Source organism: Camellia sinensis, chromosome 9 (assembly GCF_055761805.1).
Source record: "Camellia sinensis isolate YWXY chromosome 9, ASM5576180v1, whole genome shotgun sequence".
Taxonomy (NCBI): Eukaryota; Viridiplantae; Streptophyta; class Magnoliopsida; order Ericales; family Theaceae; genus Camellia; species Camellia sinensis.
The window spans coordinates 51,635,784-51,707,872 of record NC_138969.1 but is presented as its reverse complement, the minus strand read 5'-3'; positions in this window follow the sequence as shown (position 1 = coordinate 51,707,872).

Genomic DNA, 72,089 nt, shown 5'->3' with positions numbered 1-72,089 from the left:
GCCTCTTTGAAGCTTTTGGGTTTCAGATCGCATCTGAGTGTGCTTCAACTTCAGTAGATTCAACCTTCATAGTCTGTCTTGTCAGATTTGGGCTGTTTGTTCAGGATCCGCTGTGTGCAAAATTAATCAAGCGCTGTGTTATGAGCTGTATGCAGATTAATCCCCAGTAGAGTATGAGCCGAATGTTCAGAATGTGCAGTGGTTGGTATGGTCTGTTTTTGCTGTTGACTGGTTCGTTATCTGATTATTACAATGTAAGTGTTCAATTTTCAGACAACAGATCAATTTCATTTCGTTTGAGGTGCAACATGATGCAATGCGATGCAATATATGGAATGTACAAGTGTAACACTTTTTCAGACAAAAGGTTTGTTTCATTTCATCATCGTTTTCAAGTACATGGTTTTGGAAATAAAAATCTGCCTGCGGCAGTACAAGGTACTCTAGCTACCAGCAAAAGGTACAAAAGAGAAAGAGAAAGAAAAAGAAAAACAGCAAAAATCTAGATCAATGACAAAAGATCTCAGGCCTAGGAGTCTGTCCTAGTCCTCTTCCTGGACGAAGGTCCAGGAGCATCATCAGCGCTATCATCTGAGTCCGAGTCCGAGCCGTCTCCGGTCTCCTCCTTCGACGACTCTGCCTCCGCCTCCGCCTCCGACTCCTCGTCATCGTCATCAGGGACTGGAGCCCGCGAACTACTCCCGATGTGAGTGCGCCCCACCTTGGTGCGGGGGAATACTCTGCCCTCTCCATCTCCTCCGGCAGGGACAGAAGGCCTGGCTGGAACACCTCCGACAGTGGGAATCTGGAAAGGAGACTGAAAAGTATAAGAGGCAAACGCATCAGTATACTGTGAGCAGTGTATCAATGCAATGTATGCAGTGCAACGTGCGAGTGCCGTGAGCAGTTTATCAGTGCACAATGCAATGCAACGTGCGAGTGCCGTGAGCAGTTTATCAGTGCAGAATGCAGTGTATGAGTACAGTGTACGAATGCCGTGAGCAGTCTATCAGTGCAGAATGCAGTGTATGAGTACAATGTATGAATGCCGTGGGCAGTTTATCAAGTGTTGTGTTGAGCACCAGATTATGTGAAGCAGCTTATGTGTATGGTTTGAGGCCGTGATCAGAAGAACATACCAGAATGCTGTAGAGGGCCAAGAGGTCGAAAGTTCGCTGCAACATCCCCATCATGGAGGCATTTAGCTCCAAGGACTGCCGGGTATACTCGGAAGAAGCCTGCAAAAGTATCAAAGGCATCAGTATTCTGCGGAATATCAAAATAAACTGAAATAAAATGACAATGCAAGATGCAAGATGAAGTAGTACATACCGGAGGTAAGTCATAGAACCTGACCAACTCATGGTCAGCCGGAGGAGGAGCAAAGGGGATCTGGTACGTCGCCCCACCCAGCCCTCGGCATGTCATCATCGTGGGTAGCGCTGGCCAGCTAACCCCCTGACCCCTCCGAGCTCCGCTCCTGCCACGGACACGAGCTGTCCTCGACATCCCTGCCCCAACTCCAGCTCCAGCTGCTAGCGCCACCGGTCTCCCTCTCTCAGCTCGACGGCCACTGCTCAGAGACCGCATAATGTAGGTCTGGACGTACTCTCTGAAGTCTTCCTCGCCCCTGAAGTCCTCCGCATCCCAGCCGATTGTGTAATCGGCCATCTCCTGGGCGATGAACCTCTCGGTGTCCCTCATGTGGGTAGGAGGCGGACCCGGAACTATCTGCTCCGGCAAGCCCAGAGTCTGGCGTAGGAAACGCTCACCCAAGTACCAAGCTCGACAGACCGGGCCCTCCAGCAGGATCCGGAAACGTGCAGTCTCCTCTACCCCGGCAAACCGATCTCGAATCGTCGCAGGCAATGGAGCCCAAGGTTGCCAAGTGATCTGAAAATGAAATGTAGTTTGTTATCTACTAATATTGACAATACAATGTAAAGCGAAGCTTAAATGAACCGCAAGTAAAACATACCTCTGCGGGGGTAATGGTGTCAAAGTAGCGGCAGAAAAAGATGAATGTCTCTCGTGGCCTCCGCACACACCTCACGTCAAAGCGACGCGAAAATGGGACAACGAGAGGGGTCTCTACGTCTGGCACTGGGGCGAGTCTCGGAAAGTAGGCATAGACCCACAACTACAAACAAAAACCAGAAGGGTTATCAGATAAAGCAGAACACAGAATAAAGCAGAAATTGCAGGACCGTGTACTGTGCAGTATGTTGAGCAGAGTGTACAGTGTGAGCAGTGTACAGTCAGTGTAAAGCAGGGTATATGTGTGTGCCGTGTGTGCAGTATACGATCAGCATGAAACAAAAAGTACAGTGTGTGCAGTGTACAGAGTACAGAAAATGTAAAGCAGAAATGTAAAGCAGAAAAAGGAAAATGTACCTCCCAAGCGCGCCAATAGCCTCCGAGCAACTGCCCACTGCCACGGGAAGCTGAGCTCATGTACCCATAGAGAGTGGCCAGAGCGGCACCGCCCCAGTCGTAGTGCAGGATCTGCCTGACATCCACCAGTGCACTAAGCAGGCAGAGAGGCACAGTGTTCACCCGGTCGGCGAAAATGGTAGTCCCAAACAGGAACATGAGAAAGCCGCGTGCGTGTCTCTCCACAGCCTCCTGAGTCATCGGAGCCTCCTCGGTCAAAGCCGGCTGGACCCTGAACTGGACCTTGAACCACGAATATCGGACGAAGCCGGGACGCGTAAGAGGCGGCACCTCGCCGAGGAGATGGATCTGAGCAGCCGTCCACTCGTCCATATCAGTATCAAAGGGGATCGGATCACCCCCTACCCCGATGCCTGTGAGCATCGAGAAATCATAGAGAGTCATCGTCATGTCTCCCGTCACAGAAAGATGAAACGAGTCGGTGGTGTCCCACCACCTCTCCGCTAGAGCAGCAAGGAGAGGCTTGCTCGTAGTAAGTCTGGACAGCCTTCTGCAGAATGCACCAAAACCGGCCTGGTCCATGATATGGCGGACCGCATCAGGTAGCTCTGCATACCAATCACGAGCGGCGATGTTCCCATACCCCCGGACGGTATGGGAATCTCCCTGTTTTCGAACAGACAATTGCGAAGCAATGATAAATATTCCAGTTTTGAAAGGCATTCAGAACTCAGGCAAATACAGCATGTGTGCAAGTCTTTCAGATTCAAATAGATATCGGGTATCGGTGTGCTCGTAGTGAACTACAGTGACTGGTGTGTCAGTTTGTTTGAGTGGTTCAGGGCAAGTGCAGTGTGTGTGCGCGCGTTCAGATTCGAACAGATATCAGTTGCAAGTGTGGTCATGGTCGATTACAGCGTACAGTGCCTCAGTGCATTTGGGCTAAGTAGTTAAAGAGCATAATCAGTTATGGCAACTAGGTGTTCTACATTGCGGAAAGTAAAGCAGAGGGAAGAATGTTACCTCAGAAGCGCCGAAGGACAAATGAGATGTAGGCTCGCACAAGAGAAGCTCTGGAGGCACGCCCCTCTCGAAACTCCTGAACTGGCGCAGTCCATCAGGAGGCAGGATGTGAATCGCCGGCCGGTGGTCGTCGGGTCGAACGGGCGGATGCTCAAGGGGAGGAGCTCGGCCCCAGGGTCCATCTCGTGATCCGGGGGAGTCCCGCCCTGTGGAATATCGTCGGCCATGACAAAAGTGGTGTGGAAATGGTTGAGAGAGAGGAAATCGGCCTAGAGTAAAAAAGGTCAACCGAAAAGTCAACCCCAAGAGGGTGGAAAATGGCTGGAAAAGCCGGAATATGGAAAATGTGAGAAAATCAAGGAAAACTTGGGGGAAACAAACCCTAAGAAGTGGAAATCGAAAAGGAAGGGCCGAAACGAAGTTTTGATCGGATGAAAATGTTCGAAACGCGATAAACTTCGCGAATCAAACGATGGAACGGGCGTAAAACGCGAGAAAAACGGGGAATAAGGCTCGGAAAATGCTCTAGAGAGAGAGAGGAAGTGTTTTCGGCCAAGGAAAGTGAATAGAATAGGGTTTGGAACCCTATTTTAAAAGACCCAAGCCGAAAGGACAAAACTGCCCCGATTCAGGCATTTTTGGCCGGTCGGCCAAATATTTGGCCGGTGATGTGTTTTGATGGCCGATGGATAGCCGGTGACTTCTCATTTCGGCCGGTGAGCCTCCTATAGCCTTGTTTGGGTCAAATGAGTGGTTTGGGACCTTCATTGCTCAAGTCAGTGCAAGAATAGTGCATTTCTGAAGCTCAACCAGCCTCCGTTTTGGCCTCGGACCGTGTCTTCTGTGTGTGGCACTCGAATATGTGCGAGGAGTATCCTTTTTGTATCCTTTTGTCCCTTACAAGATGTAAAAGTTGCCTTACTTGCATTGCATTACGACGCTTTGTCGTGAACGCGCGCTGGTTATGCGTTATCTAGTTCGCATTATTGCGCACATATCTTGTAAGTATCATACATCTGTCAATCGCACTGTCTTGTGCATTTCAAATCAATTGCATTTTTCTGTGCACTCGCGTTGTCTAACGCATCGCGCTATTTTGCGCATCTTATTGCATTTTGCATGCATTCCATCGCGCTATCTTGCGCATCGCACTGTCTTGTGCACTCGCGTTGTCTAACGCATCGTGTTATTTTGCGCATCTTATTGCATTTTGCATGCATTCCATCGCGCTATCTTGTGCATCGCACTGTCTTGTGCACTCGCGTTGTCTAACGCATCGCGTTGGTTTGCGTATCTTATTGCATTTTGCATGCATTCAATCGCGCTATTTTGCGCATCTTATTGCATTTTGCATGCATTCCATCGCGCTATCTTGCGCATCGCACCGTCTTGTGCACTCGCGTTGTCTAACGCATCACGCTATTTTGCACATCTTATTGCATTTTGCATGCATTCCATCGCGCTATCTTGCGCATCACACTGTCTTGTGCACTCGCGTTGTCTAATGCATCGCGCTATTTTGCGTATCTTATTGCATTTTGCATGCATTCTATCGCGCTATCTTGCGCATCTCATTGCATTTTGCATGCATTCCATCGCACTATCTTGCGCATCGCACTGTCTTGTGCACTCGCGTTGTCTAAACGCATCGCGCTATCTTGCGCATCTCCTTGCATTTTGCATGCATTCAATCGCGCTATTTTGCGTATCACACCGTCCTGTACATACGACGGTCTAGGAGACCTTAAATCCTCGGAAGGTGCAAGACCTTTAGTGCATTGATGTGCACAGTCCATTTACATTGTCATGTATCTCAATAACCGCGCGTTGCCGCGCATTTAAAGTTCATGTATTATCATGCGTCCTACGTCGCGCGCTGTCGCGCATTTCAAAAAAGCAACATGCATCATTCACATTTCATCAAAAAATAGTGCATATGTCATGCATCATTGTAAATACTGCATATGTCATGCATTACATTATAAATAATGCATATGTCATGTATCATTGTAGATAGTGCATATGTCGTGCATCATTGTATATAATGCATATGCCATGCATTTCACCGTAATATAATGCATATGTCATGCATCCCACTATATCCATTCCGTTGCATATTGTAGATATTGCATTATAGCTTGCATGCATCGACTGCATCACCTCCATCTAGGGTTTGCGCCTTTCCTTGTTGAGCTTGGTTTGGTATGTGCCCATACTTTTCACGTCTATACACTCATAGTTCTGTATGACCGTTCTATGTTAGACGTGACTTGTTCGTGTCCATGCCTTTCCTAGGCAAGATACGGCTTGGCCGTAGGCCTTAATCCACTATATCCATTCCATTGCATACTTATATATTGCATTGTAGCTTGCATGCATTCACCGCATCACTTCCATCTAGGGCTTGCGCCTTTCCTTGTTGAGCCTTGACTGGTATGTGCCCATACTTTTCACGTCTATATACTCATAGTTCTGTATGACCGTTCTATGTTAGACGTGGTTTGTGTGTGTCCATACCTTTCCTCGGCAAGATTTGGTTTGGCTGCTTGCCATATCCATTATATATATTACATTGTAGTGTAATTTTTGCATCCAGCATTAGGATCATTAGTCTTTCTTCAGCGGGTCATTTCCCCACCTATGTCATCCCATCCAATTACCTGTTCTTGTGTCCATCTACATCACTCATAGTTCTGCATGTGTACGCGCCTATTCCACGTTGGTATGTTGGTTTGAGGGTTGCGGCACCTTTTCTATGGTAGACGAACTTGTTACTTCCATCAATCTATTTGACATTTGTGTGGTTTTGAACCGCTCAAGATTTGATTATGATTCAATTGCATTGCGTTTTCATCTGCATTACTATACATAGTTTTGTATATCGCATATCATTTTGCATTCATTTTGCATATTTCTAACGATATTCGTACCTGTTAAGTTTGCTTTCTTTCAGGCACGATATTGTATGTATGGTTCATTTGAGGCTAGTGCAACCAGACGAACCGCGCAGGTATTGTATTCTCCGAGTGAGACGTATCGAGAATTACATAATTCTCTTACATCCTTTCTGCATAGTAGTGTAGTTTGGTGTATGCTAGCTTAAAACTGTCGCATGTTATGCTTCGTTACAGTTTTCTTTGCATGATCATAAGTTATGTTCGGCTTTGTGCATTGTCTTGCATTTTGCCCCTGCCTTCGGGCGCATATCTTGTCTGTCTTGCATGTTTGTCTAAGTCTTCGGCCTTGTCAAAAATGGTTCGTCTCCGGGCTTTGACATTCACTCCCGTCATTGTTATGACTTTCGAGTTCTGTCAAAGAGGGGCAACTGTAGACACCCCATTTTTGACCGTCCTCAAGACTTGGATGTCACCGCTTGAACACTCGGTGATCATCCATGTTTGTGTTTGTCTTGAGTTCCCGAAGGTCTCGGCTACGCGCCTTGCCTCAAGATCTCTCGACTCGACTGTTTTGTGTCTGGTTTTGCACCAAACACTTGTGTTGTGCCTTGGAGGGACATGGAATGGCTTGTTGGCCATCCCCACACATCACCGACCATGGCTTGAGGCCACTGGCTGTGTTTTGCTTCCACCGGCCAAATTTTTGGCCGGCCGGCCGGCACTATAGATGGCCGGCCGGCTATCTTTTTTTTGGTCAATTGTATTTTTGGCCGGCCGATTACTGTGCATCTGCTTTTGCAGATATTTTTGTGCAGCTGGCATACACTTTCACCCCCTCCATACACGTGTATGGAGGGATTGCCCTCTTGTTAGCTTCCTTTGGAAGCTTTACAAAACCATTTGGTCTACAAAAGAGAGGGTCTTCTCTCTTGTTTAAGGGTTAGACAAGTTAGGCATTATTTTTCAGAGCTTTGAGTTCTAAGGCTAGGGTTTGTATATATCCTATCTCTATAGCTCTCTTTCTTGGTGTATTTGTGTGTGTTTTAGGCCTTAGTATTGCACACAAACACCCACTACTACACCATTCTCTTGGAATTGAGGTTCTAGAAGGTTGTTTTTGAAGTTTTGAAGCTGGTTTGGACCTAAGGAGACTGCTGGTCCACCATTTGTGAAGATGGTCTACAAGGGTAAGAAACTTGTCCCTTTTCTCCCATTTTTGCATAGCTTATTTACCTATCTTACATCTGTTTTTGAGCTTAGTGTATAACATATAAAAGTTGTGTTTTTACTTTCTCTAAGTAGTTGCTTAAAGGTGTTTCAAGCTTTGGGGTTGTTTGACCCCTCTTAAGCCTTGAAAGGCTCCATTTTGTGCCATTTTGGTTGAGCTCCGGGACCATTGTGTTTGGGCCTTCTCACCACTGAAATCTTGAGGGATTTCAGAGATGAGGATGGTGCCTTGAGGTCCCAAGAAGGAGAGGGCCACCCCCTCTCCTTGTTGTCCTTGAAAAGGGCCATTTTTAGCCTCTTGAGGGAGCATATATTTTGAGTATGCATTGACCATGCCTTGGCTGATTTTCAGGCTCATTATGTCATACTATAGCATTGTTGTATGTTTGTTTTGGTACACCATGCTTGTCTAGCATACATACCTTGTAATGCCATGATTTGCTTCAATACATGCATAGCATTTAGACTACCATGCTTTTGTGTTTTGGCCAAGCTTTGTGAAGCTTATATGCATATTTTGATGTGCTAAGGGACTGTTTTAAGTCATTTGAGTCATCCATGCCTTACTTTGTATAGCTACCATGTAACCCCTCTTGTATGCCTTAAGCTTTGGCCCTTCTAGCATGCCATCCTTGCTTTGTTTCAGTGGTTTGGAACCACTTGACATGTTATTTCAGACCTCATGATGTGCCCATATGCTTGCATTTGATCCCCTTTCAATGTGTTTAAAGGTTGTTGCCTTATGCCCCTTGTTTAGGCCTTAGAGTATGCTTGCATTTTTAAACCACTTAGATGCCATCTAAGTACATCCTTAGCTTTTTTTAGGTCTGCATTAGACCTATTTTAAGTCCCTTTGGCCTTGTGAGGCTTGGTTGACCTAGCCTTGGTTTACCTCCCCTTTGGCTTGCCTTAAGTCTTGGACCATTGTTGCATGTTTGGCTTGCCTTATTTACTTGGTTTGGCACCTTTATAACATGTTTTTCAGAGCTTTATGTGCATGCCATTAATCCATGTTTTGTCACTTTTAAGTGTGCTTAAAGGTTGCATGTTTGATGCTTGAGTGTTGGCCCATTAGCATGTGCATGTGTGTGTGTGTGTTGGCCCTCATTTCCATAGCATTGGCTACTGTTTTGGACCTAGTTTAGGGCTATCCAATTAGTGTAAATCCCTTCCTTGCATGCCATTCAAATGTCATTACATTATTCCATGGTTGCATGTTTTGGTTGCATGTGTTGCATGCTTAAAAATCACTTGCATTGGGTATGCATCCTCTTGGTCAAGTTGTTAGCATATTTGTATGACTTGTATGTTTGCATGGTTGAGTTGCACATTGCATACTTGATTAGCTTGCATGGATTGCATGCCCAGTGAGCATTGTGCATTGCATCTCCATGTTACACACTTAGGCTCACATGCTTAGGTTGCATTGTACTAGCATGCATGCTTGACCTCTTGAATTGCTTGTGATAGAGGTTGATTTCAATTTGTTTGTTTATGTGCATTGCATGACATTTGAAATGAAAATGCACAACTTGGTCTCTTGGGCCATCACGCATTAAAATGCGCGATTGGTGGTCCGAGAACCAAGGGCCGTATCCCTTTGAGTCACGAACATGACAAGGGATGTGTCGGTGCACACATTCGCTTGAATTGCATTGCCATGCAAAGCTTTGCCCTCTGCTGCTGTCAAACAGGTCCTGCAGGAATTTTCGGCTGATCGACTACACAAAGTGCCGACCAGCCATCTATCGGTGGCCGATGGATTCATATTTAGCCGGTCACCACCAAATCACAGCCGGTGATTATCCCATTTGGCCGGTGGCATTCCCTAGCATCCAGTGAGAACATTCTGAGCCTTTGGCAGTTTTTAGAGGAGTATAGTAGGGAAAACAGAGGCAGCTTGCGCATGGCAGTGGACTTCCGAGCAAGACCGAGCATGCATTGCATTGGGCTCTTTTCCCGAGGCCGTTTATCGCCTTCTTAGATTAGTTGATTTGCTTAACTAATTTAGTTGGTCTGTAATAATTAATTAGCTAGGATAGTTGTTTTGTTATTTGGACTGTATTATTCTTTCAGACCCTCCGAGCGAGGGCAATTGTGTAATAAGTGTGGGTGCGTGTATGCATGTCTTCCAACCCCTGCTTCTTTCTCCCTTTTACTTACCTGCTTTGATGGTTAGTATTAGGACATGTTACTTTAGCATACCTTATGCTATGCATGCGTGCATCATTCATCGGTATTGCATACACCGGGCTTGGCACATCATGCTAACTGTATCGTATTGTCAATCTAACTTGAATACATGGTACTTGCCGCACTTTACATTCCATTTCAGGATTAGCCGAGCCTATCCTAATTGCATTCTGTATGCGTTGCATTAGCCACTTTAACATGGACTTGGATCATGCATGTTTGCTAATATGTTCTTGTTTTGGCACGGAGTACTAGGTAAGCTCTTATGCTTTAGCATCTTGCATGAGTGTGAGTGTTTGCCATGACAGTATGCTTACCATGTGGCTAGATGCTTATGTGTTATAAACTGCCTGAATGCCTATGGGTGAAGGTTGGATTGTTTGAGTTGGAACAACTCGTCGAAATCCGTATTTTAGCCTACTTGCGAGTAACAAACCTCAAAACGTTTTTCGAAACAAACGGATATGCAATGCTTTGTTCCAAATTAGATGATCTAGTCTATACTTGTTTGCTGTGCGCATAACATAGTAATTCTAGGCTAATAAATGGAATAAGGACACATAACGTTTTCAAAAAAACGGATATCACGGTTAGTAGAGGCCGATCTTCGGATCGGGCGAGAGGGGGTGCTCATAGCTGACCTTCCCCAATCGTACCCTAGCTTCCGAGCCGAGGCAACTTTGGTGATGACGGACACGTGGCCTTTGGCACCGAGTCAGGGTTTCCTAAATTCCCCCTTAAAAAATATTTAGGTGGCGACTCTATATCTGGAAAAGCAGTCCATGTTTGGCACTTCTTTTCTAAAAATCTGTTTTCTCAAAACGATTTGCCGGATTTGGACTCTTTGGTTCAGATTAAGAACCGTGACACAAATTGAGTCCGAACTGTAGCACGAAGGCCTCACGCGGGCGCGTCTACAATATGCATATGAGTTTACAAAACGATCGAGTATGATAAATTCACCAACCTAAACTATGCCTTTCTAATTCCCATTGACCAGCTTTCATTTATCTTTTATTTTACAATTCCACATCGAAAAAAGAAAGAAAAAGTGAATTATTTCACTTACATAAAGTGAATCTTATACTCTCATTTATATAAGCAAAAATAGTTTTTTAGTGAGAAACCCTATAATCAATATTTTATACTCATTTATTTGATTTTCTTAATTTTAAACAATTAAAAAAATTCTCATTAGTTAGCTTCCATTTAACTTTTATTTTACAATCCCGCATAGTTTTGATTTTAAAAATAATTTTGTATGAGATTTTGAAACTCTTATAATATTTAACTTTAAAATAATTACAATTCCACATCTAGAAAAGAAAGAAAAAGTGAATTGTTTTACTTATATAAAGTGTTACAATCCCACATCGGGAAAATAATGAAAAAGTGAGTTGTTTCACTTATATAAAATGAATCTTATAAATGGAGTTTTAAGAGAGAAGCCTTTTAGAAGGTCCAAACCCTTATTATAAAATTATTGAATTTTCTTAATTTTAAACAATTAAGAAAATTCCTATTGACTAGCTTCCATTTACCTTTTATTTTACAATTCCAAATAGGAAAAAAGAAAAGAAAAGAGCGAACTGTTTCATTTACATAAAGTGAATCTTATGCTCCAATTTATATAAATTATTGAAATTTCTTAATTTAAAATAATTAAAAAAATCCTCATTGGTTAGCTTCCATTTAAATTTTATTTTACAATCCCACATCGGGAAATTCACTTCACTTATATAAAGTGAATCGTTTCACTTATATAAAATGAATCTTATACTCACATTTATATAAACAAAATAAGATTTTTAGAGAGAAACCCTATAATTAATACCAATTTTTTTTATGTGTGCTTAAGAACACATGTACAATACTCCTAGTATATCACCTGTGCAATGTGAAGGTGTTTTTTTAAACACAGTTTTAATCTGCAATCCAATGTGTATATCCGTTTAACTTTTATTTTACAATCCCACATCGGAGAAAAAAAGAAAAAAATGAATTGTTTCACTTATATAACGTGAATCTTATGCTCCCATTTATACAAGCAAAATAATATTTTTAGTGAGAAGCCCTATAATCAATACTTTTTTTTTTATTTTTTTAATTTTAAATAATTAAGAAAATCTCTATTGATTAGCTTTCATTTAACTTTTATTGTACAATCCGACATAGACGTTTTGATTTTAAAAATAATTTTGTATGAGATTTTGAAACTTTCATAATATTTAACTTTAAAATAATTATAATCTCACATCAAGAAAAAAAAAAAAGTGAATTGTTTCACTTATATAAAGTGAATCTTATATTCTTATTTAATATTATAGTATTGTGCATGTTTCGGTTCAAAATGGCATAAATTTTAAAATAAAATTTAAAGGTTTTAATTAATTAATTTTGTTATAAATTGGTTGGTCTTTTGATTTAGCGGATTAGGCTGAATCATTTTCGTTTGACTGGTTCACTGGTTTAATCACGATTTTAGGTTTTTTATCAAAATATATTGCTTAGATTTATTTGATTTGAAATAAACTAAGATTGACCTTATTAAAAATTAAACAACTGAGATTGCTCGATTAGAAATGAACTTCCCGTCCAAACAACTATTAACTTTTATTTTACAATCCCACATTAGGAAAAGGATGAAAAAATGACTTGTTTCACTATATAAACCTTATGCTCCCATTTAATATTGTAGTGTTGTATATGTTTCAGTTCAAGACAGTTTAAATTTTAAAATTAAAATAAAATTTAAAAGTTTTAATTAATTAATTTTTGTATAAGTTGCTTGGTCCTTTGACCTAGCCGATAGGGTGAACCGTTTTTTGTTTGACTGATTCGCTAGTTTAACTGCAATTTTAGCGGTTTTATCAAAATATGTTGGTTAAATTTGTTTGATTCGGAATAAATTAAAGATTGACCTAATTAAGATTAAATGGCTAAGATTGCTGGCTTTGAAATAAACTTTCCACCCAAACAATTGTTAACTTTAAACAATTAAAAAAATCCCCATTGGTTACCTTTCATTTAACTTTTATTTTATAACCCCATACCGAGAAAAGAAGGAAAAACTGAATTGTTTCACTTACATAAAGTGAATCTTATACTCTCATCTTATTATATAAGGAAAAGGATCTTTCTAGTAAGAAGGTTTGTGAGAGCTCCATAGTCTCATACTAATTTTCTTTTTTTTTAATTTTAAACAATTAAAAAAATCTTAATTGACTAGCTTTTATTTGATAATTTCACATCGGGAAAAGAAGAAAAAAAAAAAAGAGTTGTTTTACTCATATAAACGGAACTTTATACTCCCATCCCATTTAGTGAAGAGCTTTGTGAGAGTTTTAATATCTCATATTAATTTTCTTGATTTTCTTAATTCTAAACAATTAAAAAAATTTCCACTGGCTAGTTTTTATTTGATAATCCCACATCGGGAAAGAAGGGAAAAAAATGAGTTATTTTACTCATAGCTTCAATATCTGATACTAATTTTCTTGATTTTCTTAATTTTAAATAATTAAAAAAAATCTCCATTGGCTAGTTTTTATTTGATAATACCATATCAGGAAAAAAAAAAAGGGAAAAAATGGGTTGTTTTACTCATATAAAGGGAATCTTACACTCCCATATATTCTTGATTTTCTTAATTTTAAACAATTAAGAAAATCTCCATTGATTAGCTTTTATTTGATAATCCCACATGAGGAAAAAAATATGAGTTATTTACTCGTATAAAGTGAATATTATACTCACATCCCATTTAATATTATAGTGTTGTGCATGTTTCAATTCAATATAGTTTAAATTTTAAAAATTTTAATTAATTAATTAAGACTTAGCTGATTACGCTAAATCATTTCTGATTTGATTGATTTGTTTGTTTAACCGCAATTTTAGCGGTTTTATCAAAATATATTGATTTGATTTGTTTGATTTAAAATAAACTAAAGATTGATCTGATTAAAGATTGAAACACTGAGATTGCTTGATTAGAAATAAACTTTTCGTCCAAATAATTGTTAACTTTTATTTTATAATCCCATATCGGAAAAAGAATATATATATATATATATATAAAAGAATGAATTGTTTCACTTATATAAAGTGAATCTTAATAGTGTAGTATTGTGTATACTTCAATTCAAGATATTTTAAATTTTAAAATTAAAGTAAGATTTAAAAGTTTTAATTAATTAATTTTTGTATAAATTGGTTGGTCATTTGACCTAACTGATTAAGTTAAACCATTTTGGAAAAGGAAATTTTTAGTGAGAAGCCTTATGATCAATATCTCATACTCTTTTTTTTTCTCTTAATTTTAAACAATTAAGAAAATCTCCAATGACTAGCTTCCATTTAACTTTTATTTTACAATCCCACATAGTTTTGATTTTAAAAATAATTTTGTATGAGATTTTAAAACTCTTATAATATTTAACTTTAAAATAATTACAATCCCACATTGAAAAAAGAAAAAAAAAAAAGTTGTTTCACTTATATAAAATGAATCTTATAGAGGGAGTTTTAAGAGAGAAGCCTTCAAGAAGTTTCAATTCCTCATTTTAAAATTATTAAATTTTCTTAATTTTAAACAATTAAGAAAATTTTCATTGGTTAGCTTCCATTTACCTTTTATTTAATAGTCCCAAATTGAGGAAAAAAAAAGAGGAAAAAAAGTAAATTGTTTCATTTACATAAACTAAGGCCAAGTTTGGCATATTGCAAAAAAGTCAAAAAGCCAAAAAGTTACTTAAAAAGTTAAAAAGTTAACACTATTCACTAAAAGTCAACAATTACGGCTGCACAACTCCCAATCCTAATTTTTCCCTACAAATCAATTTTTATAATTTTTTATTACACATTTTTTCATAAAAAGTCAAAAAGTTAACCCAAACATTCATATTTTCTTCCTCAATTTTTTAATCCAAAAAGACAAAAAGTTCACTTATTTAGGACAAATCTTATGCTCCAATTTATATAAATTATTGAAATTTTTTAATTTCAAACAATTAAGAAAATCTCTATTTGTTAGCTTCCATTTAACTTTTATTTTATAGTCTTACATCGGAAAAAGTAAATTGTTTCACTTATATAAAATGAATCTCATACTCCCATTTATATAAGCAAAAAAAATATTTTTAGTGAGAAACCCTATAATCAATACAATTTATTTTTTTAATTTTCTTAATTTTAAACAATTAAGAAAATCTTCATTGATTAGCTTCTATTTAAATTTTATTTTACAATCCCACATAAACGTTTTGATTTTAGAAATAATTTTGTATGAGATTTTGAAACTCCCATAATATTTAACTTTAAAATAATTAAAATCTCACATCGAGAAAAAAAATAAAAAATGAGTTGTTTCACTTATATAAAGTGAATCTTATACTCTCATGTTATATTATAATATTGTACATGTTTCAGTTCAAAATGGTTTAAATTTTAAAATAAAATTTAAAGGTTTTAATTAATTAATTTTGTTGTAAATTGGTTGGTCCTTTGACTTAGGCGATTAGGCTGAATCGTTTTCGGTTTGACTGATTCAGTAGTTCAACCATGGTTTTACCTGTTTTTTCAAAATATATTGCATAGATTTGTTTGATTTGAAATAAACTAAAATTGACCTTATTAAAAATTGAACGACTAAGATTGCTTGATTATAAATAAACTTCCCATCCAAACAACTATTAACTTTTATTTTACAATCTCACATCAAGAAAATGAGGAAAAAATGAGTTGTTTCACTATATAAACCTTCTGCTCCCATTTAATATTGTAGTGTTGTGTTTGTTTTAGTTCAAGACAGTTTAAATTTTAAAATTAAATTAAAATTTAAAAGTTTCAATTAATTAATTTTTGTATAAGTTGGTTAATCCTTTGACCTAGTTGATAGGGTGAACCGTTTTCGATTTGACTGATTCGCTGCTTTAACTGCGATTTTAGTAGTTTTATCAAAATATATTGGTTAAATTTGTTTGATTCGAAATAAATTAAAGATTGACCTAATTAAAGATTAAACGGTTAAGATTGTTTGATTCGAAATAAACTTCTCGTCCAAACAATTGTTAACTTTTAAAAAATTAAGAAAATCCCCATTGACTAGCTTTCATTTAACTTTTATTTTATAATCTTACATCGAGAAAACAAAGAAAAAGTGAATTGTTTCACTTACATAAAGTGAATTGTTTCACAATCTTGTACTCCCATTTATATAAGCAAAATGAGATTTTTAGTAAGAAGTTTTATGATTAATATCTTATACTAATTTTTTGATTTTCTTAATTTTAAACAATTAAGAAAATCCCCGATTGGTTAGCTTCCATTTAACTTTTATCTTACAAAATATAAAAAAATAAATAAATATAATTATCATATTTTTATTAAATAATATATTATTTTATGTCGTGCATAGCACGGGTGATATGCTAGTATAAATGGAAGTATAAAATTCACTTTATATAAGTGAAACAATTCATTTTTTCTTTCTTTTCTCGATGTGTGATTGCAAAATAAAAAGTTAAATGGAAGCTAACAAATGAGAAATTTTTTAATGATTTAAAATTAAGAAAATTCAATAATTCATATAAACGGGAGCATAAGATTCACTTTATGTAAGTGAAACAATTCACTTTTTTCTTCTTTTTTTGATGTGGGATTATAAAATAAATGTTAAATGGAAGCTAACCAATTAGAATTTTCTTAATTGTTTAAAATTAAGAAAATTTAATAATTTTAGAATAAGTTTTTGGAACTCCTAGAAATCTTTTCTCTAAAAACTCCCTTTTTGTAGCTTGCTTTTTGTGCTCCTTTCGGATGCAATAGCTCTACAGTTTAGACTTCCATGGTTCTGAATCTATTTTCACAAGTGTAATGTGAAATAGATAAATACAAATGAGTCTAAATCCAACAAATCTTTTGGAAAATCAATTTTGAACCAAAAATGCCAAAAATGGACTGCTTTGCCAGATTTCAGAGTCGCCACCTAAATATTTTTTGAAAAATTTAGGAAACCCGTGACTCGTGCTAAAAGCCATTAGTCCGTCATCACCAAAGTGCTCAGCTTGGGAACTTAGGTATGAAAGGGGAAGGTTATGAATTGAGCACCTCTCTCACCTGATCAAAGATCGGTCTCTACTAATCATGATGTAATTTTTATTTATATTATATACTTTTGTTCCGATTATTAAATTAACATTACTATGTGATGCACACAAGTATAGACTAATTTGTAAAAGTTGAAACACTTTGATTTTATGTTTATTTGAAGATTGGTTTGAATACCCTTCACTTGAAAAAGTGAGTTTGTATGTACATTTAATCAATTCATCCCAATTTTAGCAATTAGCCTCCATCCACAGGCATTCAAACATGTATATCACTTAAGCAATTAGCCTCATGGAAAGCATGCTCGAAATGGCAACACAAACATACAATGCATTATGCTAAAGCGAAAAATACTCACCTAGTACTCCAAGGTAAGCCAAGCAAAGCAAAATAATTAGAAAACATGCATACTCCTAACTAATGCAATATGACTAATGTGACACATACAATCATGTAATTAATAGGCTGGGCTACTAACATGGCATATGATTCGATTCAAGGCATACAATGAAGCATATATTTGAGTGAGAATTTGAATTCTAACATCGATTAGTACGATGAGCCGAACCCTAATACATGCGAGACAAGTGTATGCAAACATGGAAAATGCTAAAGAAACATGATGCTCTATGCTACCATTATAAGCAAGTAAATAAAGGGAGAAAGAAGTGGGGTTGGATGACATACACAATTATTACATATTTTCCCTCGTGGAAGGGAGTCCGAATAAGTGTTCAAGTGTCCGAATTAAACTAAACTATTACAAATTTGAATTTAATTACGAATGAATAACTAACTATCAAACTTTCTAACTTATTACAATAACAACCTTAAAACAATAATAAGTGCAATAATAACATTAAAACAATAATAAGTACAACAAGGATTCTAACAATAAGAATATGATAAGTAATCACCACAATGATAATATGAACTAAAGATGCACAAGGATTGGATGCGTGTTCATGCGGACGGTCTGCAGAAGCTACTTTGTCTACCTTCCTGGAAATTTGCCCTGTTTCACTCTCAGCCACTGCTCCCTGTTTCTACCAAGTACTCTGTTTTACCAAACATTGGAGCCTAACCGGCCCTAATGAGGCTTCGTCAGGTCCAAACAAGGCCGGCCGTGCCCTAATTTTATGCCAAAACCTGTTTTTGTGCTCTGAGGTGAAAGCTGTAATGACCCAAAAGTATTTTTTAAATAGTCAGTGCATAAATTAATTGAGTGATATTTGGATTGGAGTGTTGTGAAAATGGCTCAATTTTGTAATAAATTTTTACTTATTTATTTATTTGTTTTAAATATAATTTTCGATTTTAGAAATTATAAATTTTATTATGTTGTTCTTATAAGAGTCTAGCATGTTGGATAAAAATTTCAGAAATTAAATGATGGGTATTTATTTTATGAAAATTCGCGGACTGATTGGTGTTTCGTTTAATTTATAGTAGAATTTGAAATTGAGTTTTGGGTGTTAGACTATGACCTGAGATAAAATTTGTTTGGTCTATTTTGGTATATAATTGGATCATATTTAACTTATGGGTGAGACTCATGATTTAAATTTAATTTAATTTGAATTTGTTTAATGATTGTTGTTTAACTATTTAGTCTTTTTTAATTATGTGATTGGTAGTAACCACCTGTGGAGTTGTTATTATTTATTATATAGGATTACAAGAAATAATTGATAGTTGATTTTATGGTGTGTAACATAAAAATTATATATTTTTATAGTGAATAAAATGGGTGTATATTTCGTAATGAGCAAAAGATTTTATTTTGTGGTGTGCAAGAATATTATATTTTGTTATCAGAAAATTTATATCATTTTGTAATTTATATTATAAAATTTTGAGATATTATTACAAAAATTATATTGTATTTTTTTTTTTTTTGGGAAAAGACCAACCCTTAGGAAGGCAACCCATGTGGGGCTGCCTCCCTTTTGTCCTTCTTTTCCTTTTTTTTTTTTTTTTTGGCTTGCATTTGCAGAGGCTCCTTTCCCCCCCTCTCTCTCTCTCTCTCTCTCTCTCTCACAAAGCGTGTCTCTCTTTCTCCCTCTCTAACCGTCTCTCTCTCTTTTTCTTCCTCCATTGTTGTTCAATCTTTGAGCTTCAAATGGGAGTCCTTAGAGTGAGATTTTGTAAAAGTTTGTAAAGAGTTTGTCATGATCTTCGCAATGGTGGTCTCAAATTCATGATCGGGCAAAGTTTGCCTTTCAGATTTGCTCCTCTTCATTCTTTGAGGTATGGACTTTCTTCATATTATTACTTTAAAGTTATGTTAGGATTATTTTGATAAAATATGTCATTATAGGAGGTATTACACAAATATATATACTTTTCAGATTTTTGTTTGGTAATTTTTGGAAGAAAAATTATGTTAAAATGTTGAGAATATTGATATTTTGAGATTGATTTGGAAAAATCACATTGTGTTGATAAATTTTTGCTAGAAATCTTAAATTTAATTTTTATAGTTGTACAGGTTATATCTATATCATTTTATGATTAGCAAATTTATTTTTGAGAAATATAAAGTTGAAATATTTCTCATCTTGATCTTGGAATTTATTTTTGAGAAAAAAAAATTAATGTTGATGAATATTGGATAAATTGCTAAGTTAGAAATATAGAGTGATTTTGGGATTAAAGATCCTAAAGGTGTGATATTCATGATGTTTTGTGAATGTTAATTTATTAATTTTAGAAAAGTTGTAAAATTGTCAATTGTAGAGATTTGGGAAAATTGGCTAGGCGTGAAATGTATGTGTGTTTTGAGTGATGAGACATGTGAAGTTATATTTGGTATTATTAATTTGGAAGATGGTGAATATAATGGACTTACTAATTTGATGAATTAAATTAATTTGGTTAATATTTAAAATTCTTCGTAATTAAAGGGGTGTTATTGGATTTAAATTTCTAACTTTTAATATATGAGATTAAAAGTGATGAAGTGACCATGTATGAGATTTGGAGAAATAAGCGAGATTAAGTTGACAGGGTATGGTATTTGGTCCTTAGTTTTACTAGTTGAGTTATGTTATCTTAGTATTACCTCAAATTCATATATGAGATATTTGAATGGTTTTGGCGGTCTTTGAAAAGAAAAGAAAAGAATATGATTTTAGCTCGTTTGGAGCAAATGGATGAATTGGATTAAACCAAAAATGATTTACTAAAACTTTTATTTATTTATTTATTTATTTTCCCTTAGTTTAATTTGATGGGGTTAATGTTGATAATTGGAAAGTGAACATTAGTGTTATATTTTATAATTATAGTCAAGAGAAGATTTTGATATAATTGATTAAGTGTAGGAATATTCATATACGCTTATTGAGAATTATGATTGAACTTGAAGATCTCAAGATTTCACTTGCATTAGAAAAATGAGAATTTGATTTTATTTAATGTTTAGGATGGGGATGAGTTTTGGAAAGATTGTAATTACCTTTCATTGATAAAATAAGTGAGTTGGAAATTGATGAAACCTTGAACCCGCCTTGGTGTTATATGTTATTGCTATTGATGAACCTATTGTTTAAAAGTTTTGATTTTGGTAACCAGTAGAGGATTTTGATGTTGATATTTAAATAAGGAGATTCTTGGAAAGGTAAGAAAATGTTTGATTTTGGAAGTTTGTTTTATATAAAGAATATTGTTGAATTGTCTTGAAAAGACTACGTTGGAAGTTATTGATTTACATGTGGCACTTACATGAACATTGACATTATTATATTATCTCTTGGGATTGTATCATGATATTACACTGATGGAGATATGAAAATTGATCACAATAGAGCATTGTGTGGTGGAATTAAAATTTGGAACTACCTTAATGCATTGTTACGTATTGCATTGCCATTCCATTTCTTTGTTATCATGAATTTTGAATTGAAATTGAAAACTATTGTTTTGAGAAAGGAATTGTTTTTGGTGAAACAAGATCATTTTGATTTGTTTTGGGTAAATACGTTGGTAAGTCTGGATAAGGGCTGTAGTTTAATGTTGGTTAAGTTGGCCTAAGTGTCTAGGGTGAAAGACCGAAAGCACGCGCGGATGAGATACCACTGCCCTTCCGGTGAGGGACCGGTAAAGTAGGGATTTGGTAGTGCTTGATATGCCTACTTGCAGAGCCTAGGGATTATCTGAGTCGTATTTACCATCTTGGAATTTTATTGAAATTGATGGATTAATGTGTTTTCAAATTGGTATTGTACATAAGATTTTCAAAAGATGAGAAAAATATTTTGAGCACGACATGGCATATGCATTCATCTCATAAGATTGTATAAAATGTATTTGATGCTTTGTTAGATGCCATTATGAATTGTTTAACTATTTGATTCAACTGACAGTGGGGTAATTGAATAAATTGAAAAGAATGTCCTATTGCTATTGAAGCATGTTTATTTATTTAAGTTAACTAGTTATGGTTAATTAAATAAATTGGATTTAAGAGATTATGTAATAGAATCATATGGTTTTTGACATGATATAATTTCACGTATATGTATGTATATATATATATATATTTGAGTATCTTTGTATCCGCGTATCTTCTAAAGTTATAATATGAGATTGTTTGGTGAGCTAGTGGTTGCTCACCTTCTACCTGTACATGTGTACAGGGAATGTTTTCGGATTTGAGGATTAAACAACTTGGCTTGGTTATAAGATGGTGATGAGCCGTAGTGTTTTTTAATTGTTTCTTTGGTTGAGTTCTATGCTTTGTAAAGGGCAACGCTCTCTTATTTATTATAAGCCTCAGGGCATTTATTTTATTTGTATATAAATGTCTTTGTTGTATCACGAGAGGGAACGTGTATATTTAATTATTCATCATTTCATCAAAGGATGAATTGTCATTTGTAAATGAACTTAATTAATGAATATTGGTAATGTTATCCGAGTAATAAAATACGGGGCATGCCAAAGCAGTGCAGACAAAGCCTTTCTGAGCCCTATTTGTCCCTTCTACTATTCTCTGTAATGTGGAACTTCAAGAGAAGAATGGATTCAGTTCCAAAATCATAAACAAGAACATTGATGGCTTGATGATTTTGAACACGATTTGGACAAAAAAAAATTTAATAAATGGAATGAAAAGCGACCACCCCTCCCTCCTATCATGAAGGCTCAAAGAGGGAGGTAGATGCGCCTCAAGATTTATCAAGACACCATTAATTGATATGTGATGACCTTTGACGCGATGGACTCAGCATAATGTCTGGCCGAATCTTACCAATTTTATCCATCTTCTTTTTTTTTTTATTTTTTTTTTTATGTTGGTTGAATTGATTTGAAGCCAATTTTATTAGTTCTTTTTGATTTACCTTTCCTTTACTTAATCAATTTGTCTAATAGTGAGAGTTACGTCCACTAAAAGGAGAGAAGCGTCAAACGAGAAGTGATCCATAGCATGAAAGAGAGACTATGCTTTGACGATGAACCTTCGTAGAGATTAAGCCATTGAGCATAGGTCACTTTCTCATGCCTTGAATAACAATCAATCACTTGAAATAACTCTCAAACAAAGAAAAACCAAGAAAGGAGGGAGAGTGCAGAAATTATTATGCGAGATGATTATTAAAATGAGACTCTTTACATGAAAGAAAGGTAAAGAAGGCTATCAGATCGAATGACTCGGTGTCTAAAGCCTAAACAACCAAAGCCATAAGGACGTACAACGCAACAAGCAAAGTATTGAATGCATAAAATAATTAAACACATTTAAGCAACCCTAAACAACCCTTAAAGTGTAAAAAAACAGTGGCTAAAAAGATGTCTAAGGAGCACAAAAGATAGGAAATAACAAGGAATTACAAGACTAGTAAACAAGAGCAAGGAGAGGTGGCTAACCCCTCCATTTTTTAAACTTCTAAACCATTTTTTTTAGCCCTTTTAAACTCTAAAAATTAGTTTGTAAGCCAAGAAAAATAGTGTTAAAACAAATGGAATGAGCTATGAAATAAAGTGCAAGAAAGGGTGTTAAGCCTTTCTACCTTTGGTAGCTATTCAACCCCAAGTTCCAACACTTGAAATGGATCCAAAATAGTAGGAAAACACAAGAAATAGATAGAGAGAGACTGAAATGAAAGCAAAGGAAAAGATGATGAGTTTATATCTCTTGAAGAGAGCAAGCTTTGGTTGTGAACCAAACTTGATCCTAGCACACTCTCAAGGTTGAATTATGGTTCTCTAGGTTCAACCAAGGCTCTAAGGCTTAGCTCTAAGGGTGTATATGATGTATAGATTGTTGAAACAATCTTCTGTATAAAATAAATAACTTGAAACAATTCAAACAAACAAAAATATATTACTTATACAATTTATTTTACCGAAATGTAAAAGTTCAAAAAAGATCAAGTCGAGTGTGTGACACTTTGTCCTTAAGACAGATTCGCCTCGCTACGGTGCTTACGGATAAAAATCGCCTATCTCCCAGGATATAATGATCTTCACAAATTGTAGTACCACTCCAAACAATTTGTACGGTGAACAAAACCTGTGTTCTATACTCTCTAATTTTTTTTAAAAAAATTATATAAAGAATATATATGCAATAGAACAAAATCTGGACAGCAAGAAAATGAATTTTTCAAACTATTTTCGAATCCAAAAGACTACTGGAAATTGCTAGTATTTATAGGCAAACTGCGACTGTCTGAATAGGTATTATTTGAATTAAACAGATCTTATTTCAAATTGAACAGGTGCAGAACTAGTTTACAACAAATCTGTTAACTGTAGTAGTTATAAAACTGTCCAGAACTGCTAGGCAATTTTTTCCTATCTGTTTGAAAATTTTGAACCTGTTGAACCTCAGTTTGAATCTGTTCAAATCTGCCTGGGCAGATTTAAATATGTTTAGGAATAACAAAATCTGTCCGGTGTAAAATAGTTTCAAAACCTATTTGGACAGATTAATCTGTTGAGGAGTTTGGACTTGAAAGAGGCATAATTTTTGGACAAAAAATTTGAATTCAAATAATTTGCTGCAATAATTTGAAAAATTCAAATAAAGTTTGTCCAAAAAATTAATGTTAGAATCGACCCGACCCACAATCCACATCTGCGTCCGGCACGGCTTGGCCGGCCGATTGGACGGCGGTGGCACGTGCGCGTGCGTGGTGGTTTGAGCCAAGGTTCAATTTGCCCATAACTCCTCACTTCTACAAACTTCGGGTGCCCCTTGGGGCCCAACCCAAGTGTTGCCACTTAGAATTTATATACACAGATAAGTTCTCTTAAGTTTCGAATGTGGGATAACCATTTCAAGGAAACCCACATTTTATTTCTTCAATTTCCTATTCCACGAACTCAAAAACGACATCAAATTTCTATTCACTAATAGATGGTTTTGACGAACCGTCTTTACCGTGTGACTTGCCATGCAGCAAGGAACACGTTACCTCTTTGGACCCACCCCAAAAAACGTTTGAGACCCACTCAAATTTGGGCTCAAAGTTCGCCCAAAATAAGCTTATAGAAAAACCAAAAATTCCAACATAAATATAGTGCAAGGATGATATAATATCTCAAAGCTAGCTTGCAAAGGAAGAAGGAGCTCTCAAGGGTATATTTGTGTCTTTGAAATTTTTCTAACCTCTAACATTGAGATATATGCTCGTATTTATAGAATTTGAGCAAAATAGGTTGAAAATATCTTCAAAAATAGATAGCTGGTTGATTCCTGCCCAGAACAGTGTTTCTCGTCTAAAAAGCACAGTTGGCCCCCAATGAAGCACGATCGGGCCCCAATGTGGCTCCCCTGTTCCTCTGTTTCAGGTTCAGTGTAGGTTAGCCCAATGTTAAAAAATGAACCTCTGAGGTAAGAATAGTGTAGACATGCAGGTTTTGGGATTGTTTTACAGCTTAAACCTAGATTCCTCCGTTGAGAATTCAAACCATACATAATGCAACTTTCATTATCGAATGCTCATGACAAAGCGTCCAAGTCTTGCGGACGGTCAAAAATGGGGTGTCTACACTTTTCCTTATATAATATAAGTGAAATAACTCATTTTTTTCCTTATTTTCCCGATGTGGGATTGTGTGAAATAAAATTTAACAATTGTTTGGGCGGGAAGTTTATTTCGAATCAAGCAATCTCAACCGTTTAATCTTTAATTAGATCAATTTTTAATTTATTTTGAATGAAACAAATCTAACAAATATATTTTGATAAAACTGCTAAAATCGCGGTTAAACCAGCGAACCAGTCAAACCAAAAATGGTTCACCCTATCGGCTAGGTCAAAGGATCAATCAACTTGTACAAAAATTAATTAATTAAAACTTTTAAATTTTTACTTTAATTTTAAAATATAACTGTCTTGAACTGAAACATACACAACACTATAATATTAAATGGGAGGATAAAATTTATATAGTGAAACAACTCATTTTTTTCCTCCTTTTCCTGATGTGAGATTGTAAAATAAAAGTTAACAGTTGTTTGGATAGGAAGTTCATTTCTAATCAAACAATCTCAGTCGTTAATTTTTAATAAGGTCAATCTTAGTTTATTTTAAATTGAACAAATCTAGGTAATATATTTTGATAAACAGCTAAAATCGCAGTTAAATCAGTGAATCAGTCAAATCGAAAATGATTCAGCCTAATCGGCTAAGTCAAAAGACCAACCAATTTACAATAAAATTAATTAATTAAAACTTTTAAATTTTATTTTAAAATTTAAACCATCATGAACTGAAACATGCACAATACTACAATATTAAATGACAGCATAAGATTCACTTTATATAAGCAAAACAACTCACTTTTTCTTTCTTTTTTTGATGTGAGATTGTAATTATTTTTAAGTTAAATATTATGAGAGTTTCAAAATCTCACACAAAATTATTTTTAAAATCAAAACCTCTATGTGAAATTTTAAAATACAATTTAAATGGAAGCTAACCAATGGGTGTTTTCTTAATTGTTTAAAATTAATAAAATTCAATAATTTAACTAAATGAGAGCATAAGATTCACTTTATGTAAGTAAAAAAATACACATTTTTTTTTTTTTAGATGTGAGATTGTAAAATAAAAGGTAAATAGAAGTTAGCCAATGAAAATTTTCTTAATTGTTTAAAATTAAAAAAATTCAATAATTTGATAATGAGAGTTTGGATCTTCTAGAAGGCTTCTTCTTAGAAAATCCCTTTATAAGATTCACTTTATATAAGTGAAACAACTCATTTTTTTTTTTTTTTTTTAGATGTGGGATTAACAATTATTTGGGCAAGAAATTTATTTCTAATAAAGCAATCTCAGTTGTTTAGTTTATTTCGAATCAAACAAATCTAACCAATATATTTTGTAGGGCTGAGTAAGGAATCCTTGAAATCCGTAACCCGATTTGGCCCAGTCTAATCTAGTAGGTTTGGAATGGTTTTTTGAATCTGTGGTTCGGTTCTAAATTGAAAAATTAAAAATCATAGTCCACAGATTGATTCGGAATTAAACCCCACAGTTTCGAATTGGAACCGATCCAGACCGTATACAAATAACCTATATTTATGTTATACACCCTCCAGCATAGTATCTTCTCTTATTCTATATAAAACCTAAACCCAATAGAGTGATTCTGGTTTAGACCTGACCATTTTGCATTTTGGACTTAGGTTTTATGGTTTTGTATTGTTGTTCATGTCTTACTTCTCCTATACTTCCTTAAATTTGGTTATTGAATTGTAGTGGTTGTGTTTGGAACAAGTTGGTTGCTTGGTTTTCAAACTTTTATTGCCAGAATTTTACTCCGCTCGAGCGTCACTTCTTGCGCTCGAACAGGCTTTGTGAACTCTCATTACTTTTGTAAGTCTGCAAAACTATTAGGAGAGTGTATTCTACGCTTGAGCGGTGTTTTTTGTGCTCAAGTGTTGGTTTGCTATTTGCAAAACTACTGGAAGTGTGTATTCTACACTCGAACGAAACAAATTATTGTGTCTGGACGCTCGAGCGTCACTTTTTGCGCTCGAACGGATTGTGCGTATATCAGTCTGTAAAAATCACTTCTTACATTACTTTTTCATATCACTCTCTCTACATTTCCAAATCCTATTTTCTCTCACACTCTCTCTAAAACTCGCATACTTCCCTCAAATACATCTAGATCCATCGACCTTTTCGCCCGTATGTCTTTGTTAAAAAGATAGAACTTGGCAGAGGCTTTGTTCTAATCAGAGCAAAGTTGGTTTTTGATGCCTTTGGGTTTCTCTCTCTGTCTCTCTTTCTTACTCGTGCTCTAGCTTGAAGTAGGGATAGTTTTTGCACTTTTTATGAGTTTTAACTTAGTTATCTGTTGTTTTTAACCTATATTGCGGATTTTGAGGGTTTTGATTAGAAAAATCAAAATAGGGGTTTTTCAAAAAAATCTCTTGGGAATGGTTTTGATGTTGAAAACAATGAGTTGGGTGGAAATGGTTGATTTTGAATACTTGGGTTTGATTTTGCAAAGAGTAAGAATTTTACCCTAAATGTCTCAAATATTATTTTATATGAATAAATGAAACAAATGTTGGAACAATGAAATTGGATTGGTATTGATGAGGATGGTAGAGTTGAATATGTATTATCACTCACCACTTGAGATTTGGAAAGTTTACCTTTATGGAATATAAACTATCTGTTTAGAAATATCTGTTTTGGGCTATCGGTGGAGGATAGTTATGATTATTGTACAATTTGCATGTAAATTAGGAAAATTGAAACTATTTTCTCATTCATGTGCATTGAACATTATTTCACACTTATACATTGAAAATGTATCGTTTTGAGAAAAATCGTGAATTCAGAAAACATAAATTGTGTTGTTGAACTAAATTGGCCTGAGTGTCCTGGGTGAAAGTCCCGAAACCCACCCGCATACATGGGTGCCGATCCCGCGGATGAAATTTCCGTGAAATGACAATAGTAGTGCTTGTGTAGCCTACGTTTACATGAGTCCCGGTTTACGGTTTCCTTCGGATGAAATTTTCAGGAAAGGTTGTATCATTTTGAAATTTTCGGAGAGTGAATCACCACTCTATTGTCTATTGAAATGGAAATGAATTGTGAATCAAGGTATTAACTTGGTCTTGCATAGTTTTTGAAAAGGGGTATAAATATGTTTTGGCATGAACATAGCATATGCACTCACCTTATAGCTTTGTTAAAATTCATACACTGTGTTGGATTATTTCTAGTAGGCTTTGGCTCACTCTATGTGGGAAAAACATTTCAAGTGCTGATGACATACCTCCGCCAAGGTAGTGGCTTGGGAGGATTTGGATCAAAGGCTTCTTTTGTTGTATTCATTTTTGTATAACCAAGGGCTTTAAATGTATTGAACCTAAAGTCCACTTTTGTCGTAACCAAGAAATATATTAGAAGATTGTAAGCCTTTAGGGCGTTTCTTATCTGTTTAACTTCCATTCTTTTCTTATGTTTGTAACATATGCTATAGATTTATGGCTAGGCATATTGAATGTATACCGCATATGTTTCTCTTTTGTAAATCACATTGGATTCAATGGAAGGTAATTATGTTTGTATTGTTGTCATTTATTAATAATGTGGATGAATTATGGGAATTATTTCAGGGCGTTACAACTTGGTATCAGAGCGTACCGAGTTTGAATAGTTTGGGTACGTGGAAAGTGGTGACTACCACAATGGGTTTGTCTCGCTTGACAGAGATTTTTACATGTGTAGTATGCTTATGTGATATCATGCTTATGTGGCTATATAGGTATGGAATTTAGTTTCCAAGATATTGATTGAGTCTACAGGTTTCTAGAAGTTCTATTAGAAGAGCACTTGATCACTGTCGTTTCTAATTGGAACTCTGGCAACGACGCGGGGCGATAATTATCTAGGAAGGAAATTCATATGTGTTTATGTGACTATGTGCTTATGTGGAGTGAATTACTGTTGTCCATCGCATTAGGACGCAAGTGAGTTAGCTTCGGCACATTTGTAAATGTGCTAATATTTTTTGTTACCTTCATTAGGATGTCAGGACGTAGGCGTGGTGGTGGTAGGCCTGGTTGTAGAAGGCATGAGGTGCCTTTACTGGATAAAATTTTGGCGCAAGAGGAAAGGGTTGGTCAGGCTAATGTGGTCAAACCAATTGGCTAGCAGGCCATGGGCACTTTGGCCCGTGAAATGGCTGGAGCTTTATGGGAATCTATGGACATTCTCCGGGTTGAGAATCAAGTCTAGGCCCAAGTTGCTAAAGCAGGGCTGGCCTTCTTGAAGGGGGAGTTCTTCCAATCTAATCTGGATTAGTTTTTTGGTGATTCGAAAGAGCCTCTAAAAGTGGATGAATGGCTTGAGAAGATGGTGAAGACGTTTGAGATACTTGGCATCGAAGATGATGGTTTGAAAGTAACCCTGGCATCCTTCTAGCTAAAGGGAGATGCAGGTCAGTGGTGGAAGTATGCGCGTGGGCGCATTGAAGTGATTTGGGAGACTTTTGTCAACGCCTTCCAAGACAAGTTCTTACCTCCCACTTCTAGGGAGAAGTTGAGAGATCAATTTCTGAAGCTTAAGCAGCTCAGTTTGCTAGTAGTAGAGTTTGAGGCAGCTTTCACAAGCCTCTCTAGATTTGCACTTGAACTCGTGGTGACAGAGAAATGCCGTTACATTGAGTTCGAGAAGAGACTGAGGACCAGGCTTCTTTTCAAAGTAGCTGGGTCGATGATTAGGGACTACGGATGCCTTGTGGAGGCGGTGGCTCATCTTGAGACCATAGTTCAAGTAGAGGAAGAGAGGATGGGGGGTTCTAGAAGGAATTAGGAGGTTTAGGGGGAGAGTCGGGATAGTAGGAGACAGAGGGGTTCCACCCCACATGTAGCGCTCGACTTTCTTCGCGCACCCCCTTTCGGAGAGGTGCGAATTGGTCCTACAGTTCGGACTCCTGTCACGGTTCTAAATTTAATCTCACAAAGTGCAATGTAGGACTAATAAATCACCAAAGAGTCCAATCTGACAAATCATTTTGGAAAATCAAATTTTGAATCAAATAATGCCAAACTGAACTGTTTTGCCAGATTACAGAGTCGCCACCTAAATATTTTATTTTGGGGGAATTTAGGAAACCCTGACTCGTGCCTAAGGCCATGTGTCCGTCATCACCAAAGTTGCCTCAGCTTGGGAACTTGGGTACGAGGGGGGAAGGTCATGAAATGAGCACCCCCGCTCGCCCGATCAAAGGATTGGCCTTTACTAAGCATGATATGTTGTTTTAATAAACACGTGTGTTCTTATTCCGGTTATTAGTTAACTTTACTATGTGATGCGCACAGCATGCAAATATAGACTAAATCACAAGAATTGGAATAAAACAATTCATGTTTATTTTCAAAAATGGTTTGAAAGTGCCACCCCCAAGTGGGCTAAAGCGCGGATTTGCCACCATCAAGTGAGCTTAAAACATAATGATTTGCCACTTCACAAAGTGGGCTTAAAACTTACATTTGATGAATTGTTCCAATTCAAGCAATGAAGCCTTCATCCATAGCCATTCATGCAGTTTAACAATTAAGCAAATAGCCTCATGGCAAGCATGCGAAGCATGGCATCACTCACACTCATGCAAGTATGCTAAAGCATAAAACTTACAGTGTACTCCAAGCCAAAACAGAAGCTAGTTAGAAACAATGCATGAACCTAACTATGTTCAAGATGCCTAATGCAACACATGCAATAATGCAACTAAATAGGTTCGGCTATCTAAAATGGCATATGAATGCAATAATTTGATAACATGCTTTAGAACACGTATTCAAATAAGTGTATTGAATTTGAGATGCAGTTTGAATGATGCGCCGAGCCTGGTGCATGCAATACAAATGAATGATGCAAACATGCAAGCATAAGGTATGCTAATCAAAACGTGCCCTAATCTAACCATTGAAAGTGGATAAATAAAAGGGAGAAAGACGTGGGATTGGAAGACATGCACACACACACGCACGCTTATTACAACATTATGCCCTCACGAAGGAGGGTTCGAATAAATAAGCTAACTAGCTACGCTAATTATTACAAACCAACTAATTAACTATTCTAGCTAATTAATTATTACAACACAATTGAAATAAATTAACTAACTACTCTCAGCTAGCTAAAATATTACAAAATGAATTAATTAGCAAAACACATTAACTAACTAATTACACAACCGGTAAATTAGCTACAACTAACTAATAAAGCAGTTTAAATGGCCTTGAGGGACGAGGAATGCATACATGTTCGGTTGCCTTCTTCCCGAAAATCCAACGCCTTGCCACTGGTTGCCTCTGTTTGCACTCGTTGTGATCTCTAATCACTGCACAAACTTCCAGATTGCCTCTGCTCCAACACATGAACACATTGGACAATCTTTGCACTGGTGGCCGGTTGGCTACTGCAAGTGGCCGGTCGGCTACCTCAGCTGGCCGATCGGCTAGTACAAGTGGTCGGTCGGCTACTGCAGGTGGTCGGCTAGCCACCCATTTTTCCAAACTTCTGTTTTTGCTGCAACAAAGAACAACAGAGGCAAAGCAATGTATTTTTCAAGAAATGTGTGTACTGCCACCCTCCTTATCATTTCTCAAGCTCAAAGGAGTGTGGCACTTTGTTCTTAAGCCACTAACCAAGCATTTTCAATGCATGATGGCCAAAGAACCAAGCATGTACAAGCTTAGTGAATGCACAAGTAAGACTCAAAAGGCCTCCACCTTATCATGCACAATCAAGGGGGACGGCGACCAAGAAACGTGACACGTTTCATCACTTTGAGTATGAAACGTCCCACATTTCTTGTGTTTAAATTAACGTCCGATCCAATCACATACAATGCAACTCAACATGCTTATCTTGCACAAGTTTTACTTCACTCAATTCTTGTTCACACATTTTACGTTATTGATTAATCCTTTAACCGATTAAGTCCAATGTGAAAGTCTTCTAATGAGAGAGGTGTCAACCAAAGGATGATTTAAGACAAGAGAGAGATCATGCCTTTGGTTAGAAAGAACCCTCAAAAGAGAGTTAAAGCCATTGGGCACAAGCTCTATCTCAAGTTTAAACACAACCTTAAGGCTAACCAACCCTCAAAGAAAATTTAAAAGTGAAAAAATGAGGGAGACTACAGAATTTTCAATGCTGAAATGGCATGCTAGAGACACTAAATCATGTGAGCAATGCATGCAAGACATGTTCAAAAGCCATAATCGACAAACTAGTGAAGAGCACAACACTAGAGGCATGCAATATCAAGCTCAAATGACCAAACCAGCTCCGGAAAGAGTTAAAATATGCCAAAATAGTGGCCAAAACTTGCTGGAATTAAGGCACAAAAGAGTAGAAAAACATGCTCACATGTTAGGCTACAAGCAAGACTCAAAAGCAGCTCTAACAAGCTATGAAATAGCAAGGCAAATGAGCATCTGACAGAGCTATCAACACTGAAATCACATGTAAAATAACATTTAAACATGCAAACATCACAAGCAAGACAAGTTAGAGGCCTTAAAACACAAAGCTAGTGAAGGAATTTGCACTATAGCTATGCAATACATGGCTCATATGACCAAGACCACTCAAAACAGAGTTAAAGTATGGTAAATCAGTAGCAAAAATGTGCTGGAGTCAAGCTAACAGAAGCTAGAATGATAGGCTAACTCATTGAGCATGTTAAGCTAGTAAGCATGATTACACTACAAGTGTAAGAAGCAAGCAACAAGTGACCCAACCAAGCAAAAACAGAGCTAAAGCAGGTCAAAAAAGTAACAAAAACATGCTGAGATCAAGCCATGAGATGATAGAAAAACATGCTCACATGTTGGGCCATCAACACTTGCAAAGAAGACACAATGAGGGGAGGCCACCCCCTCCTATTTTGGACCTCAAAACCAAGTTTTTACCACTGAAATTCCTCTAGAATTCAGTGGTTAAAAGGCCAAAAAAAAGTTGTTTGAAAAGCTTTAAAAGATGGCTCAAAACTTGGCAAATAAGCAACAAAAGAGGGTGGACCACCCCTGACTCCAAAAGGACTTTAAACCATCACTTTTAAACCTTAAAAACAGGTTTTTGTAGTTGAAAAGTAGGCCAAAAACAGCATGCAAAGGTGGCCAAACTAGTGTGCAAAAATAAGCTTAAATGGGGTAAGTGTTTACCTTTGAAGCACAGCAGCAAAACAGCCAATTTCTAAGCCAAAACCAAGCTTAAGAGCTCAAATAAGACCTCCAAGGACCTCAGCTACAAGGTAGTCTAATTTGGTTAAGGGGTTGTATGCAAATATGTAGAGAAATCTCACTTTCAAGCACAAAATAGGAAGAGAGAGAGAGAATTCTAGAGAGAGAGGCAGAAAATTTTGCTCACAAAATTTTTGTAACCCTCAAAATGGGAGAGAGACCTCCCCTTATATAGAAAATGCAAGCCAAAGCTTGCTTGAATCCCTCCATACAAGTGTATGAAGATGGCATTTAGTGATCAACAGCAGGCATAGAAAATACCTGAAAAAGCAGAAAAATGGCTATTGGTTACTTCAGGTGGCCGGCCGGCCACCTTCTCTAGCCGACCGTCCACTTCTAGTGGCCGGTGAGGGGAACAAGTGACCGACAAGTGCCAAAAGTGGCCGGCAAGGCTTCCTCCCCCCCAGGCCAGAGGCACCAAGGTCTGGTCCAAAAACAAGCACAAAACAAGGAGGTTTTAGAGGCTCAAAGACAAGTCACTCAACCGAGACCTTCGGGCGCTCAAAACGAGCACAAACATGCGCAATCATCGAGTGCACAAATGATGACGTCAAAGTCTTATGGTCGGTCAAAAATGGGGTGTCTACAGTTGCCCCTCTTTGACAAGGCCGAAGACTTAGACAAACAATCAAGATGACAAAACATAGGTGCGTCCGCAGGCTGGGGCAGAATGCAAATGATATGCATGATGCAAGAGCATAACTTATGATCATGCAAAAAGGGCTGTAACGAAGCATTTAAATGCAAGTATTATGCAAAGAAAATACAACATTTTAAGCAAACTGACAAGTACAATAATCTCACTCATGAGAAGAAGTAAGCAAATAAACATGCCACGCATGAGAATCACAAGTCGAACCGCATTTCACACAGATTCTAGCGTGTCACACGCGAGAGGGGAAAAGAAGTGGTGTAAACACCGAAGGGTGGTATAAACATCAGAGCACGTCCCAATGTTTCTAACCAACACAAGGTATAAACATCGGGCACACGACCCAATGTCTCTAACCGAAAACAAGGTGGCATAAGTGTCGGACACACGTCCCAAACACTTCTAACCGAAGCAACATGTCGGTGTAAACACCAGGCGTACCCAAATGTTTCTAACCAACGAAGAGGTATAAACGTCAGACACACATCCCAAACGCTTCTAACCGAGGCAACATGTCGGTGTAAACACCGGGCGTACCCAACCAACAAAGAGGTATAAATGTCGGATACACATCCCAAACGCTTCTAACTGAGGAGTGGTATAAACATTGGGCACATAACCCAAATGTTTCTAATCAAAGCAGGCGGTATAAGCGTCGGACACACGTCTCTAACATTTCTAACTGGAGGGGTGGTATAAACATCGGGCACATGAAACAATGCTTCTAACCAACGAGGTGTTGGTGTAAACATCGGGTGTACCCGAATGTTTCTAACCAACGGGGAGTGGTGTAAGCATCGGGCGTACCTGAGTACTTCTAACCAAAACAAGGTATTCAAAGGACAGGAAAGATCTTATCTGGAGTTCTTCTGAATGAACCGTACATACAATATTGTCTAGTTACACCAGCTTTGGAATGAACCCTACATACAATATCATACCTGCATAAGAAGGAAACTTAACAGGTACAATGCAATACAAATGCATATTCTGTGCAAGATCAACAGCATGCTCTATGCTAAATACCAAATCCACGTTCTATGCGAATGCGAGGAGTGCATATTCTATGCAAGTGTGAGGAATGCATGTTCTATGCAAACAACGAGATGCATATTCTATGCAAGGAGAAGAGCATGTTCAATGCAATACAATGCAATATGCATATCCTATGCAAACCTACGAATGATGCATATTCAATGCAATCATAAAAACAATGCCTATTCAATGCAGCAACGGATTAAATAGCAACCTTTGATTTACCTCTTGGAAGAGTAGCAACAACCTAAAAAAGGATACAATTCATTTGTGTGAAGTATCACACACCGAAGACGCGGTTTGGCGCTTCCGCGGAGACCATTTAAGCTTGAAAGTGCTTCCTTGCATCTTTTTGAGGGAAGAGAGCACAAAGCAACAAAAAAACATCCCAGGAGAACATTGGAGGTTCACCGGCCACCCTGGGGAGCCACCAGCCACCCACCGGCCACCCAATAAGGTCAACGGCCACTCAAGTGGCCGGTCGGCCACAAAAACTAGCCAACTGGCCAGTTTAGGGAAATCCGAGGCAGTTTGGTCCTTTTACATGGAGAACTTTAAAAACACATCTCCAAAACACATTTCCTCATCCCCACAGTGCCGAAATCCCTTATTCTTCCTTCCTAAACACCTTTTCCTCTTAGATCCATGCTTTACACACGTTTTCCAACGCCCCACGCGAAGTTGATTCGCTAAAACCTTTTGGTTTCCTCCGTTTTGAACCGATCTAAATTTGTTTTTGGAGCTTTTTTCTCAATTTTCACCACTTGGGGTTTGTTTTCCTCAAGTTTGTTTTGAGTTTGACACCTTTTCCTGGGCTTTGACTTTTTCTCCTATTTTCGCTTTTCGAGAGTTGACTTTTGGCATTTTTCGCCCATTTTGCTCATTTTCGCCTACTTTGCCACATTTTTCAAGATGGCAAATGACGCTCCACATGATGGGGGTTCTCTAGGGATAGAGGGAGAGCCCGAGCACATACCGTTGCCGCCTCGAGTCTGACCTTTCGACCTAGAGAGGTACCACCCTGAGGCACATATACTACCACCCAGTACAGTCCGTCACTTTACTGGATTTGCTCGACGGGCACCAGTAGATCTTTTGCTACGAGAGCCAGAGTCTCATCTGTTTCATGATGCCTCTGAGGTACATATCATACTCTTGTATTTTCTGTCATGTACTTTACATTTCTTACATAGCTGCACTTTTGCACTATATTTCATCTACTTATTCTGAACACATTCATCACTGCATCTTTGCTCATTCTGAGCACATTCACCATTGCATCTCTGCTCATTCTGAACACATTCACACACTGTATTTCTGCCCACAGGTCGACTCTCGCTTTACCCGGGGATATGGGTCCACTGGAGCTAGGGAGTGGTATATGGATCTTCCCGACGACGTTCGACAGATTATTGACGAGGCGGGGTTCGGTTTGTTTTGCATGGGGTTATCACGCCTCTTGGCAAGCAGAACCCTTTTGGGCACACTGGTAGAGAGATGGTGGGACACCACCAACTCTTTCCATTTCTCTACTACCGGGGACATGACGATGACCCCGTATGACTTCGCCATACTGACGGGCCTTGAGGTGGGAGACCGGTCGATCCCATACGACTCTGACATGGGTGAGTGGGAGGCCGCTTAGACCTATTTACTGGGGGCGCACCCTCCTATCTTTCGAGGAGGTTTGGTCTGACATACCTAGTTCGCGGACCACTTCAGAGGAACAGACCCAGTGACTGCAAAGGGGACTGAGCAGTACGCCTGAGGTTTCTTGATGTTCCTCTTCGGCACTACTTTGTTCGCTGACAGGTCGAACACAGTCGGGCTGTATCTTCTGAGTGCCTTAGTAGACTTGTCCCAGGTTCGGTGCTATGATTGGGGCGGCGCCGGCCTCGCCACTTTGTACTGCTACATGAGTTCGACCTCCCGCAGGAGTGGGAACAAAGTGGGCGGCTACTGGAGAGCCTGGGAGATACGCTTTACTTTTCAACTTTACATTTTCTGTCATGCTTTCTACTTTGCACTTTCTGTACACTGTACATTGCACACTGCACACTGCCTAATCTTTGCATCTATACTTGTACTTTCTATACACTGTGCCACGCACCTTGCTTTTTGCACTTTCTGTATTCTGTACACTGCACACTGCACACTACCTAATCTTTGCATCTATACTTGTACTTTCTATACACTGTGCCACACGCCTTGTTTTCTGCACTTTCTGTATTCTATACTTTTTGTATTCTGCATTTTTTGGATATTGCACACATACTCTGTTTTCCACATTCTCTGTATTTATCTGTATTCTCACTACTGCCCTCTTGCTTTTTCACAGCTGTGGGTGTACGTCTATTTGCCAACGCTTGCTCTTGAGCCAGAGGACGTATGTAGACACCCCATTTTTTACTGTCCTCAAGACTTGGATGTTCTTCCAGGTACATCTAGTGGCAAGTGTGATTGCTCATCGAGCACTCAAATTTCGCGGCAAAACGCCACAGGTTTGAGCTTTCCAAACCTTACATCCATTCTGTCTCATTTTTGGACCATGTGTTGGTCCTTTCAGCATGTTTTTCTTGGTGCATTGCCGGCCATGGACTTTAGCTTGCCGGCCATTGATGAGCCCTGCCAGCCATCAATGAGCCCCTGTCGGCCATCACTGATGGCCGGCTGGCCACTAGTACATCAGTAGATATTTTGCAGATATTTTTGGCAGTTGTTTGCACAGGTTGACCCATCTTCTTGCATGTGGATGGCTGGATTTCTTTGAAGGCTTCTTGTATCCTCTATATATAGAAGCCATCCTCTTGCATGTGAAAGGTTACAAAAATTTTCAGAGCAATTTTTCTGTCTCTCTCTCTAGAATCCTCTCTCCCTCTTCATATTTTGTGCTTGAAAGTGAGAATTTTCTTCACATTTGTACTAAGACCTTAGCCAAACACCTTCACCTTGGAGCTGAGGTTCTTGGAGGTCTTGTTTGAGGTCTTAAGCTTGGTTTTAACTCAAAGTCATGGCTACTTTGCTGCTGTGCTTCAAAGGTAAACACTTACCCCCTTTAAGCTTATTTTTGCACACTAGTTTGGCTACCTTTGAATGCCATTTTTGGCCTAGTTTTCAACTACAAAAACCTCTGTTTTTAAGGCTTAAAAATGATGGTTTGAGGCCCTTTTGGAGTTAGGGGTGGTCCACCATCTTTTGTTTCTTATTTGCTAAGTGTTGAGCCATCTTTTAAAGCTTTTTAAACAACTCTTTTTTGGCCTTTTAACCACTGAAATCCAGAGAAATTTCAATGGTAAAAACTTGGTTTTGAGGTCCAAAATAGGAGGGGGTGGCCTCCCCTCCTTGTGTCTTCTTTACAAGTGTTGATGGCCCAACATGTGAGCATGTTTTTCTACCATCTCATGGCTTGATCTCACCATGTTTTTGTTACTTTTTTGACATGCTTTAGCTCTGTTCTTGGCTGGTTGGGTCACTTGTTACTTGCTTCTTACACTTGTAGTGTAATCATGCTTACTAGGTTAGTATGCCTAATGAGTTAGCCTATCATTTTAGCTTGTGTTAGCTTGACTCCAGCACATTTTTGCTAATATTTTGACATGCTTTAACTCTGTTTTGAGTGGTCTTGATCATGTGAGCTTTGTATTGCGTAGCTATAGTGCAAATGCCTTCATTAGCTTTATGTTTTAAGGCCTCTAACACGTCTTGCATGAGATGGTTGCATGCCATAGCAAAATTTAACATATGATTTCAGTACATATATCTTTGTCACACTCTCACATATTTCACTCTTTCATTGCTTTTGAGAGTTGTGCTTTGAGCCTTGTTTGTGAGCCAACATATGAGCATGTTTTTCTTGCCTTCTATGCTTCAATTCCAGCATAATTTAGCCACTTTTTTGGCATGTTGTAGCTCTGTCTTGAGCTGGTTTGGTCATTTGAACTTGATATTGCATGCTTCTAGTGCAGTGCTCTTCACTAGTTTTGATGCTTTTGGCTTCTAACATGTTGTGCATGTGTTGCTTGCATGTTATTTTTCATGCCATTTCAGCACTGAAATTTTGCAACCTCCCTCATTTCTTCATTTTTTAATTTGCTTTGAGGGTTGGTTGGCCTTAAGGTTGTGTTTAAGCTTGAGATAGAGCTTGTGCTCAATGGCTTTAACTCTCTTTTGAGGGTTCCTCCTAGCCAAAGGCATGCTCTCTCTCATGTCTTAGACCATCCTTTGGTTGACCCCTCTCTCATTAGAGGACTTTCACATTGGACTTAATCGGTTAAAGGATTAATCGGTAATGTAAAATGTGTAAATAAGAATTAAGCAAAGTAAAACTTGTACAAGATAAACATTTGTGTTGCATTGCATGTGTTTGGATCGGACATTAATCCAAACACAAGAAATGCGAGATGTTTCATACTCATAGTGATGAAACGCGTCACATTTCTTGGTCGCCAACTCCTTTGATCATGCATGATAGGGTGGAGGCTCTTCGAGTTTTATTTGTGCATTTATTGAATGTGTACAAGTTGGATCCTTGGCCATCATGCATTGAAAATGCTTCATTGGTGGTTTTGGATCCAATAGTGCCACTCCTTTGATATTTTGAGATGATAAAGAGGGGCACAGTACAAACATACCCTTGGGAGACCTTCAATTTTCCTCTGTTTGTGCTCTATTGCAGAATGGTAACTCAGCACACCAGTGGCCGGCAGTGCCTCACTGATGGCCGACAAGGCTTCATCCTTGGCCGGCAGTACCTCTCTTTGGCTGGCAGGTGGCTGTTAGCAACCATTCATAGTCGGCAAGCCATTAGTGCATTCCTCAGCATTGTTTTGGTAAGATGGAGCAGAAAGTTCTTGACCAAACCTACAAACAGAGCCTCTCAAGAGCAAACCGGTGGGCTCTTCGGGGCGAAAACCGAATGCATGCATGGCCAACTTCTTAAGGCAGAGCTGAGGCAATATAGTTTAATGCTTTACTTGTTAGTTAGCATGGTGTTGTAATTTAATTAATTAGTTGCTAATTAGTTAAAATGCTGTAATAATTAGTAAGTAGTTTTCTAGTTATTCGATTGGTTTGTAATAATTAGTCTAATTAGTTTAATTAGATTAGTTTAATTAGCTTAGCTTAGAATAGCTTAGCTTATTCATTCGGACCCTCCTTCAAGAGGGCGCAATGTTGTAATAAGGGTGCGTGTGTGTGTGCATGTCTTCCAACCTCACGTCTTTCTCCCTTTTACTTTCCCGCTTTGATGGTTAGATTAGGGATCATTTTCAATTAGCATACCTTATGCTTGCATGTTTGCATCATTCATTTGTCTTGCATGCACCGGGCTCGGCGCATCATTCAAATTGCATCGTATTTCAATACTTATTTGAATACGTGTTATAAAGCATGTTATCAAATTGTTGCATTCATATGTCATCTTAGATACTCGAGCCTATTTAGTTGCATTATTGTATGTGTTGCATTAGGCATCTTAAACATAGTTAGGATCATGCATTACTTCTAACTAGTTTTTTCTGTTTTGGCTTGGAGTACACTGTAAGTTTTATGCTTTAGCATACTTGCATGAGTGTGAGTGTTGCCATGATAGCATGTTTGCCATGAGGCCATTTGCTTAAGTGATTAATTGCATGAATGCCTGTGGATGAAGGCTTTATTACTTGAGGGACAATTCATCAAATGTGAGTTTTAAGCCCACTTTGTGAAGTGGCACATCATGTTTTAAGCCCACTTGAGGGTGGCAAATCCGCGCTTTAGCCCACTTGAGGGTGGCACTTTCAAACCATTTTTGAAAAACAGACATGAATTGTTTTGTTCCAATTCTTGCGATTTAGTCAATACTTGTATGCTGTGCGCATCACGTAATAAAGTTAGCTAATAACCAGAACAAGAACACATGTGTTTATAAAAACAACATATCGTGCTTAGTAGAGGCCGATCCTTTGATCGGGCGAGCGAGGGTGCTCATTTTAGGACCTTCCCCTCTCGTACCCAAGTTTCCGAGCCGAGGCAACTTTGGTGATCACGGATACGTGGCCTTTGGCACGAGTCAGGGTTTCCTAAATTTTCCCAAAATAAAATATTTAGGTGGTGACCCTGTAATCTGGCAAAGCAGTCCATTTTTGGCATTATTTGATTGAAAATCGATTTTCCAAAACGTTTGCCAAATTTGGACTCTTTAGTGATTTATCAATTTTCACATTGCACTTTGGGAGACTAGATTCAGAACTGTGACAGGAGTCCGAACTGTAGGACCAATTCGTGCCTTCTCCGAAAGGGGGACGTGCGAAGAAAGTCGAGCGCTACAGTTTCTGGCGACTCCGCTGGGGATTTAGAGAACTTTACTTGAACTCGTGATATGTTGTTTTATCTACATTTATGTGTTTCTTTGCATTTGCATTTGCATTGGTGCGCCTAAGTCACAATGTTTGCTATCTGTTATTTCTGAGTGGTTTGCTGGTGGCTTGCTTGGAAAAGCTTGCTATAAGGCTGACTGGTTGCGAGCTCTGCCACGATGGGAACACATACCTTGGATTTGGATCACCGCCGTACCGTTTGATCCTCCTTTCACTTCTCGGTGTTAGGAGCGAGAGGTATATTAGGTGGTCTTGCTGAGGCACCCTTTTGACCATTCGATCTAGTTGCATATCGGAAGCCGTGGAGACTATTCCAAACTAGGACAGGTTGCTTACCCGAATGTAGGTTTGTTTGAAACCGTTTGCTTGTGTAGTGAACCCCTAGTTCATGACGAAATTAGGACAGGGAAACCCTACCCCACCATAGGTGTGTTTTGGCTCTCACTTGCTTGATATATACTTTTAGAGTATGACTCTATGGGAATGCATGTATCAGTTGCAAAGTCTACGTATCAGTTTGGGAGAATCATTTTGAGGAAGAAATTTGGGGGCAGAAATCAGTGTTTAAGTACAGATTGACCAGCTTATGATTTCAACTGTGTGTTGTCTCTATCTAAGCCGAGATGCTGTCTGTTTGCTGATTGATGTTTCTTTTCTTTTTGCTTTATTTTCTTTTGCATGGTAGTATTTTCACCATTGCTTCCGATGAGACAGACACCCCCCGAGCACTCTAGACCAGAGTTGGGAGGATTCACCGATCTGAGGATCTTATTAGAGGACAACCAGTGTTTGCTTCGCTAACCCCGGTTACTAGATGGAAGACAGTCAGGCACAGATCACCGGTTCAACAGTCTCCGATTCAGTGGTCCCTATCTACCTCACCTGCGCACAGTTGGGCCCAGTTTCCTCAGAATACATCGGATCAGATAGACCAGCACCCCTCAGACAGTATGAGTATGAAGAATATGATGCGTCAACTCTAGCAAACCATCGAGGCCATGCAACGGCATGCTGCTCGCTAAGCGGAGGCTACCGCTCACCAAATAGAGGTCGTAGCCCAGCAGACTGAACTCATTGCCAAGCTTCAATAGCAACAGCAACAACCGCAGCAGGCAACAACTTCTGCATCCCACCCACCTTTTATAGAAATTCTTACACCAAGGGCTCCTGCTCCTATAGCTAATGTCCAAGAGAATACGGACATTCCAGTGGATCCTATTCCACCCCAGACCTCCAAAGCACAGGCCTACCCAACCAAGGCCTCCTTTGAGTTTGAGATCGACCCAACTACATTAAAAGTGAGCAAGCTTGAGAAGCTGTTCAAGAGGGCTCAGGGTGTTAACTCCATCCCAGACATAGAGGATGGCTACACAGATTCGGCAGTGACATTGCTGGACAGATTCAAGATGCCTCATATAGACCGCTTTGACAGTTTAGGAGATCCTATGGTCCATTTGCGGTTGTTCTCGGATATCCTACGGCCAATGGGCCTCTCCAGATTGCAAAAGCTTTCCCTCTTTGGTCGGACCCTGTCCGGTGTTGCAGCCATTTGGTATGCTAAGTTGGAGGACTCTGTAAAAAGAAGTTGGGAAGAGATGGCTGAGGCCTTTGTTGCCCAGTGTTCTTACAACACCCAAATAGAGGTCACAACTCGTGATCTCGAGGCAACTCGACAAAAGTCAAAGGAGGGTTTCTCTAACTTTGTCATTCGGTGGAGGGCTAAGGCCTCCATAATGACAACTAGGCCAGCTGAGAAAGACCAGATAAGAATGGTTGTTCACAATTTGCAACCAAAGCTGATGCAGAAGATGATTATCTTACCCCTTCCTATATTTGCTGACCTCCATGAGATTGGGGTATAGATAAAAGATGCAATGAAACAAGGTCTAATTGACCACGAAAAGGAGCAGCCCAAGAGGGCCTTTTCACGCAATTCAAATGCAGCTACAAGTAGCAATGCAGCTGCGAGAACTTCTGATGTGGGCATGGTCGTCACCACTCCAAAAATAGCCACACCTTTTACAGGAACCTCCGCACCCACCTCACAACCTACAAAATACCCACCTCGGGGCCAGAGGGTGTTTACCCCACTTTACATGTCTTTGTCAGCAGCCCTGAGGGTCCTGATAAAAAAGGGGCATTTGAAGCCCCTGGAGCCTCGCTCATTACCTAATCCTCTTCCTTCCACACATAACCCAGCCAAATACTATGCCTTCTATCAGCAGCACGGTCACGACACCGACGTCTGCTTCAAACTCTGTCATGAGATCCAGGATCTCATTGACAACAGAGTAATAGCACCTCTGGAAAATCCAAATGTCACTACCAACCCTCTCCCACCACATAATCAAAACCCTCTACCTAGGCAGGTAAACCTCATTCAAACAATGACCGTCCCGTTTGACCCCAGCATATATATCACTTCCTCTGACCTACCCAAGCCGACGCTGTTCATGCCAGAAAGCACAGACTTGTGCATGATGAGTGCGCCATTAACCCAACCCAAGCCAGTGGTGGCGACTGTCAAAGACAAAGTTAGGTTGACCTTAGCGGAGGATGAGAGTATTGGTTCAGAACTTGAGGGATCTGAGGACTTAGTAGAGGAAGAATACAACCCCTATTGCTATATTGTGCCAACAAGTCAGGCCAGACCGGAGTTGGAATTTTCAAAGGGAATGGAGGTTAACGTAGTCCGAGAAGACGAGCCAAGCCAAGGACTGGATGATTTGGCTGAACTAGAGGAGGACATTAGTAACCTGCAGTTCTTTGACGAACATGACCTGGGAAATGTACAGCTTGGTTGGTTTGACATGAATGGATCAACGGATAATACGGGATGGCTCAGCGATGAACCAGATGTTGACGAGGGGTCTCAACCAAAACTGGAACAGTCAGAAACAAGAACGTCTACAATGGCCGGAATGTTCGATAACAATGGGAAGTTGCTGAAGAGCACCGGTACGAAGAATTTTACTCAGGAATCAAGCAGTGTTTGTGCAACGAATGTCCCCTCGTCGGGTAGGGCCCGAGCAGCAGATGCTCCTTCGACGAGCAGGGTCCGAACACTGAGGGAGGGCACCAGAGGGATGCCTCTTGCCAGGCAGAGCGTTGGATGGCCAGATCTACCGACTGAGCTGACAGGTTGGCGATATGGCAGAGTACCTTATCAGATTCTGCTTGAGCCCCCATTGCATGGTCATCGATATGTCAGAACACCTGACTCACCGTCGGTATGCATTACAGCTTTTATTTTTCATTCTCACTTAGATACTCAGACATTCATTCATTCACTAATGATTTCAACTTGTATTTGTAGCCCTCCACAGAGTACGCTGAGGGATTACTCGAAATGTTGGCCTCGTTCAAGGGCATGATCTTGAGGAGAGAGATGATGCTTAGCTCCCACGGTATTCTGGTAATTTTTCAGTTTTCCTGCATTTCAGTTATCATATTTCTGCTGTTATACTGAAACTGACATCTCAACTGAACATTTCCCATATTGCACTGATACACTGCATGTGTAGATCGCATCTGACACACTACATTCTCATACTATATCTGACTTCTGCATGTACTCAATCTGCATTCCATACTTGCATCTGATACACATACCATGGCTGATACATTCAAACTGCCTTTTCAGGTCACACCTCTGCAGATTGGATCGGCGGCAACAAAGGCAGGGCCATCAGCACCCTCTCCAGCACCAAGGAGAGATAGAGAGGCTCCAGCATGCAGTCGAGGAAGTTGTCGTGAGCCTGCTATGCACGATGACGAGACCAGTGAGGATGAGAAGGCAGCGAGTCCTCAGTTAGAGTCATCTGAGGGCGGAGGCGATGGTGCCAGCTCAAGTTCTGAGGGCAATGATGATGCTGAAGAGGGCTCCGAGGATAGGAATGGAGACAGCTCTAGTTCAAGCTCTGGCAGAGTCAGATAGTGGTGCCGATAGAGACAGTGCTGCCGAGTCCACTCCACCAAGAAAGAGGACGAAGAGGGCCTCTTGATCTTGAGATGGATGGCACTGATTTAGATGTTTTTTGTTTAGTTTTCTTTTTGCTAGTAGTATTAGCACATTGTACAGTCTTAGGCAGTTTTATTTTCTTTAAGACTTATACTCTTTGTAAAAAGAAACCATGATTGGAATGTTACAACTTTTTGTTTAAAAGTGTTGCATTTTGTATTCTGAGCATCGCATAACATCACACAACATGAAAATGAGATTTGATCTTTGTTGAAAATTGCGCTTTCAAATTGCATTGTCTTAATCAGATGGTGAATCGATTGACAACTGAAAGAATAAAACAACTCGATAAACATCACAAGAACTTGGCAGGCTAATCAAATGTAAATACAACTCGATAAGCAAGACAAGAACTTAATAAACAACATAAATACAACTCGATAAGCAAATTGCAACAACTCGATAAACAAATTGAAACAACCTTGAGAACAGCTCAACAAAGCCGCAGCAGAACGCATCCAGAGTAGAACAAAATATAGGTTCTCAACATTCTTAACACACCGAGAGACCAAGGCAATTCTACTGGGAACAAATAAAGGCTGCCGGCCACTTAGTGGTGACTGTCAGCCAAAAGTGGCCGGCCGGCTAATAAAGGTGGACGGTCGGCTACTTTAACTGGTTGGTCGGCCAGTGATGCAAGGAGCCTCCAGGTTGCTGCCACATATCTTCCACTCAGCACCTTGTGTTCTACAAAAGCTCCAGCTTCATAGTTTATTCAATTCAGCCTTGTTTTTGCTTCAAATGGAGTCATTCTTCACCGAAAAACTCTCCGATTGGATTGCGACTTTAGATGGCTCGAAAAAGTTGAATTTTTGGGGTTTCGGGATAAATGCACTATTCCTGCTGAGTCGTACTTCACTGTGCTTTCCATTCCTCCACATCGCGGCTAGATGTTGGAATCCGATTACATATGTTTTCAGCTTTGGTGGACAAGAGATATGCGTATCGAAGAATTCCAAGGTCTGATGGAATCACAGTGTGACGAGAAAATCTTACCCCAGTCGTGTTTTAGCCACATCCAAGCCTTGGGAAGGATGTGCGGGTTCACTTTACATCACGCCCGATCTTTGGTTCACAATGGGGAGTTGGATATTCCCAGCTTGATTCATCAATTTTCTGATGCTGGCGACCATGGCGATCATCTTTGGCAAGGTTTTCGGTAGCACGCCCTCTGCTTATGTATGTTGGATCATTTCCTGCTTACCCCTGGCTTCAGAGGGTCTAGCATTCGTCTAATCGACGTAGCCGAAGGCTTGAAAGAGGGCAAGAGCTGCATTGGCTTGACATTTGCCGAGACTTTAATGGGCTTGGATACTTTCCACTGTTGAGAGACAAACAAGGTCACAGGAAGTCCATTACTCTTACAGGTAATGTTTCTCACCCTATCTCATATGTGCTTTTCACATCACTCGGCCCCTCAGGCTCTATTTTTCTCTCAAAACCGTTTCTCACTTTTCTCTCCACGTACACCTCTTTATTCTTTAATCTCTCTTATTTTTCATCCATCCCTAGATATGGCTCATGGACAGGTTGAAGGTAGTGGACTCTTGCCCTGCATATTCAGCGCGCGGCTATTTCTTCCGTCAATGGCTAGTTGATTTTCCGGATGAGAGATGGTGGTGCCATTGGATGTGTAATAGGTCTGCTGTTGACATTGCTTGGCGTTGCCCCTAGTTTGATCTGCTTGAGATGAGCTATAACATGACCCGGCAGCCTGGCATTCAGTTGATTGGCCTGACACACTGTGTCTTCTATTTTCCATTCCAGTTCCGGCGTCAGTTTGGACAGGACCAGACTTGCCCATAAGAGGGAGTAGAGTACCCAACTTCATTTCCAGTCCGAGGCTCATAGCTAGCTCGATATCCTACCGCATGGAGGACAAGAGAACTTCTGGCTATTGCTCCCAATTTTAGTTGTGCCCTTTCTGGAGAATGCATAGCTTGGCTTGAAAATGAGGCACAAACTGGGCCTACTTTAGCATCTGAAGCTTTCACAAGTTTTGGGAGGGGGCGCAGGAACGCCTGACTTAACTATGCCCCAAGTTTATTGCTTTAATCTGTACTTTCAAGTTTTGTTTTTGAATGTAATAAAAAAGCAACTTCAGTTTGTATCAAGAGGTAGAGAACTCTGTATTGAAATAAATGAAATTAAAGGTTGTGGGTACTGAAAATTTTCCGTTTGGTCCAAAAATAGTCTAAGTTGTAAAAAGATTAATTTGAACAAAATCAACTTTTATTAAAACTTTTCAAAACCATTTTCGATATGGATCACAATTGGACACACCCGAGACCTATCACTGAGATGTACAACCCCAAATCCAGCAATGAAAACTTGCCGCTTGTCTGAATAGCACTGCACTGTACTAGAGATCACAACTGAACTCTTGGATGCAGAAAAGACAAAGATGACCAGAACAATCACATGGACAAAGTTGATTTGGAAGTGTTTATGGCTGGACTTCAGAATGAAGTTGCCTACGTATCCTAAAGATGGGAATCAAGCCTTACGTAGTTTAGTCCGGGTTCGCTCAGGTATTAACACTCTCCTTTGGTGCTCTAACTTTTGCCAAGGCTGCCCTTTCTGGGTTTTTAACCTTGCTAGCTCAGTTTTTCTTTTTTCCAATTTTTTGTGCTCTAACTTTTGCCTAGGTCGCCCTTTCAGGTTTTCGGCCTAGCGAGCCTCTCAGGGATAATATTTATTCCACTTGTCCGTGTTGATTGGTTAGGAGAATTCAAGGCCATCCAAGTCCATAAGAACGACAGCTCCACCTGACTAGATAGACTTGATGATATAAGAACCGGTCCAATTGGATTTGAACTTGCCCCTAGGGTCGTGGATGGGAGCTCGATTGTCTTTTTGAGCACCAAATCCCTTTCTTTTAGATTCCTGGACTTAACTTTCTTGTTGAAAGCCCTGGCAATCCTACGTTGATAACCTTGGACGTGATATAGTGCTTTTAGCCTTCTCTCGTCAAACAGCATAAGTTCTTTGAACCTGCTCTGCTGCCAATATGCTTCTGCTATCTGGCACTCAGCCATAACCCGCAACGACGGTACCTCAACTTCGATCGACAAAACAGTTTCCATCCCATAAACCAGGGAATACGGAGTTACCCCAGTAGAAGTCCGAATTTATGTTCTATAGCCCCAAAGAGCAAATGGCAACTTATTTGGCCAATCCCTATAGGTTTCTACCATCTTCTACAGAATGTGCTTGATGTTCTTGTTAGCGGCCTCAACAACTCCGTTGGTTTGTGGCTGATATGTGGATGACTTATGAAAAGCCACATTGTATTTCACCAACAAGTCGATCACTTCCTTCTTAAAGTGAGAACCATTGTCTAAGACGATCTCATTCGGAACCCCATAGCGACAGATGATATTATTCCTGATGAACTTGGCTACATGTGACGCTTTCAACGCTGCATAGGATTAGGCCTCAACCCACTTTGTAAAGTAGTCTATCGCTACAAGGACATACTCATGCCCGTTTGACCCCTTCGGAGTAACTGCCCCAAAAACATCAATTCCCCAGACTGAAAACGGCCACGGACAAGTCATGTTGTATAGCATCGACGGCGGGATATTCATGCGGTTTGCATGGATCTGGCATTTGTGGCATCGCCGAACAAAACCGATACAATCCTCCTCCATGGTTGACCAGTGGTAACCCTGCTTGAGAATCTTTCGAGCCATCATTACTCTGCTCATGTGCAATCCGCACTCCCCTCCATGGACGGCTTCCATTAGGCACTTCGATTCTTCTGCATCAACACACAACTTGTGCATTCCTAAATGGCCCCGTTTGTACAATTTACCCCCGCAGATGATAAACTGAGGAGCCGTTTTTCGTATTGCCCTTTTGTCTTTGGCATTTGCCCCTAGTAGATAAGCCTCCTTTTCTAAGAAGTTCCAGACATCATAATACCAGGGGTTCTGATCTTGTACTTCATTTATTACGGCGATCAATTCGTAGGCTGGCAGATATCTCTGTTCGATAATGATCGGACGCATCCGGACTCCAAGAGGGATGTCTATCATGGAAGATAGAGTTGATAAAGCATCGGCAAACCTGTTGTTCTCTCTTAACAGATGGGTGAAGGTCAGTTTCTCAAACCGAGGAATCAGAACATCCAAGGTCAGGTGATAGGTTTTCATTCTTTCTTCTTTAACTTTCCAATCTCCTTTTGCTTGAGATAAAACCAGGTTCGAGTCCCCAATGACGTCCAACTGTTTTGTCCCTAGTTCCAGGGCAGCTTTCAAACCAACGATACATGCCTCATACTCTGCTTCGTTATTTGATACTTTGAACCGGAGTTTGAAGGCTAAAGGTATGTGGGAATTGTTGGGCACTATCAGCAACACTCCAATCCCATCCGAATCAATTTCTAATTAAATTTCACTGTAGGCTCTAAAATTGCGCCAATCACAATGGCGTAGTCAATTTCAATTTCTGTGGCCGATAAGGCCTTTAATTTTTAGTTCAAAGCACAGATTCTAACAGATTTTTCCTACGGTGAACAGATACAAAGCCAAAATCACATATAATCATGCAATTAACACCCAAATTCAAATTAAGCACATAATTGCAAACATAATCATGATTAATTAACATAGTAAAGAACAAGGTTATTATAGTGGCGGTTTTTTGGAGTGGTGGCAACCATGCCCACATCAGAGGTCCTCGCAGCTGCATGGCTACTCGTAGCTACATTCGAACTGCGTGAAAAGGCCCTTTTGGGCTGCTCCTTTTCGTGGTCAATCAGACCTTGTTTCGTTGCAACTTCTATCTGCACCCCTATCGCATGGAGGTCAGCAAATGTAGGGAGGGGTAAGACAATCATTTTTTGCATCAGCTTCGGTTGCAGATTACGAACGACCATTCTTATCTGGTCCTTCTTAACTGGCCTGGTTGTCATAATGGAGGCCTTGGCCCTCCACCAAGTGACGAAGCTGGAGAAGCCCTCATTCGGCTCTTGCTGAGTTGTCTCGAGATCACGAGTTGTGACCTCGATTTGGGTGTTGTAAGAATATTAGGCAACAAAGGACTCAGTCATCTCTTCCCAGTTTCTTTTTACAGAGTCCTCCAACTTAGCATACCAAATGGCTGCAACACCCGATGGGGTCTGACCACAGAGGGAAAGCTTTTGCAATCTAGAGAGGTCCATTAGCCCAGGATATCTGAGAACAACCGTAGATAAACCATAGGATCTCCCGAACCGTCAAAGCGGTCTATGTGAGGCGTCTTGAATCTATTCGGCAATGTCACCGCCGAATATGTATAGCCATCCTCTATGTCTGGAATGGAGTTGACACCCTGAGCCCTTTTGAACAGCTTTTAAATCTTGCTCACTTTTAATGCAGTTGGGTCGATCTCAAACTCGAAAGGGGCCTCAGTTGGGTAGGCCTGTGCTTTGGAAGTTTGAAGTGGAATTGGATTCACTGGAATGTCCGTATTCTCCTAGACATTGGCTGTAGGGACAGGAGCCCATAGTACAGGAATTTCTACTGGAGGTGGGTGGGATGTAGAAGCTGTTGCCCACTGTGGTTGTTATAGCTGCTGATGTTGAAGCTTGGCAATGAGTTTAGCCTGTTAGGCTACGACCTCTGTTTGGCGAGCGGTAACCTCCGCTTAGTGAGCAGCGTCTCGCTACATGGCCTTAATGGTCAGTTGGAATTGACGCGTCATATCCTCCATACTCATACTATCTAAGGGGTGCTAATCTATATATTTTGTTGAGTATTCTCTTTCTGAGGTGGAAACAGGAAACTAGGCCCAACTGCGCACAGGTATAGTAGATAGTGACCGCTAAATCAGAGACTGTTGAACCAGTGATCTGTGCCCAACTGTCCTCCGTCTAGTAACCGGGGGTAACGAAGCAAATACTAGTTGTCCTCCAATAAGATCCTCAGATCGATGAATCCTCCCAACTCTGGTCCAGAGTGCTCGGGGGGTGTACCTTACAAAAAAGAAAATAAGGCAAAAAGAAAGAAACATCAATCAGCAAACAGACAGCATCTCAGTTTAGATAGAGACAACACACAGTTGAAATCATAAGCTGGATGATCTGTATTCAAACACTGATTTCTGCTCCCAAATTTCTACCTCAAACTGATACCCCCAAACTGATACCCAAACTTGCAACTAATACATACATTCCTATAGAGTCATACTCTAAAAGCACATATCAAGCAAGTGAGAATGAAAACACCCCTATGGTGGGGTAGGGTTTCCCTATCCCAATTTTGTCAGGAACTAGGGGTTCGCTACATAAGCAAACAGTTTCTATAGACACCCTATTTTTGGCTGACCATAAGACTCAGATGTCATCGATTGAGCACTCGGTGATTACGCATGCTGTGCTCGTTTCGAGGTTTTGGAGTTCTTGGCTGAGAGCCTCGCCTCCGGACCTCGGGACCCTTTATGCTTTGTCTTGGTTGGCAGACCAGGTATTGTTTTCTCTTCCTAGAGGGAGGGAGAGGTCTTGTAGATCATCTCTCAGTGGTTGTAGGTTACTTTTCGTGGTCGTAGGCCACTTTTCTCGTTTGGAGACCAGTTTTCGATTTTCAGAGCCGTCGGCCGTGCGCCTCAGTTCAGGACCGCTTAACTTTCTCTGTTTGGCACAGTTTTTGGCACACACCTTGCTTCCTCTCTCTAGAGGTACACTGTGGCCTGGGAGACCACCTTTGTGGTCGCACGCCACTTTCGTTGCTTAACAGCCTATTTTCGGGGCACCCGACTGCGCGTTTTAACCCCCGAACTCTCGTTTTGCATCCGTCTTGGTTCATTTTTGGCATGAACCTTGTTTTCATTGTTTGGGAGGTGGTACAAGGGTGGGAGACCACCTTTTCTCCTTGGAGACCACTTTTCTCCTGCCAGCCGATTTTCTTGTCTGGAAGCTGGTCTCCTTGGTCTTTGAGCCACATTTACTGGTCTCCCATTATACCACTAGGTTGCATTCAATGTGGAGACCATCAAATGGGCTGGCCGACCAAATTTTTTGGGTTAAACCTTTTGAACTGGTCGGTCGACCAAGGGAAGTGGTCGGCCGACCATCTGAACTGGTCGGCCTGTCTCCCTTAGTTTTGTCTGTGTGAGTGTGTGCCAGCTGTGCCAGCTGGAAGGCACAATTTGTATCCTCCATACACGTGTATGGAGGATCTTGAGCCTTGGTTTTTAGCTTCTTGAAGAAGCTTTAGCCTTGTATCTCTATAAAAGAGGCCCTCCTCTCCCTTGGTTATCAGAAATTTGTCTAAGGCTTGTGCATACACTTCCCTATATATCTCTTTGTTTTGGGTTCAAAAGGGTCTTGTTCTTGACCTATTACACCACACCTCATAGCCACACACCTCCACCATTGTTCTAAGGTTCTTCAAGGGTCTTAAGAGGTCTCAAAGAGTTGGTTTTGGGCTGGAGAAGTTGCTGTCTTGCTGAGCTTCAAGGGTAACACACTTTTTTTTCCTCTTTTAAGCTTTATTTTGATCCATCTCTTAGCCTTATTTGCATGCATATTTGAGCCTTGTTGTCAACTAAAAAAAGTCTTGTTTTGAGGTCCTTTTGATGTTTGTTTAAGGTCATTTTGTTGTTGGGGGTCAGCTACCCCCTTGCATGCTTCATTATGCCTTGTTTTGAGCCATGCCCTAAGGCCTTTGTGTTGAACTTTGCTTAGCCTTTTAACCACTAAAATTCAGTGGATTTTTAGTGGTTAACATGTGTTTTTGAGAGCCAAAATCAGAGAGGGGTGACCCTCTCCCTCCTTGTCTTGTTCACTAGCGTTTTTGGCCTTACAAAGGAGCCTTCATTTGCACACCTCCAAGCCTCGTTTCAGACCCTTTTTAGTGACTTTTAGGGCCTGCCTAGGCTCTTTCCAGAGTTGGTTTTTTCACCTTGGGTGTGTCCCTTGCATGTGTAGAATAGCCCCTCTTATAGCCTATCAAAGGAGCATGTCATTCTTGCATGCATTGATCATGTTTTAGTGGGTTTTTGGGCTTAATTTGGCATGTCATGTCTCTAAATTTTTCTGATTTAGTGGCCTCTTGAATGTTTCATATGCTTGTAGTGTAATCCATGTTCACTAGCTCACATTGCATGTTGTTTTGGCCCTTAACTCTAACATATTTTGGCCATATTCTAAACTGCTTTTATTCATGATTCGGGCTGCCTTAGCTCTATTTTGAGGTCCCATGGTCGAATGATGCTTGCCATGCATGCTTGTAGTGTAATATCCTTGCCTAGCTTCGAGTTTTGAAGCCTCTTGCATGCTTAACTTAAGTTGTTTTTATGTTTTGGCATCATTGAACATGTTATTTCAGAGCTTATACTTGTGCCATATTTCCATGTTTTCCACTCTTTAAATGCGTTTGAGAGTTGTGCTTGTATGCCTCATTTTTAGGCTATTGCATGAGCTTCATTTTTGTGCATTGCAAGGCATCATTTTAGTCCATTTTGCCACTGTTTTGGGTCTGCATAGGGACTATTTGAGGTTGGTTTGGTCATTTGGGCATCGCTTTGCATACGTCTAGTGTAATGCACTTCACTAGTTTCGGTATTTGAGCCATTCAACAAGCATAACATGAGTTGTTTGCATGATTCAGAGCCATTTTGTATGCCATTCCAGAGCTGGAACATATGCCATTGCATTCCATGTTTAACCTTTTCAATGCTCTTGGAGAGTTGTATCTTGTGCCTTAGGCTTGGAGCCCTTGCATTGTGCATGCTTGCATGTGTGTTGTTGCCTTGATTTCATCATCTTTGGCCACTGATTTGGGTGTGGCCGAGGCCCATCCATCTTGGTTTAAGTCCATCTTGCATTGCGTATGCCTCATAGTCCATGTTATCGCATGTTTGATCATTGCATTGTGTATGCCTCGTTCATAACATTGCGTATGTTAGTGCATTGTGTATGCATGCCACATAATCCATGTGCATTGAGTATGCCATTGATTAGTTCATAGCATTGTGTATGCCATTTGCATGCTTGCACGTCATTCTGTGCATCTTCGCATCACTTAGTTGCATTGCATTTAGATCGCATGCTAGAGTTGCATTTGTCCATACATTGTTTGTTGCATTGTGTTTGGAGTAAGGTTTAGTCCAAACATGGGAAACGAGGGATGTTTTGCACTCAAAGTGACGAAATGTGCCTTGATTCTCGGTCGCCGACACTCTTGACCATCCATGATAGAGTTGTTGGTCTTAGTTGCTTATATGTGCATTCATGTCCCATTGAGTCGTGCAATTCGACTCCTCGGCCATCATGCATTGGGATGCGTGATTGGTGGCCCGAGGATCAAGGACTACACTCCCTAGAGTTTATGCAATGATGGGGAGAGTGGTCATGCACACATGTGTTGCAAATACCTTGCGTTCTCTCTCTCTCTCTCTCTCTCTCTCTCTCTCTCTCTCTTGTGCCTTTGTTGTAGAAAATTCAGAAATCAGAGGCAGAAACTAGTCGGTCGACCAGCTTTTCTGGCAGGCCGACCACCCGTTTTGGTTTCTTCCACAGAAGGTGGTCGGCAGGTGGTCTCCCATGCCCATAAGCTGGTCGGCAGCCTTCCCACAGATTCTCAAGGTGGAGTTTTAGCCTTCTGAAGCTTTGTGCAAGTTTCTGAGATCAATTGCAAATAAAGGTGAGTTGAGGCATCGCGATGGATTTCCCGACAAGGCGACTCGGGCATGCATGCATCCTTTATCATTCGGAACAGAGCTGAGGCAATCCATTTCATGTAGTTTGCATGCTAATTTATTTGCTTCCTTAGTTTAATTTGTTAATTAATTAATGTTGTGTAATATTTGGCTGTAATTCATTATTCATTTCGGTTGTGTAATAACTAGTTTAATTAGCTTAGATTAGCTAGTAGGTTCTATATTATTTATTCGGACCCTCCGAGAGAGGGCAATGTTGTAATAAGTGTGCGTGTGTATGATGCATGTCTTCCAACCCCACGTCTTTCTCCATTTTATTTACCAGCTTATGATGGTTAATTTAGGGCATGTTTCAATTAGCATCCTTATAACTCGCATGTTTGCATTCATTCATCTGTCTTGCATGCACCGAGCTCGGCACATCATACTAACTGCATCATATTTCAATTCCAAGTTGAATGCATGTTACTTGTAGCATCTCATATGCCATCTTAGAATAACCGAGCCTATCTTAGTTGCATTCTTGCATGTGTTGCATTAGGCATCTCAGCATAGTTAGGATTCATGCATGTTTTCTAATTAGCTTCTTTCTTTGGCTCGGAGTACACGATAAGTGTTTATGCTTTAGCATATTTACATGTGTGTGAGTGACTGCCATGATAGCATGCTTACCATGAGGCTATGTGCTTATGTGATATAACTGCCTGAATGCCTGTAGGTGAAGGTTGAATTGCTTGAATTAGAATAATTCGTCGAATTTAGCCTACTTGTGAGTAGCAAACTTCAATCCATTTTCAAAACAAACGGATATGCGATGCTTTGTTCCAACTTAGGCAATCTAGTCTATACTTGAATGCTGTGCACATCACATAGTAATTATAGGTTAATAACCAGAATAGGAGCACATGTGTTTTCAAAAACAAGATATCATGCTTAGTAGTGGCCGATCTTTGATCGGGCGAGCAGGGGTGCTCATGAAATGACCTTCCCTAATCATACCCAAGTTCCCGAGCTGAGGCAACTTTGGTGATGATAGACACGTGGCCTTAGACACGAGTCAGAGTTTCCTAAATTCCCCCAAAATAAAATATTTAGGTAGTGACTTTGTATCTGGCAAAGCAGTCCATGTTTGGCACTTCTTTCTAAAAGCAGTCCATGTTTTGCACTTTGCGAGATTAGATTCAGAACCGTGACATTTGAGTCTGAACTGTAGTGAGCCCAATGAACAAAACGGAATTTTCCCGAGACGTTTGGGGACGTCTACAGTTTCTGGCGACTTTGATGGGGATTTAGAGAACTTGACTCGAATTCATGATATCTTGTTTTGATTACACTTATGTGTTTCTTTACATTGCATTTGCATTGGTGCACCTAGGACACCGTGTTTGCCGTCTGCTATTCCTGAACGGTTTGCCAAAGGCGCGCTTTGAGAAGCATGCCATAAGGCTGACCGGTTACAAGCTCTACCACGATGGAAACACAAACCCCGATTTTTACCGGGGCACCCTTTTTGACCATTCGACCTAGTGCATATTCGAAATCCATAGTGACCATCCCAAACTAGGACAGGCTGCTTACCCGATTATAGGTTGTTTGAAACAGTTGTGTGTGTAGTGAAACCTTAGCTCCTGACAAAATAGGACAGGGAAACCCTATCCCAACATAGGGGTGTTTTGGCTCTCACTTGCTTGCTATGTGCTTTTAGAGTGCGTCTCTACAGGAATGCATGTATCAGTTTGCAAGTCTGGGTATCAGGCCTGTGGGCATCAGTATCAGTATTTAGGAATCGGTTATATCCGCGGGTATTAGATTCAGTGTTGGGGCAGTAATTTGGGGAACAGTGATCAGTGGTCGAATACAGTTATTCAGCTATGCTCATGTTTGCTCTGGTGAAAATTGGGCAGAGATGCTGCCTGTTTTCTCTTTCAAGGTTCAGAGATTCGGTTCCGAGCAACCAGTGTTCTCCTTCGCTGAAGCAAGACAGAAAATGACCAGTCAAGGCTCACCGGTTCATCAGATCCGTCAGCCACCAGTCGCATCACCTCTGCTCAGTTCAGCAGACTCGTGATGATGCAGAATTCAGAAAAAATTATGGTCATGGCAACAGCATTGAACCAAGGAATCACCATGCAAGGTGAGACCGATGTTGACATGCCACACCCGCCCAAGTCACCTGCCACACATCCGATCTGGGAACCCCAACTATATCAAACCCGTGAGCCGACCACTTTTGAGCTAATGAGAATGATCGGCGATCTTCAGAGATCTGTGGCTAACTTAGCCTACGAAATGTCGGTCCCGCCGTCGACCACATCGTATGCTAGAAACTTCATGCCAGAAGAGCCCCCGCTATTGGGGCGAATTGTAATCGAGCTCAGCCAACCTGAAGCCATCCCAAGTTCCGGCAATGGCATGTCAACAACAACCGGGTTCCGCTCTAATGTCGCAACCCAAACCTTCCACCAAGCTGAGGCTAGTGGAAAGAACAAGGCGAAGGAAGACACTGATCCCTATGAACAACTCCTGCAGGCTATTGAGGCTTTGAAAGCTGGGGACTAGATAAGCTACAGGTACTCGCAGTTGCTGCAAAAATTGTGGATAACACCTTCCCTACTCAGACCGATGGCAGTTCAAGCTAAGGGGAAAATCGAGAGAAGGACCGTTGTACCAGAACTGCTTCTTCCAACCCTAATTTTGCATCTGGGAAAAATCAGCAGACCAAGCCAATGCCTGCCGACCCTTTTGCTAGTGCGCCCAGCAAAAATCCACAAACCTCGAAGTATCTACCCCGAGGTCACAGGGTCTTCCATGCCCTTTATATGCCTTTGTCTAAGGCTCTTCAAGTCCTTGTTGAGAAAGGCCACCTCAAACCTCTTGAGCCTCGCCCCCTCCCGAATCCCCTTCCAGCTAAGCATGATGGTACCTAGTACTGTGCGTACCACCAACAAACCGGTCATGCCACTGACAATTGCTTCCGTCTTCGCCACGAAGTACAGGATTTGATTGACAATGAGGTTATCCTCCCACCTAGTTCAGCAAAGTCTACTATCACTGGATCAGTGAATATGGAGGATAATTTGATGTGATTAGGGATGAACCACTTGCGGGCGGTGTTCAGTTTACTTCAGATATGGCGTATGGCACGCACTGCTTTGAGCATTTGTGAATGCTGGTTTTTGTACTTTCTGACTCTGGTAGTGAGTCAGTTTTGTTATGTCGTTTAGAGTCTGTGCCATTGTATAGAGTCAGTCTTTTCATACTGAGTCAGTTGGGTCTGTCTTGTTGTAACAAGTTAGTCCTATTTTGTTAGAGTCGGGTGATCCCGGGGGCATTACCTCGGATATCACTATTTTGTTTTGTGTTTGTCTTTTCGCTTCCTTTTGAGTCTGTTTCCGCCGGGGAGCCAGTTAGACTAGAAGATCTAATTGAAACAGCTGTGGTTTTCATGCTTTTGTGCTTGTTTCTGCTTTGAGCCTGTTGTGCCAACAAACTTGAATGAAATGACAGTGCATTCCACCTGCTTTTTGTGCTTTGAAATCATTACATTGACCTGAGTTTTTCAAAACCTTTTTGAACATTGTGTTGAAAACAAAGAAGAAGGAATTCCTCGGGTTTTGCAAAATTTGATCAATTGAGAGAAAGAGAGACATGCTAAGCCCTTAATGAATGAAATCACGCTTGTTAATGTGAGTACTGAGAAGGATCCCGGCTTGATCCAGATTAGTTCTACATTGTCTTCCGCGCGAGCGATTAGTCGCTTTCTTAAAAGATTTCAAAAAATGTTTTGCGTCGTCCTGCGAAGACCTGTGTGGAATCACTCTTGAGATTGTGAAGCCTAGGATCGCTCTCAGCCTCGAGATTCAACCCCTTTTGCTCTCAAAACCTTGAACTTGGGTTCGGAATGTTCAACGGTCAACCACAATGTGAGGCATGTGTGGCCAGATTCGAAACAACCCTCGAGCTAGGGGCAGGGAAGTCAGATCAAGAAGATCAGATGTCGTCCAAAGAAGCTTGCAAAGCTAGATCAGAAGCACCCCTCGAACTAGGGGCAAAAATGTCAAAGGTGCTTGAAGAGTCAAAAAATTGGAATGTTTCTCAAGCTAACAAAGATCAGCAAGAATACCAAATCTCAGAAGGGAGGAAAGAAGAAAGTATTGCTGAAGGATAACCGAGTTCCTATCCACAACACTAGGGACAAATTCAGCCCCCCATTAGATGGACTCCTGCATCGTCAGCGAACAGCAGCCATTCTCCTAGATTCAGATGACTTCAGGATCTCAAAACCATTTAACATGGACAAAGCTACACTTTTACCCTTGAGAGGCTTGCTGGGCCGAAAACCCGGAAGGGCGACCCAGGAAAAAGTTAGAGCAAGAAAAAGAAGAAAAATGAAAAGAAAAGTTGAAAAAGAAAAAAGAAGAAAAGAAATGAAAAGAAAAGAGGAACAAAGCTCGCAAGGTTGAAAACCCAGAAAGGGCAATCTTGGCAAAAGTTAGAGCGCAAAAGAAGAGGTTAATACCCGGGTTTACCTTAACCCCGAACTACGTAAAGCTTGATTCCCATGTTTGGGATACGTAGGCAACTTCATTTTGAAGTCCAGCCACAAACACTTCCAAATCGACTGTGTCCATGTAATGGTTCTGATCAGCATTGTCTTCTCATATCCGAGAGCTCGGTTGTGATCGTCACCTTGAGAACTGGTTACAGTGTGCTGCGGTGCTATTCAAACAAGGGGCAACTTTCCGTTGCCATACAACGCGCTGCGGTGCCATTCAAACAAGGAGCAACTTTCCGTTGCCATGCAGTGTCATTCAGACAAAGGGCAATTTTTCATTATTTTAGATCTGAGGTTGTGCATCTCAAGAGTAAATTCTGCGCTCGTTGAGCAGTGGCCGTTTGCAAAAACAGTTTTTGAGAATTTTTAATGAAGTTGACTAATTTTCTCAAAAATTACTCAATTTTTCCAAAACTGGACCATTTCTCGGACCCAAAAAAAGAAAAATTTTCAGTGCTCATAACCTGACTTGCATGATTTCAAATCAGAAAATCGAACAAACATGTTAATCTAACTCTCATTTTGGTCAAAATTGTTTTAGTAGAAAGCCAAAAACAAAAAATGGTCAAAATGGTGAACTAGGGGCACAGTTAAGCCAAGTTTTCTGTCTTTTCCCCATTGTCAACATACTCGCCAAGAAGGGCACTTATACTTGCCGGAAAAGGGTACCACTGAAGCTAACCGCAAAAGGGTAGAAAGCTCTCACATCCTCTAAGCAACGAGGTATCGAGCCAAGTGCGAAGCACGAACTGGAATGGATCAAGATATTTCACTCCCTCATCTGGATAGATCTAATCACGTCCAAACTCCCCAGCAGAGCATCGTCAACTGATGTCAGCTGCAGATTTGCTACACACCCAGTTGTAGCGCAACCCCTCTGTGGGAGAAATTCACTGTTGTGAACAAGAACAAGAATATGGTAGAATACCAGGGGCAAGAGCCCACAACTTCCTGCTTATCCATCAACCACCCAGGGAAGGGATAAAAAATGAGAGATTGAAGAATAGAGAGATGTGAGCTAAGAGAAAAAGTGTGGAAAAGGGCTTTTTCAGAAAGACAGAGCTTGAGGTCCGAGTGATGTGAGAATCACAAGTGAGAAAAGGTGGGAAACAATACCCGGAGAAACTGGCTCCTCGTGCACTGAGAGGTCTCTTGCCTTTATAACACAACTGAGTGTTGTGTTTGTGTGTTTTGTTTATTTCGATTCTTGTTTTGAGTCGTTCAAGTGTCAATATATGTGTTTAGGTTGTTTTACCTTGTTTTTCCTTTGTTGAGTTGTGTTTAGGTTGTTTTACCTTGTTTTTCCTTTGTTGAGTTGTGTTTAGGTTGTTCTATCTTTTGTTTTCCGTTGTTGAGTCGTTTTGGCTGTGGTCAGTTGTAGGCTCAATACCCGGTTGAGAACCATTTTCTCATCTCACTTTCAAAAAAATCGTTTTGTGCTCAGAGTGCCGTGCCATTCTCCACATTTGTGCAAAGCAGAATTTGTTCTTTCATAAAACCGCAGGGTTCAACCCAGGTCATATGAGAACAGTAAAAACCAGGACCCATCTGAAGCTATGAAAGTTCCAGGCTGTAAAGCAAAAGAAAAGAGGGAAAATTTGGAGCGCCTGTGCTTGTTTTAACTTCTGCAAGTTCTGTCACTACATCCCATATGTTCGGAATAAGCTGTGTACCGAATAAACCGAGTACTGTGTTATGAGCTGTGTGTTCAGAATGAACAGTGTCTTGTATGAGCTGTGCCGAATAAAGCGAATACTGTGTTATGAGCTGCGTGTTCAGAATGAGCAGTGTGCTGATACGAGCTGTGTGTTCAAAGTGAACAGAATACTGTGTTGACTGTTTCACTATTTCAGGCCAGAATGGCGATCACATGTGCTCTCCCTAAGTACCATTCCCCGTCAAAGTTATCTTGGTTATGTTTGCAATGAGGGAAATTTATGAATATGATCAAGATGAAAAACGGCATTTGTGGTTTCTACATGCAGATGTTGCTCCTTATCAGCATTTCAGAACCTTTATACTGTGAGTTGAAGGTAAGTATTTGAAGAATACAAGAAGAGATCCCCGTCAGAGTAAAGCGGTTTACCACCACTCATTCCATGAGGTACTTCTAAAGTGCCGCTTTGTTTGTTTATTACATTCCCTAAACATCATGCTCTACATTGCTTGTAACATTGTAGACGTCCCCGAACGTCCCGGGAGGGAATCCCATTTTGTTCATTGGGGCTTACTACAGTTTGGACTCAATGTCATAGTCCTGTATCTAATCTCGCGGAGTGCAATGCAAGACCGATGAATCATCAAAGAGTCCAAATCCGGCAAATCGTTTTGAAAAATTGATTTTTAGAAAGAAGTGCCAAGCATGGACTGCTTCGCCAGATACAGAGTCGCCACCTAAATATTTTATTTTGGGGGAATTTAAGAAACCCTAACTCGTGCCTAAGGCCACGTGTCCGTCATCACCAAAGTTGCCTCGGCTCGGGAACTTGGGTACGATTGGGGAAGGTCACTTCGTGAGCCCCGATCAAAGATCGGCCTCTACTAACCATGATATCGAGTTTTGAAAACATTATGTGCTCTTATTCCGGTTATTAGCCTAGAATTACTATGTGATGCACACAACATACAAGTATAGACTGGATCGTTTGAGTTGGGACAAAACATTTCATGTTTGTTTATTTGAAAGATGGTTTGATGGTGCTACTCGCAAGTAGGCTAAGACGTGGATTTGCCACCCTCAAGTGGGCTTAAGAAAACATGATTTTGCCACTCTCAAGTGGGCTTAAAATTCTCAATTGGTGAATTGTTCCAATTCAAATAACCTAACCTTCACCTACAGGCATTCAGGCAGTTGTATCACATAAGCAAATAGCCTCATGGTAAGCATGCAATCAGGGCAGTCACTCATATGCATGCAAGGATACTAAAGCATAAATACTTACCGAGTACTCCGACCCAAAGAAAGAAGCTAATTAGAAATCATGCATGAATCCTAACTATGCTAAGAATGCCTAATGCAACACATGCAAAAATGCAACTACAATAGGCTCGGCTATTCTAAGATGGCATATGAGATGCTACATGTAACATGTATTCAACTTGGAATTGAAATACGATGCAGTTAGTATGATGCGTTGAGCCCGGTGCGTGCAAAATAGATGAATAGATGCAAACATACGAGCATAAGGATGCTAATTAAAACGTGTCCTAAAACTAACCATGATGAGCTGGTAAATGAAAGGGAGAAAGACGTGGGGTTAGAAGACATGCATCACACACACACGCACACTTATTACAACATTGCCCTCCTCGGAGGGTCCGAATGAATAATACACAACCAACTAGCCAATCTAAGCTAATCAAGCTAATTATTACACAACATTAGCTAATTAACAAATTAACTAAATAAGCAAATGAACTAGCATGCAGACTACATATGATGGATTGCATCAGCTCTGTTTTGAATGATAAGGGATGCATGCATGTTCGAGTCGCCTCGTTGGGAAATCCATCGCGATGCCCTAATTTGCCTCTATTTGCAAATGGTCCCAGAATAATGTACAAAGCTCTAGAAGGCTGAAACTCCACCATAGGAACCTGTAGGGATACTGCCGACCAGTTTTTGCTGCTGGTTTCTGCTTTGCTGCAACAGAGAGCAAGAAAGGGGCATGGCAAAGTATTTTCAACATATATGTGCACGACCGCTCTCCCCATCATTGCATAAGCTCTAGGGAAGGTAGCCCTCGATCCTCGGGTCACCAATCATGCATCTCGATGCATGATGGCCGAGGAGTCAAATTGCACGACTCGATATGAAATGAATGCACATATGAATACAATAAGGCCTAAACTCCATCATGGGTAGTCAAGAGTGTCGACAACTGGGAATTGAAGCACATTTCGTCACTTTGAGTACGAAACGTCCCTCGTTTCCCATGTTTGGACTAACTCCTATTCCAAACACGATGCAACACACAATACACGCACCAATGCAACTCCAGCATGCAACCTAAATGCAATGCGACTGAATGATGCAAAGATGCAAGGGTACGACTAGCATACGCAATGCACATGACGCTACATGGCATACGCAATGCACATATAAAGACTATCAATGAGATGATCAAGGCATACACAATGCAATAGTCAATCATACAACAACATGGACTATATGGCATATGCAATGCAAGATGGACTTAAACCAAGATGAATGGACCTCAGCCACATCCAAATCAGTGGCCAATAGGACGAAAATGAGACAACAAGAATACGTGCAAACATGCACAAATGCAAGGGACCAAACCTAAGGCACAAAGTGCAACTCTACCAAAGCATGGCAAACATGAAATATGGAATACAATGACAAAATTTCTAGCTCTGAAATGGCATACAAGGCGGTCCCGAATCATGCAAACAACTCACCCGATGCATGTTGGATGACTCAAGTACCGAAATTAGTGAAGTGCATTACACTATAAGCATGCAAAGCAATACTCAAATGGCCAAACCAGTCCCAAACAGTCCCTATTTAGGCCAAAACAGTAGCAAATATGGACTAAAGTGATGGCTCGCAAAGCATGGAAATGAAGCTCATGCAATGGTCCAAAAATGAGGTATTCATGCATAACTCTCAAACACATTTAAAGAGTGAAAAACATGGGAATATGGCATACATATAAGCTCTGAAATATGATTCACAATGATGTCAAAACATGGAAACACCTCAAAATACGCATGCAATAGGCTTCAAAACTCAAAGCTAGGCAAGGGTATTGAACTACAACCATGCATAGCAAACATCATTCGACCATGAGGCCCAAAAACAGAGCTAAAGCAGTCCAAAATATGCACAAAATCAGTTTAAGGCATGGCCAAAAAGTGCTAGAATCAAAGGCCAAAATAGCATACAATGTAAGCTAGTAAAGAGGATTTGCACTACAAGCATGTGAGGCAATCAAGAGGCCACTAAACTAGCAAAATTCAGAGGTATGACATGCCAAATAAAGCCCCAAAACCCACTGAAACATGGTTAATGCATGCAAGAATGAGATGCTCCTTTAATATGCTATGAAGAGGGTTATTCTACACATGCAAGATGGACATCCAATATGGAAAAACAAGCTCTGGACAGAGCCTATGTAGGTCCTAAAACTCATCAAAAATGGCCTGAAACATGGCTTGGAAGCATGCAAATAAGGGCTCCTTTGTAAGGCCAAAAATGTTAGAAAACAAAACAAGGAGAGAGAGTCACCCCTCTCTGATTTTGGCACTCAAAATAGCATGCTAGCCACTGAAAATCCACTGGATTTTAGTGGCTAAAAGGCCAAACAAATGCCAACACAAATGCTCTAAGACATGACTCAAAACAAGGTGAAATGAAGCATGCGAGGGGGTAGATGACCCCCAACAGAAAAATAATCTTAAACAAACATGTTAAGGACCTCAAAATAAGACTTTTTTAAGTTTACACCAAAGCTTAAAAATGCTTGCAAGTATGGCTAAAAGATGGAGCAAAATAAAACTCAAAAGAGGGAATAGGGTGTTACCCTTGTAGCTTAGCAACTCCAGCAGCTTATGGACCAAAAATGCAGCTCCTTAGGACCTCTCAAGACCCTCCAAGAATCTTAGGTTGGTGTTGGAGGTGTTAGGCTAAGAGGTAGTGTGCAAAGGGGCAAGAACTTAGCACTTTTGAACACAAAATATAGAGACAAAGGGGGGATGTATGTGTGTATGCTTTATGGAAATTCTGAACCCTTGCAAAGGAAGAGGAGGCCTTCCTTTATAGATAAGAGGGACTAAAGCTTCTCCAAGAAGCTTCAAACCAAGGTGGAAGATCCTCCATCCACGTGTATGGAGGATCTAATCTGTGCCTCCCAGTTGGCACAACTGGAATTAACTCACTGAGACAAGACTGGGGGAGGTAGGCCAACCAGTTCAAGTGGTCGGCCGACCACTTGCCCTGGTCGGCCGACCAGGGTGAAAAGGTTCAAGTGGTCGGCAGCCTCCTAGGGTGGTTTCCACACGAAATGCAAGCAAGTGGTATGGTGGGAGACCAGTAAATGTGGCTCAAAAACTAAGGAGACTAGCCTCCTATCAAGAAAACCAGCTGGCGAAGAGAAAGGTGGTCTCCCACCCTAGTACCACCTTCCAAACAATGAAAATAGGGTCCATGCCAAAAATGAACCAAGACGGATGCAAAACGAGGGTTCAGGGGGCCAAAACGCGTAGCCGGGTGCCCCGAAAACTGACTGTTAAGAATCGAAAGTGGTGTGCGACCACAAAGGTGGTCTCCCGAGCCACAGTGTCCCTCTAGAGAGAGGAAACAAGGTGTGTGCCAAAAATCGGAGCAAACAAAGAAAGTTAAGCGGTCCCGAACCGAGGTGCACGGCCGACGGCTCCGAAAATCGAAAACTGGTCTCCAAACAGGAACAGTGGTCTACGACAACAAAAAGTAGCCTACGGCCACTAAGAGATGGTCTACGAGACCTCTCCCTCCCTTCGGGAAGAGAAAACATAACTTGATTCACAAATCGAGGCAAAGCACAAAAGAGTCCCGAAGTCCGGAGGCAAGGCTCTCAGCCGAGACTCCGAAACCTCAGAACGAGCACAACATGTGCAATCACCGAGCGCTCAATCGATGACGTTTGAGTCTTAAGGTCTGTCAAAAATGGGGTGTCTACAAACATGTACTGTATCATCGCACTTATTGCATTTATTTGCATCTTGTGTTATCTTGTACCATTTATCCTTTTACGCCGAGCTGTGTTTAGGATCGTTGTCCTCCGAGAATTTCTCTGGTCGCGCCGAGCACGCACCTGATCATTTGTTTTGGACCTCCTCTCACGATTTTAACATGGTTTGAGTGTCCGTCTCCTCACACGATTTCAGCGTGGTTTGAGTGTCCCTTTCCTCACACGATTTCAGCGTGTTTAGAATTCATCTCAAGTTGTGTTGTGTATGCACCTAGGCTGTTGTTTTTGAGCCTCTTCTCGCGATTTCAGCATGGTTAGAGTGTTCTTTTCCTCACACGATTTCAGCGTGTTTGGAATTCATCTCAGGTTGCATTGTGTACACACCTGGGCGGTTGTTTTCGGACCTCCTATCACGATTTCAGCGTGTTTGGAATTTATCTCTGGTTGCGTGGAACACGCTCCTGATTGGTTTTCTTTATTCCTCCTCCTCTCACGATTCCAGTGTGGTTGAAGTGCATTGCTCCTTTTGCATCTATTGCTCTATCCGTTACATCCATTGCATCATATCTGTTTTACGCTGGTCTAGGAGACCTTAAATCCTCTTGGTCTAGGAGATCTTAAATCTTGCATCTTTATTCGCACTATCTTGTGCACTCGCCGGTCTAGGAGACCTTAAATCCTCTAAAGGTGCAATTCCTTTGGTGTTTGTCATATCCGAACGACTTTCGATGGTCTGGTATAGCCACCTGCCTGTGTTTGCAGTGAGTTCTTAGGAGACCAACTGAGATGGTGAAAACTAGAGTTCGAAGGGCTCATGCCTAGAATGCAAAGGTTCGGGATTTCCGAGACTAAAGTCTGGTTTAAATACCCAGGGAAATATCCTTGGCTTGAAATCTGTATGGCAACCCCATAGATTGAGATAGCATGTGTATGCGCCTCAATTCTGGATACTGACCCAACCTAGTCTGTCACCCTGTTGGAGAATAGGGAAAGCTGCGACCATAGCCAGGGAGAAAAGTAAGACCTGCGGTTCAACCGAGAAGAAGGTGAAGGTCCCCAGCAGCATGAGGTAGGTCGTTGCCAATTGCCCCTGTAAGGTACCTTCACTTCCTAACTACTACATCATCTAGTAAGTCCATTGCATTGTATTTACTGCATATCCATTATATCACTTGCGTCTTTCCATGTTAAGCTTAGTCTGGCATGTGCCCATACTTGTCGCGTTAAAGCATGGTTATATGATTATGTGTACGCGCCTATTCCACTAAGGGAATTGTGGTTTGAGGGTGACGGTACCATTTCTGCATTAGACGTGGTTTGTTTGTATCCAAGCCTTTTCTAGGCAAAATGTGGTTTGGCCGCGCGCTTTATTCAATTCATCCATTGCGTCCATTTCATCGTATTTTAGTTTGTTACATTCAGCATTTAGGATCACGATCTTTCCTCAGCAGATCATTCCCCACTTATATCATGCCATCTAATTACTTGTACTTTGTGGTCTCTCTGCGAAACACATAGTTTGGCATGTGCTCGCACCCCTTTCACGTTGAAACACGGTTCTGTTATGTGTAAGCATCCATGCTGAGTTGTGGCCAGTACTAGGATGTAGGCACTTAGCTTGTGTTAGGCGTCGTTCGGCTTGTGCCCACTGCCTTTTCTGTGTTAAAAGTAGTTTGATTTTGCATCTCCATCCCTTTATGATATTTGTGTGGTTTTGTAATGCTTGTGGTTTGATTATCTCACATACATTGCATATCATTTGCATTGTTTCATTGCATTGCATATTAATACATTGTTTTCTAATATTGCATATCATTCGCGCTATTTTGCGCATCGCGCTATCTTGCGCATTGCACTGTCTTGTACATTGCATATCATTCGCGCTATTTTGCGCATCGCACTATTTTGTGCACTGCATCAGTCGCGCTATCTTGCGCGCCTCATCTGCAATTGTTAGTGCATTGCATTGTTTTGCATCTTGAGGTAGAAACCCTCCGAGAAAGATCTCTAGTGGAAAAGTAGAGAAAGAGTTGAATGTGTATCCCGACTCGAGTGTTAGACACTGTGACTGCCTTTTCGTGCCGGAGTCTTGTCAAGAGGAAGTACTCTGAGAGTTTCACCATTTACGCCTTGCAGTGCACCCGAGAGGCACAAAGATGTATCATGACCTTAGTTGCTAGTGTTGGTGGAGGGGAATGAAAAAGGATGTGGCTGTGTTTGTATCGAAGTGTTTTACTTGTCAACAAGTGAAGGCCGAACATTCGAGGCCAGCAAGTTTGTTGCAACCTTTTCCTATAGCCAAGTGGAAATGGGAGCATGTCACAATGGATTTTGTTGGGGGCCTCCCGAGGACTCAACGGGGTAGTGATGCAATTTGGGTGGTAGTTGATCGCGTGAGTAACTTGGTAGATTATTTTGTTGACCTTTATATTAAGGACATAGTGAAGTTGCATGGGGTCCCTGTAACGATTATTTCGGATAGAGATCCGCGTTTCAAGGCTTGGTTGTGGCAGAGCCTATAGAATGCCTTGGGCACGGGATTAACCTTTAGCACTGCGTACTATCCTCAAACTAACGGGCAGTCCGAGCGTACTATTCAAATCCTTAAGGATATGCTTCGGGGTTATGTTCTTGATTTTAAGGGGTCATGGGAGAGACACTTGCCCTTAATGCAGTTTACCTATAACGATAACTTCCAGTTGCATATTGGTATGGCACCGTTTGAGGCCTTGTATAGCCGATTATGTAGATCCCCTGTGTATTGGGCCGAGGTGGGTGATGCACCAATGTTGGGTCCAGAGTTAGTCCAAAAAATGACGAAGAAAGTTACCCTTATTCATAAGAGGTTGGTTACGACCCAGAGTCGCCAGAAAAGTTAAGCCGACCATAGGAGGAGACCTTTGTCTTTTGAGATTGGAGATCATGTCTTCTTAAAGATATCACCTAGGCAGGGTTTGATGAGATTTGAGAAGAGTGGGAAGTTATCTCCTAGGTTTATTGGGCCTTTTGAGATCCTTGAGCAGATTGGAGAGGTAGCATATCGCTTGACCTTGCCGCCATAGCTTTTCTGGGTTCATGATGTGTTTCATACTTGTATGCTTCGAAAGTTTGAGCCAGATCCATCGCACGTGTTGCATGGACCGACTTAGAGTTAGATGAGGATGCCTCATATGAGGAGAGACTAGTGAAAGTCTTGGACGCTCAAGACCAAGTCTTGTGAGGCAAGACAATTCCCTTAGTTAAGGTATTGTGGCGACATCACGGAGTTGAGGAAGCAACTTGGAACGTGAGTTAGAAGTTCGTAAGAAGTATCTAGACTTATTTGTTGATGTTTGAGCATGTATTGAAATTTTGTTATGTTAATGAAATATGAAAAAATTGTATATGCTTTGAGAATATGGAAACATTGTATATGTTATGTTTGTTTGGAAACACGGGATTAATACGAACATTGTATATGTTTTGGAAAATGTGAATTGTACTTTCAATGTTGAAACTTGTGTATCGAGTTAATGAGAATGGATGATCGGAGAATGGATCATGGTAATGGAATTGATTAATTATCATTATTGTAATTGGTTTAAACATAGTTTTTAAAACTTGATTTGAAATTTCGGGGACGAAATTCCTTAAGGGGAAAGATTATAGCGATTTTGGTTTAGACCCGACCCATTTTGCACTTTGGACTTGGGTTTCATGGTTTCGTATTGTTGTTCATGTCTTACTTCTCTTATACTTCTTTAAATTTGGCTATTGGATTATAGTAGTCGCGTTTGGAACAAGTTGGTTGCTCAGTTCTCAAACTTTTGTTGCCCAGAATTTTACTCCTTCGCTTGAGCGTCACTTCTTGCGCTCGAGCGAGCTTTGTGAACTTTCAGTACTTTTGTAGGTCTACAAAACTACTGGGAGTGTATATTCTACGCTTGAACGTTGCTTTCTACGCTCGAGCGGTCTCAGCGCGAGTAGCCTTTCTTGCGCTCGAACATTGGTCTACTATTTGCAAAATTACTAGAAATGTGTATTCTGCGCTCGAGCGTCACTTCTTGCACTCGAGCAGAACAACTTATTGTGTCTAAACGCTCAAGCTTCACTTCTTGCGCTTGAGCAAACTGTGCGTATATCAGTTTGTAAAAATCACTTTTTACATCACTTTTTCATATCACTCACTCTCTCTACATTTCCAAACCCTATTTTCTCTCACTCTCTCTCTAAAACTCACCTACTTCCCTCAAATACACCTAGATCCGTTGATCTTTTCACCCATGTGTCTTTGTTAAAAAGATAGAGCTTGGCGAAGGCTTCGTTCTAATTGGTGCAAAGTTGGGTTTTGGCGCCTTCAAGTCTCTCTCTCTCTCTCTCTCTCTCTCTCTCTCTCTCTCGTGCTCTAGCTTAAGGTAGGGATACTTTTTGCACTTTTTTTGAGTTTTAACTTAGTTATCTGTTGTTTTTAACCTATATTGCAGATTTTGAGGGTTTGGAACAAATTTAGGGTTTTGAATAGAAAAATCAAAAGAGGGGTTTTTCGAATAATCTCTCAGGAATGATTTTGATGTTGAAAACAATGAGGAGTTGGGTAGAAATGGTTGATTTTGAATACTTGAGTTTGATTTTGCAAAGAGTAAGAATTTTGCCCTAAATGTCTCAAACATTATTTTGTATGAATAAATGAAAATGATGTTGGAACAATGAAATTGGATTGGTATTGATGAGGATTGTAGAGTTGAATATGTATTATCACTTACCCCTTGAGATTTGGAAATTTACCTTTATGGAATATAAACTATCTATTCAAAAATTTCTGTTTTGGGCTGTCGGTGGAGGATCGCTATGATTGTTATAGAATTTGCATGTGAATTAGGAAAATTGAAACTATTTTCTCATTCATGTGCATTGAACAATATTTCACATTTATACATTGAAAATGTTATCGTTTTGAGAAAAAAAGTGAATTCGAAAAACATGAATTATGTTATTGAACTAAGTTGGCTCGAGTGTCCTGGGTGAAAGTCCCGAAAACCGCGTGTATACATGGGTGTCGATCCCATGGACGAAATTTCCGTGAAATGGCAATAGTAGTGATTGTATAGCCTACGTTTATATGAGTCCTGGTTTACGGTTTACGGTTTCTTTCGGACGAAATTTCGGGAATGGTTGTATTGTTTTGAAATTTTCAAAGTGTGAATCACCACCCTATTTTCTATTGAAATGGAAATGAATTGTGAATCAAGATATTAACTTGGCATTGCATAATTTTGAAAAAGGGTATAAATATGTTTTGGCATGAACATAGCATATGCACTCACCTTATAGCTTTGTTAAAATTCATGCACTGTGTTGGATTATTTCTAGTAGGCTTTGGCTCACCCTATGTGGGAAAAACATTTCAAGTGCTGATGACATACCTCCGCCAAGATAGTGGCTTGGGAGGATTTGGAGCAAAGGCTTCTTTTGTTGTATTCTTTTTTGTATAGCCAAGGGCTTTAAATGTATTGAACCCAAAGTCCACTTTTGTTGTAACCAAGAAATATATTAGAAATTGTAAGCCTTTAGGGCGTTTATTGTCTGTTTAACTTCCATTCTTTTCTTATGTTTGTAACATATGCTATAGATTCGTGGCTAGGCATATTGAATGTATACCGCAAATGTTTCTCTTTTGTAAATCACATTGGATTCAATGAAAGGTAATTATGTTTGTATAGTTGTTGTTTATTAATAATGTGGATGGATTATGGGAATTATTTCGGGGTATTACACCAAAAGCTAAATTCACCTAGTATCTTCTTTTATTGCTTTTGTTTGTTGATTTTTAGTTTTTATTTGTAATGGTCTAAATATTTATGGTGGAACCAGTTTTCTTATGATTGTTTAAATTCTAGAACAGCATGTCGCTATTATGGAAAGATATGTTGCTATTGTGGAACTAATATGATGTTATGTTTATGTTTTTATGAAATTAAAATGTGTTATTTTTTTTTTTTGTTATTTATTATGTGAATCCGTGGTCCTAAACCGATTCAATCCGTGTTTAAATGGATTGGTTCGGATTGGTT